This window comes from Bos taurus, chromosome 8 (genome assembly GCF_002263795.3).
Source record: "Bos taurus isolate L1 Dominette 01449 registration number 42190680 breed Hereford chromosome 8, ARS-UCD2.0, whole genome shotgun sequence".
NCBI classification, from domain to species: domain Eukaryota; kingdom Metazoa; phylum Chordata; class Mammalia; order Artiodactyla; family Bovidae; genus Bos; species Bos taurus.
Window position 1 is genome coordinate 73,415,527 of NC_037335.1, and position 72,089 is coordinate 73,487,615.

Sequence of the window (72,089 nt, forward strand, 5' to 3'; positions counted from 1 at the left end):
AAGAATGAAATTAGAACACTTCCTAACACCTTATACAAAGATAAACTCAAAATGGATTAAAGACCTAAATGTAAGACCAGAAACTATAAAACTCTTAGAGGAAAACATGGGCAGAACACTCGATGACATAAATCAAAGCAAGATGCTCTGTGACCAACCTCCTAGTGTAATGGAAATAAAAACAAAAGTAAACAAGTGGGACCTGATTAAACTTAAAAGCTTTTGCACAGAAAAGGAAACTATAAGCAAGGTGAAAAGACAACCCTTAGAATGGGAAAAACTAATAGCAAATGAAACAACTGACAAAGGATTAATTTCTAAAATATACAAGCAACTCATACAACTCAATGCCAGAAAAACAAACAACCCAATCAAAAAGTAGGAAAAAGACCTAAACAGATATTTTTCCAAAGAAGACAAAACAGATGGCTAACAAACACATGAAAAGATGCTCAACATCACTCGTTATTAGAGAAATGCAAATCAAAACTACAATGAGATATCACCTCACACTAATCAGAATGGCCATCATCAAAAAGTCTACAAACAATAAATGCTGGAGAGGGTGTGGAGAAAAGGGAACTCTCTTGCACTGTTGGTGGGAATGTAAATTGATACAGCCACTATGGAAGATAGTATGGAGATTACTTTAAAAACTAGGAATAAAAACACCATATGACCCAGCAATCCCACTCCTAGGCATATACCCTGAGGAAACCAATATTGAAAAAGACATGTATCCCACTGTTCATTGCAACACTATTTACAATAGCTAAAACATGGAAGCCACCTAGATGTCCAAAGACAGATGAATGGATAAAGAAGTCGTGATACATATACACAATGGAATATTACCCAGCCATAAAAAGGAATGCATTTGAGTCAGTTCTGATGAGGTGGATGAACCTAGAACCTATTATACAGAGTGAAGTGAGTCAGAATGAAAAAGATTAATATAAGATTCTAATGCATATTTACCAAATCTAGAAAAATGGTACTGAAGAATTTATTTATAGGAGAGTAATGGAAAAACAGACATAGAGAATAGACTTATGGACATCGGGAGAGGGGAGGAGAGGGTGAGATGTAGGGAAAGAGTAACATGGAAACTTACATTACCATGTGTAAAATAGCTAGCCAATGGGAATTTGCTGTATGGCTCAGGAAACTCAAACAGGGGATCTGTATCAATCTAGAGGGATGGGATGGGGCGGGAGATCGAAGGGAGGTTCAAAAGAGAGGGCATATATTTATACCTATGGCTGATTCATGTCGAGGTTTGACAGAAAACAACAAAATTCTATAAAGCAATTATCCTTCAATAAAAAAAATAAATTAAAAAAAAATCTGAAGTCTACTGCAAGAAATTTATATGCCTAAAACAAGCACACTAAGTACCCTTAACCAGGCTAGGAGGTACAGAGGGCTGTCATCTCCCCCACCCTGTCCTAGGGATGAAGCCCTTCATGATTTCCATGTTAGGGTCCCCAGGGTACCTGGGGGTACTAACAACTTGAATCCAATGTCCGACTCTTTGTGCCCCATGGACTGTAGCCAGCAAGACTACTCTGTCTATGGGATTCTCCAGGTAAGAATACTGGAGTGAGTTGCCATTTCCTTCTCTAGTGAATCTTCCTGACCCAGTGATCAAACCCAAGTCTCCTGCATTGGCAGGTGGATTCTTTACCACTAGCACCACCTGGGAAGCATTTAATGCCTTGACTTATTATTTCATTATTAACTCACATTGCTGGACATGTCCACTCCATGGTGTCAATGGAAAACATAATTGTAACTGATATGACTGGGAAATACTGTATATGTTGCACAAAAAAAACCTCACTAATGAATTCATTGTTATGTAATTGAGGCTTCAGAATGCTTTATTTTTTCCAAAAATTCTTAGGTTTTTATGCTCAGAGAATTATAGTGTTTTCTTTTTAATTTTCAGGAAAAAAAAAAGATAGTTTTAAGTGAAGCATTATCATTTTTTCCACTTAAAAAAAAATGTTTCCCACTCATCAAAAAAATCTCATTTAGCACATTTTCAGGAAAGAGTGAGTTTTAGATATCATCAAGGAATGATTATTTCAATGGGAAGTTAGAACTAGGTCAGCATTCCTACCCAGTGGCATTTTCCTGTCCCTGCTTTAAAAAAATATATTTCTTATTTTATATCAGAGTATATATAGCCAATAAACAAGGTTGTGATATGATAGTTTCTGGTGGACAGCAAAGGGACTCAACCATAGGTATACATGTATCCATTCTCCCCTAAACCCTCCTCCCATCCAAGCTGCCACATAATATTGAGCAGAGTTCCTGAGCTACACAGTAGGTCCTTGTTTGCTATCCATTTTAAATACAGCAATGTCCATCCCAAACTCCCTAACTATCCCTTCCCCACAACTTTGGCCAATAACCGTAAGTTCATTCTCCAAGTCTGTGAGTTTGCTTCTGTTTTGTAAATACGTTCATTTGCGTCATTTCTTTTCGGATTCCCTGTACAAAGGACGTCATATGATATTTCTTCTGTTCCCATCCCTTCTGGATCTGCTCTGCTCTCCTCTCCCTTTCTGGCCATTGCAGGTGGATGGGCCCCTGTTGTTATCTCTGTAATACCTTGGAACTCTGGGGCTATGTTACTGTCAACCTTTTCTCTAATGACTGACCCCAGTGGCTAATGTTACTTCCAGGGGAGGCATTTGCAGGCCAAGTATGAGTAATAATAATGTCAGCCGGCAGACTGCACAGTGAAGAATTGATGCAAAGCAAAGATTGGGTCACTGCTTGTAGGAAAGGGCAAGGCACCCCTGCACTTGCCCCACCTCTTCTTCCCTCCCTCTCTCCCTTCCCCACCTCTCTATCACACACACACACACACACACACACACGCACACGCACACGTGCCTTTCATGCTACAAACTGCAGCATAAGGAGTTAAATAACATCAAAGAAACCAATCCATTTCCCCCTTTTCACATCCTCGAGACCTGGCAGCTGGTAAAGATTGCTCTCACAAGCATCATGTGTCAGTGATAACTCAAATGATCTCATTATTTCCTCATCAAAATAGCATTTTCTAACCTCACTATTGGCAGAAACAGGCTTTTAAAAAAAAAAGGGCGGTGGGGGTGGGGGGGAATTGTACAAATCCAACAGTATCTGATTTATTTCTTTTAATCAAATAGCCTGGCTTAGACCAAAAGTGATTACAGCTTTTTGCATCCCCTTTCTCCTCCACCCCCAAATCCTGCCATCTTCTTTTTGATAAATTAGGGAGGTAGTAAACTGCACTTGTTTCTATATAGAATATTTATAGTTACTTGTTAACCCAGGGATTGGCAAAGACAGGTCAAATTCAGTCCACTGACTGATTTTGTACAACCTGTAAGCTAAAAATAGTTTTTCATTTAAAAAAAATTTTCTGGGGGACTTCCTTGGGAGTCCAGGGGTTAAGACTCCACACGGCCACTGCAGGGGGTGAGGGTTCAATCCCTGGTCTGGGAACTAAGATCCTACCTGCCTAGTGGCACAGCAAAAAATAAGGAAAAAGAAAGATTCTGGGAAAAAAAATTTTTTAATGTCTTGTGACATGTAAATTGTGTAAAATTCTGATTTTGAAAAAAAAATTCAGATTTTGATGTCTATATGTAACATTTCATACAAACAGCCATGCTTACGACATATTGTTTATGGCTGTTTCTGCACAACAAGAGCAAAATTGAATAGTTGACTGAAATCGAGCAGCCTGTAAAGCCTAAAATATTTACAGTCTGGTCCTTAGAAAAACTCTTCTATCTCCTATGTTAGCCCATTAAAACAAACAAACCAAAAAAAAAAAGTATTGTTTGAATGATAGTATTAGGATATATGACATTATTAGGACAGTAACTGCATACTGCAGAACATAAACAATCTTAAATCAAGAATCCAGGGAACTTAGCCATAAAAAGGAATGAAATTGAGTCAGTTTTAGTGATGTGGATGAACTCAGAGTCTGCCACACTGAGTGAAGTAAGTCCATTAATATCATGTATTAATGCACACATATGCAATCTAGGAAAATGGTACTGATGAACCCATTTGCAGGGCAGGACTAGGGATGCAGACGTAGCGAATGGATGTGTGGACACAGTGGGGGAAGGAGAGAGTAGGGCAAATTGGAGATTAGCACTGACATATATATACAGTGCTGCTGCTGCTAAGTCACTTCGGCCGTGTCCAACTCTGTGCGACCCCACAGACGGCAGCCCACCAGGCTCCTCCATCCCTGGGATTCTCCAGGCAAGAACATTGGAGTGGGTTGAGATTTCCTTCTCCAATGCATGAAAGTGAAAAGTGAAAGTGAAGTCGCTCAGTCGTGTCCAACTATTAGCAACCCCAGGGACTGCAGCCTAGCAGGCTTCTCTGTCCAGGGGATTTTCCAGGCAAGAGTACTGGAGTGGGGTGCCATTGCCTTCTCCAATATATACACTACCATGTGTAAAATAGACAGCTAGTGGGAAGCTGCTGGATAGCACAGGGAGCTCAGCTTGGTGCTCTGTGATGACCTAGAGGGGTGGGTTGGGGGGTTATTTCTCTTTTGAAATAACCTGAGTTCTCTCTACCTTGGGTTTATGTGTCAAAATGCGAGCCCAACTCCCCAGACACAGAGGGAGCTTTTAAAATTCAGAAAATAAACATTTTTTCTCTCTCCACAAAGCCTGGCTTTGAAAACTGTAATTTCAATATAGAATCAACACAGTCAGCTTTTGAAAATCAATGTCCATCAATGACCTTTTTATTCCAGACACTTCCTACCCTCACCTGTCCTGGAGTTTACAGCTTAGCATTCATAGTTCAATACTGGGAGAGGGGACATGATTGACAGGGGTATGAAAAACATATCAACTTGATATTTCAAAATAGTATTCCTGTTACCTTTGCTAAGTGAAAATCCTTGGTAAATAGTTTTATTCTTTTAAAAACAATTAAAGGGACTTCCTTGGAGGTCCGGGGGTTAAGACTCCATGCTCCCAATGCGGGGGACACGGGTTTGATTCCAGGCTAGGGAACTAAGAACCCACATGTCACACAGCACAGCCAAAAAAATATTAAAGAAATCATACTACACCTCAGTAGAATGCTTTGAACTCAGCTGTTGCATTAGTTTGGTCAGGCTACCATAACAAAATACCCTAGTCTGGGTGGCTTAAAGAACACAGATTTATTTCCTAACAACCCTGGAGGTTGGAAGTCAAAGATGTGGGCAGGGTTGGCGTCTCCCGAGGCCTCTCTGACAGAGATATGATTCTGGGATGTGGCCAGCGTCTCGGAGAAGTTCTTGCAGAAGGCCACCCTGTGTCCTCACATGGCCTTCCTTCTGTGTGCGCTTATATCTGTGTCTCAATCTCCTGTCATAAAGTAGCCTGTCACAGTGGATTTAGGACCCACCCTAGTGACTTTGTTTTAATCTAGTTTTCGTATTTAAAGGCCTCATCTCTAAACACAGTCACACTGGGGGTCAGGGCTTCAACATATGAACGGAGGCCAGGGTTGGGGTTAGGACTGGGGCGGCGGGGTGCAGGGGCAATTCCATCCATAACAGTTGTCAAAGCCAGTATCTCTACTCACCATAGTCTTCCCAGGCCTTCTTTTCTTTCTTTTTTTTTTGCTATGAAGATCTTATATCCCTGACCAGGAATCAAACCCGGGCCCTTAGCTGTGAAAGCACAGAGTCCTAACCATTGGACTGGCCAGGAAATTTACAGACCTCCTTTTCTGAGCCCCTGTGACCAATCCACACTCCATTGTTCTTCTGAGAAAACATCCACCAGCCTGCATTGCCATCTTTTGTTTGCTCGTCCATCTCTCATGTGAGACTGCAGACTCCTGGCCAGAGATCTTAGTCATCTTTGTTGGCATTGGTTCCAGGCACAGAGCTAGAAAGCAGCTGAGTGATGGAATACTGGCATGAGGAGGAAATGTTAGGATTGCATTGTCCGTGGGTCACATTATATTCTTCTCATTCAGAGTGCAACAGCAGACATCTCCAAGGCTGCTTCACATCATATATATATAATGACTCCTTGGGGCTTGGCCAAACCTTCAGATATACGGGCTCCTGATATTGAGCTTTTTACTTTTCTGACATCTTTATTATTTATTTATTTGGCTGTGTCAGGCCTTAATTGCAGCACTTGGGATCTTTTTGTTGCGGTGTGTGGACTCTCTAGTTGTGGTGCCTAGTCTCGGTAGTTGCCCTGCAATCATAATGCTTTAACTTGGGAATAAAAAGAAATGTAAAATATAATAAAATAAAATGTATTTCAACATGTGAATGTTTGCACATAATTACATTAGAAAGCATATAATAAGGTGTCAAATGCTTGCAGCCATGTTCAATGTTACAAATGCAGACTGAGGCATATAAATTTTATTTACGATTCAAATATCATGCATGGCCTCATCTCCAGTGATGGTAATGAAGTCACTCAGTTGTGTCCAACTCTTAGGGATCCCATGGACTGCAGCCCACCGGGCTCCTCCATCCATGGGATTTTCCAGGCAAGAGTACTGGAGTGGGGTGCCATTGCCTTCTCTGATGAAGTAACTAGAACAGGTGAATTCACTGAGACAGAAAGTAGATTAGAGGTTATTAAGGGCTGGGGCATGGGCTTCCCAGGTGGCTCAGTGGTAAAGAATCTGCCTGCTAAATGCAGGAGATGTGGGTTCAATCCGTGGGTCAGGAAGATCCCCTGGAGAAGGAGATGGCAAGCCACTCCAGTGTCCTTGTCTGGGGAAATCCCATGGACAGAAGAGCCTGGTGGGCTATAGTCCATGGGGTCACAAACAGTCAGACACAATTTAGCGACTAAACAACAACAAAAAGGTCTGGGGGCAGGGAAAAGAGGGAACAATTGGTTAATGGTAAGAGAGCTTCCATTTAGGGTTTTGAAAAAGGTTTGGAATTATACTGTAGCCACCTTGCATGACATTGCAAATGTACTAGAATTGTGTCCTTTAAAAATGGTTAAAATGGTAAATTTTATGTTGTGTCTATCTTACCACAATAATTTTTTTTTCGGTCTTACAAACAAGAGCATTTTGTTTATACACAAACTGGGCTAGATGCTGGTTCAGCTAATTAAGAATAAATGGCCTTTCCTAACATGTATGTCCTGTGGGACATCTGAAAGTCATGCCACACAGTTCTTTGTTGTTCAGGACTGTTCCACACTTTGAAGGGCATCTGGCATCACTGGCAAACCCACTAAATGCCAGCAGGGCTCCCCTAAATGCTCCCACCACATTGCAATAGCCCCTCATGAGAACCACTGAGATTTGGGCAGTGAAATCCAGGTAGTTGGTCTGGGTTGGGGCTCAGCTGGCAACTGCAGTCCTCGTGGGCACTAGAAGCCAACAGAAATCCAGTTGTTTGGTGGACCAACCTGGAGCACCGGGAGCGAGGGGAAGAAGGAGGCGGGAACGTTCTGCTGTTCTCCTCAGGGTTCTGCACACCGGCTCCCGGTTGCTCCGGCAGCAGAAAGATTGCAGTTCCCTCCCAGACCAGGTAGAGAAAGAACCTGGAGCGTCAAGGTCCAGGGTTAAGGTGGGCGCGGGGTCGCGCAGGGCTGAATCAGCCATCCTCGGATGATGCGCAGAGCTGCTGACTGCGAACGCGGCGGTGACAGCTACTATTTATTGAATAGTTAGCAAGTTCGTGACTATGCTTTTCAGGTGACTGTAACAATCTCTTTGTTAAGACGAGAAAACAAGCTCCCACAGCCGCAAGGCGCTCAGGAAGTCGAGAGTTGTTGAAACGGGGCAGAGACACTGTCGCGGAGATTACTACCGGCAGACCCAAACCTGCTTGTTCCGAGTCTCCCAGGCAGACCTCCAAGCCAGGCTGCTGCCAAACTCCATCTCCCCTCCTTTCGCCTGGCTGGGACTTGTTCCCAGCGGGCAGAGGGCCACAGTGCCCTCTTCTCCCCGATTCCTCTAAGCAGGTGATCTGAGTGACGGAGGGGCGCTTAGCCCACCTGCCACCAAGTGTGATGCCATCTCCAGGGTGTAAAGACCTGGGAAGCAGTGCCTTCTCCCAAGACGTACGGAGATCCTAGCGCTGAAAAGATTGTGGTTGATGGACAAGCTGCGTATGGAGCCAGCTTCTTTCCCGGAATGGATGCCAGCCTGTTTGCCAGCAAAGGCTCCTCCCCACGGTCCAGTTTGGGATCTGGGACACAGACGAAGGACTGAATGTCCCTATTGTTACCCCTACCACCACCCCTCTACAGGGAGCCAGAAGAGCCCTCTAATGTCAGTTGCTCATCCACAGAGGATCCTTTGATGTGAACCCTTAACTTCAGCCCTCTCTCTGCCATCTTCCCCGACCCCAGCACTTAGCAAATGGGACTGGCCTGTCCAGTAGGGCCAGTCTTCCATGTTTTGTTCTTTAAGATAGATTTTTTTTTAATTTATCTGTTTATTTATTTTTGGTTGTGCTGGGTCTTTATTCCTGCACGGGCTTTTCTCTAGTTGCGGTGCACAGGGCTTCCATTTCAATGGCTCCTCTTGTTGCAGAGCAGGGGGCTCTAGGACATATGGGCTCAGTAGCTGCATCTCCTGAGCTCTAAAGCACAGGCTCAATAGTTGTGGTGCAGGGGTTGAGTTGCCCCCAGGCACATGGGATCTTCCCAAGTCAGGGATGGAACCCGTGTCGCCTGCATTGGCAGGCAGATTCTTTACCACTGAACCACCAGGGAAGCCCTTCTGTGTTCTTTTAACCCTAACCCATGCTCCATTGTAATTCATAAAATCATTAGTTACACAGCACTAATAATTCGGGCAACTGTCTCTTTTTTCTTTTTCTTTTTTTTTAACATTTTCACACACCTGATTTGATCCTCACAACAAACCTTTTTAGGAGGTGTTGTTGTTATTCCCATTCTACAGATGAGGAAATGTGAGGCCCAAGTCACTCGCCTGGAATGTGGCAGAACTGGTCTTGAGTCAAGTCCTCTCATGGTAAAGCCAGTGCCCTCAACAAGGGTTCATGCACCTGCTGGCAGGTCCTCTCAGTGAGTCTCTGGAGAAGTCATTCTGCTTGAGAGCACAGTGGCCAAAGTTCTTCAGCAGCTCCTCCATAAAGTAGCAGGACTTGTTCTTTCTTTGAAACCATTTAACTAATTTCACCGCCATGAACCTGTTGGAGGCTCTAGAATTTCCGTAAGACTCACAGAGCGGGTATGATGTTCTCTGTTTCCTGAGGCAAAAGCAGAGAGGACCATCATTATCCACAAGTCAGTGATATCGTGGTTATAACAAGCAATATATATATTTGACCTTTGACCCATTTCTAGCACCAAGCTCCTAGTAATGCAAGCCCTAAAAGTTTCTTTCATTATATTAATGAGGTGGCTTTTAGAGAGCCTTGGCTTCCTACTGAAGCGACAGAACATACACACGTAACCTAACCTAAGGGTGGGGACTGGTCGACAGGGGAGCCAGCCACATGATTAGAGGATTAGAGGGTTGGAACCTTTGGTCCCACCCTCTGATTTCCAAGGAGGAAAGAGGGACTGGAGGTTGAGTCAGTTACCAATGACCGCTGATGTAATCAATCATGTCTATATAATGAATCCTCAAAAACAAACAAACAAAAAAAAAAAAAAACAAAAGAACAGGGTTCAAAGAGCATCCAGGCTGGTGAACATCTGGCATTGTGGGAAGAATGGCCTCAGAAAGAGCATGGAAGTTCACATCCCTTCTCACATACCTTGCCCTGGGCTGTTCCTGTGTGATGCTCTTTCATAATAAACCAGTGAGCTCAGGAGTCAAAGGGTTTCCCGAGTTCTTCGAGCTTCTGTAGCAAAACTTGGGCTTGTAGTAATCAAGCCCAAGGAGGAGGCCAGGTTTCCAGGTGGCACTAGTGGTAAAGAATCCACCTGCCAATGCAGGAGACATAAGAGACTCAGGTTTGATCCCTGGGTCTGGAAGATCCCCTGGAGGAGGGCATGGCAACCCACCCCAGTATTCTTGCCTGGAGAATCCCATGGTGAGAGGAGCCTAGCGGGCTACAGACCAGAGGTTGCAAAGAGTCAGACACAGAATGAGTAACATATATATTTATATCTATAGGACTTCCTCGAGTCGGGGCCTCAATTTAGGAGTTAGGCTCCAGGTGGACGGAATTCAGTGTTCTCAGGATCCAAGCCAGCTTGGCTCCCCATCCTGCTATTCAGGTCTTGTTGTGTCAAAATAGAGGGACAAGACCATCAGCTTCATCCCTGAGAGCAATGTACCTAGCTGGGAGAAAGGTTACAATGAATCATGAATCCACAGGGGCAGGTAGGCAAAAAAATCCAAATGAAGGCCAACCAAAGGGGAAGCAGAGTCAATTCTTCATGGGGTAAGGCCTTGATAACCAGCCTTGTGGGTCAGTAGTTTTTGTAGCTGACAGATTGGAGCACGACACACTACAAATAGCCGTGAGCACCCACAGAAGAGCTCTAATTTCTTGACAACCAGCCAGATTGCTCTTCTCTATTAGACCCCCTCCAGTTGCAGTCAGAGGACCTTTTTTTAATATTTATTTATTTGACTGTGTCTGGTCTTTCTTGTGTCATGTGACATCTTTGTTGCTTGTGGGCTTAGTTGCTCAGAAATTGAACCAGGGTCCCCTGCATTGGCTATTTCCCTGGTGGCTCAGTTGGTAAAGGGTCTGCCTGCAATGCGGGAAACCTGGGTTCAATCCCTGGATCCAATCCCTGGTTTGGGAAGGGAGGAGGAAGTTCCTCCCTAGAAGAGGAAATGGCAACCTGCTCCAGTATTCTTGCCTGGAGAATTCCATGGACAGAGGAGCCTGGTAGGCTACAGTCCATGGGTCACAAAGAATCCCTTGCATTGGAAGGTGGATTCTTAATCACTGGACCACCAGGGAAGTCCCAGAAGACCCAGAGGATTGTGAGGGAGGCAACTATCAGAATGTTCATGTTCTGATTGGTCTCTAGTGTTTCCTCTTGAAATGTTATTATTGTTCCTCCTGAAATCACGGGATTACACCTTGCCAGTATAGATAAGAAAGCTTTTCAGACAGCTTCTAGAATTTCAAGCAGGAAATGCCCCCAGGGAGGAGATTGGTAAAGTTGAGCTACTCTTCTGAAGCTTATATGAAAATTGAGGTATGTACAAAGCATATCTCAAAGTGGGATCCAGCATTGTATTCATTTTTTCTAATAACTTATCTTTTTAGGCTGCACCTTGAGGCATATGGGATCTTAGTTCCAACCAGGGACTGAACCCATGTCCTCTGCATTTCAAGCACAGAGTCTTAACCACTGGACCACCAGGGAAGTCCCCACAACGGTTATTCTTTATCAAATAAATGACATTAGTGATAAATTAATGGAACACTAAGTACAGAAAAAAAAAAAAAAACGCACCTACCCTATTCACACTCCAAGTTGAATTGGTTTTCATTTGTTCAAGTTTCTTTTCTATTCATTTCATGGGCATGTATCATTTTTATGGAGCTGAAATCATAGTAGTGGGTATTCTTTTTATCACTTAAAATTAAATCATAAGCACATTTTTTATGTTGTTACAGAGTCTTCATAATTGTTATTGGCTCTGTATAACTCACAAGAGGTTACACTCTATCACTTATCCAATTATCCCTCTACTACTGTTTTTTCAGATTACTCTCAGCTTTTCACTATTATGCCTAATATTGTGTGTGTGCTCAGTCGTGTCAGACTCTTTGCAACCCCATGGACTGTAACACACAAGGCTCCTCTGTCCATGGGATTTTTTTAAGGCAAGAATACTGGAGTGGGTTGCCATTTCTTCCTCCAGGGGATCTTCCCGACCCAGGGATGGAAGCTGTGTTTCCCACATGTCCTGCACTGGCAGCAGGATTCTTTACCACTAGTGCTGCCTGGAAAGCCCAATACCTAATATTACAATGAACATGTAAGTGTGTTACTCAGAGCCTAAGGGAAGATTGTGGGTGAGGTGCAGGGAAATTTTCAGGCAACTCTTAGTAAGAGATGACATGCAATGCAGAGCAGGCCTGCATTGGCCTAGAGGGGAGAGATGGAGAGTCAAGAAAATGGAAAATGAGTGTTTATTTTCTTCTTTTGAAAAGAGGAGGTGAAGAGAAAACTGTCTTATTAATTTTTTAATGTTTATTTAATTGGCTGCACTGGGCCTAAAGCAAAGGGCCACCCTCCCATGGTCTGCAGGCTGAGGACTTCCACAACAAGCATGAGCAGAACAGAAGCACATCTGGTCCTTAGCATGCTCGAGCCCCTTGCAGGGGACTCTGAGACCTGATTCGCCGGCTCTAAGCCAAAGACTTAAGGTCACCCAGTTCTGCATGTGGGCCAGGATGCCAAGGACCACAGACATCGCTATGAATGGATCCCTGTCTGTACCCACAGGCCTGAGAGGCTGGGAAAAGTCAAGGGGTTTAGATATTTTTTCTTTTGGATTATTTTCCTAGGAGAGCTTTCTAGAAGTAGGATGACTGGGTCAAAGGGCACCAAAGCTTTTTTCCCTGTGGGATTCCCAGAGCCAGTTCCCAGACCCAGCTGCCATGTTCTTCTTTTCCATCCCGCCTCAGTCCCAAGGACTCAGGGACTCATTTTTGCTTCGTGCCCCTACTCCACTCTACCCCATGGAGCTGCTCCTCGTCCAAGACCTCCCCCAACCCCCACACCCCCCACATACATCTTCCTCCTTACTCATTGCCTCTGAAGACAAACTCCTGGGGCCATCTCATTTTCATCTAGGGACTTCCCTAGTGGTTCTGTAGTTGAGACTTTGCCTTCCAACCCAGGGGGTGCAGGTTTGATCCCTGGTCAAGGAGCTAAGATCCCATATGCCTCGTGGCCAAAAATAAAATAAAGTAGAAGCAATATTGTAACAAATTCAATAAAGACTTTAAAAAAAAATGGTCCACATCAAAAAAATTTGTAGGGACTTCCTGTTGGCCCAGTGGCTAAGACTTCACCCTCCCAATGCAGAAGGCCCCAGTTTGATCCCTGGTGGAGGAACGAGATGCCACATGCCACAGATAAGAGCTCTCATAGCACAACTAGGACCCGGCAGAGCCAGATAAATAAATAAAAATAATTTTTAAAAAATCTTTAAAAAAGAAAAAGCGTCTAATGGAAGAATATGGTAAGGGAACAACCAAGACATTCAAACAGGCCAAAGGGTATAAAAACTTGTTTGGATAGTCATAAATTCTCACTTATAATCCTTGATTCTTTGTTAATTACTAGATATCTATTTAAGACATCAGATACTCTTTTTTTTTGTTTATTTTATTGAAGTAGAGTTGATTTATGATGTGTTAATTTTGCTATACAACAGTGATTCAGTTTTACACATATATCCATTCTTTTTCATATTCTTTTCCATTATGGTTAATCACAGAATATTGAATATAGTTCCCTGTGCTATTACAGAAGGACCTTGTTTGCTAAACTCAAACTCCCACTCCCACCCTATCCCACACGGCACCCCCCTTGGCAACCACCAGTCTTTTCTCTGTTTCTGATTTTGTTTGTTTCATGCTATGCTGTGCTTAGTCACTCAGTCATAGCCGACTCTCTGCAACACCATGGACGGTAGCCCACCAGACTCCTCTGTCCATGCGGATTCTCCAGGCAAGAATACTGGAGTAGGTTGCCATGCCCTCTTCCAGGGGATCTTTCCAACCCAGGGATTGAACCCAAGTCTCCAGCATTGCAGGAGGATTCTTTACTGTCTGAGCCAGAGGCATTCTGGGTATTTATAGTTCTGTCCCTGAGTATATGGTTTAAAGACCTCAAATCTGCACTGTCCTTGGAAAGACCAGCCCCCAAGCCTGCAGCAGCCTGGGAAACTGAGTCCTTCCTTCCTGCATCTGAACTTGGGTGAAAGGACAGTGGAGAGATACCCAGAGAGAATCTTTAAAGCTTTAAAAAAACAAACAGGCTTTGTATCAGTTCACTGGTTACTTCCACACATAAATGGATTGCCAGCTAAGGGATCAAGTAGCCAAGCAGCAGTACTTTCCTCCTTGTGAATCAGAGACTGGTTACCTGTAACTCATCACCGACTCAACAGCCATGAATTTGAGCAAACTCTGGGAGACAGTGAAGGACAGGGAAGCCTGGCGGGCTGCAGTGCATGGGGTCTCAAAGAGTCACTGAATGGATGAACAACAACAACCTATAACGCAGTTGTCAGACTTGGAGGTTGGGTAGAGTCATCCAGGAAATTCACGGGGCACTGAGGATTCCTCGGGCTGGATTCTGATGCTGTGAGTTGTTTTTTTTTTTTTCTAACTTCCTGGACTTGTAGGCTCCTCACCTAATCACTCAAAATCAGATTGGGGGGAGCATGCTGGTGGCTAGAGGGTAAAGAAGCTGCCTGCAACCTAGGAGACCCAGGTTTTCTCTAGTTGCGGTAAGTAGGGGCTTCTCATTTGGTGGCTTCTCTTGTTGCGGAGCATGGGCTATAGGGCATCCAGGCTTTAGTAGTTGCAGCCCATGGGTCTAGATGCTCCTTGGCATGTGGGATCTTCTTGGACCAGGGATAGAACCTGTGTCCCTTGCATTGGCAGGATGATTTTTATCCACTGTGTCACCAGGGATATCAGTCCTTGTGTTTTGGGGTGTTCTAAATATTTCTCTGCTGGACAATGATCAATAAAGTTAGATAAACCTCATTGACCCTGGTGGATTAATTTCAAATGTGTTTAGTGTTCTTTATGTGAGACAGCCTGGAAGATTAGAAATGACATGGGCTTTGGAGTTGAACAGACCTGATTTGGAATCTTTTTTTTTTTTTTTTGGAATCTTTTTTTTTAAGGGCTTTATTTATTTATTCTAACTTACAGTGAAGGAAGATCCAGTGCAGCCAAAAATAAATTAATTAATTTAAAACGAAACACACATACACACACAAGAAATCCCATAGTACTAAGAGACTGGAAGTCCAAGGTCAAGGTGTCAGCAGGGTTATTTTCTTCTGAGGACCATGAAGGAAGGATCTGCTCCAGACCTCTTTCCCTGGTTGGTACATGGTCATCTTCTTCCTGTGTCTTCTCATCGCCTTCCCTATGTACCATGTCTGTGTCCAAATGTCCTCCTCTGAAGACACCAGTCACACTGGACCTCGTTTCACCCTAATTGCCTCCTTAAAGATCCTATTTCCAAATGCAGTCCCATCATGAATCCCAGGAATTAGGATTTCAACATATGAATTTTGGGAGGACATGATTCAGCCTGGAACAAGTATTGGGGGAATGATGGGGCATTACGTGAGCAATGTACTCTCAGATGGTTCAGGGAAAACAAGTTCTCTGTATTTCCAACTCTTCTGTAAACTTGTTTTTGTTTAAAATAAAGGGGAAAGAAATGTACCTAAAGGCTGTTCTTATATTCTTTCTATAATATTTTATATGACAACATATTTTTAGCAGAACCCAGGATGTGGGTGTGCTCAGCTTCTCAGTCATGTCTGACTCTTTACAACCCTATGGACTGTAGCCCACCAGGTTTCTCTGCCCAAGGAATTTTCCAGTCAAGAAGACTGGAGTGGGGTGCCATTTTCTCCTCCAGGAGATCTTCCCGACCCAGGGATCGAACCCATGTCTTCTGCACTGGCAGGTGGATTCTTTACTTTATTCTGCACCAACAGTCTAACACAAAATGAAGATAAGAGAGTGACCATGTTTTATAAAGATTCTAATAAAAGAAAAATGTTAATTTTATCCCTGACATGATAACCTTCAGTTATTTTGAAAATGTGCTTCACTGGAAAACTTCATGCCTTGGAGACACCGGATATGTGACATATGGTAAAACAGATCTACATTAATGCCAAACAACACAGTCACAATGGACACGTCTGTTTCGGGTCTCTGCTGGATCTCTTTTACAGAGTTAAGCTCAGGCATTTTGCAGGATCAATGTGTTTATTTCTGGAGTGGCTTCTTACATCATTTTATGGCTCCTTCCACAGGCTACCAGCTGTGTGAGCCTCCCACAGAACCGCAAAGACTATTAACTAGGAACAGAAGGAAAGGGAAGAGATGGGGCAGGGTAAAGGAGAGTTTAATTTCATTTTAACTGGCTTTTGCCAAATTATAACATCATGCCATATGGTGCGTGTGTGATGGTACTGGATCTGGAAAAAGCAGGTGGACTTAAAGGAAGAAGATGGGAGAGGACACAAATGGAAGACTGGCACAAAAAGCAATCAGGGAGAAATGCAGCCCATGGGGGAAACCAGGATGGGATGTAGAGTTGGGATTTCTCTGATGGTACAGTGGTTAAGACTTCACATTCCAATGCAGGGGGTGTGAGTTCAATTCCCTAGTCGGGGAGTTAATATTCCACAAGCCTTGTAGCTCCCAAACCCCAAAACAGAAAAAAATAGAAGCAGTAATACAGCAAATTCAATAAAGACAAAAGAGAAAGATGTAGAGCCATCAATCGCTCCCCAGGCCTTGGTCTGCAGCCTCTCATCCCTGCTCCCCAAACACACATCCCTAGACAGAAATCCTCTTCAGTGCTCACTTACCCGCTGTGATTCTGTGCTCCAACAAGGTTCCTTGGTCAAAAGCATGTTCCTTATAAGCACCTTGCTCAGATAAACTGTAAAAAAGCAATCCCAATAAGTAAATCATTGGGTTTTTAAAGTTTTTCCTTTCAAGATGTAGCTACACATTCGGCCCTCCAGGTCTGTGGGCTCCACAACGCAGGTTCAAACAAACTAATTTTTTTTTTAAGTTATGTATTCATTTTTGGCCGCGCTGGGTCCTCGTTGCTGCGAGCTGGATTCTCTAGTCGCGGGGTCGGGGGGGTCAGGGCGCGGCGGCTACTCTTTGCTATGGTGCGAGGGCTTCTCACTGCGGTGCCTTCTCTATTACAGCGCACAGGCGCTTCAATAGCTGTATTGCGTGGGCTCAGTAATTGCAGCATGCAGGCACGGGCTTAGCTGCTCCATGGCATGTGGAATCCTCCTGGCCCAGGGATCGAACCTGTGTCCCCTGTATTGGCAGGCAGATTCCTATTCACTGGGAGAAGTCTCAGCCAAACTTACTTTGATCTGTGGTTGGTTGAATCCAAGGATGCAGAACCCGAGGATACAGAACCCGAGGATACAGAAAGTTTGCTGTACCACACCCTTTACTACAAGAGAGTGGAGCATTCTCTGATTTTGGTATCCGAGGGAGGTCCTGGAACCAACCTCTCATGAACCGAGGGACCAGTGTATTTCAGGAAGAGCAGTGAATTAAGACTTTCTCTTAAGTCTGTAGGGGAGTTGCCTGAAATCAATTAAGTCTGAGAGAAAATGGAAGGGAAGAGGAATCCCGTTTAATAAGAGCAGAGACTGGTTCAGGTGTCCATTCTTTCCTGTTCTCTCAGTGGCTATGGTCTCCCTCACACCAATGGTCAGGGAGGTGGGATTAGGCACCATTTCACCAGGATCCTCTGTGTTTTCCAGATTTTCATCCTGGATTTCCATCCTGCTCACAATCCCCAATTCAGCTAAGATTTTTATCTGCCCTTTAAAATCCAACTAAAATGTAATTGGATCTATGAAGTCCTCTGCCATCCTCCCAGGTTAACCTCCTTTCTTCTCTCCTCTGTCAGCACCTGATTCTGGCATTTATCTATGTATTTGTCAGATTACATAAGCAGATTGCAAACTCCTTTAGGGCAGACACCTCTTTCTCCTCTTCCATTTCTGACTCCTACTACACTGCCTGGATCACACCCCTTTAACAAACATTTGCTGGATTAAATAGACACAGAGTTAATGAGACTTTTGATTTTCCCGGGGCCTATTTACACATTCTCTTCACACTCCATGTAGGAAGGCATCAAACCAAAAATGCATGGGAACAAACCTCTTTGTGCAGTAAAATAAGTCCCCAAAGTGTGAATTAAAAAGCACTTCCCATTAAAAGGAAAGCACAGATTTAAGAGTAGTAGCTCCAGCCTCACATACCTAGTTAAAATGCCTCTGCCTTTGTGCCCTGGATTTGAAAGTCATGAACTTGAAAATCAGTTCCCCTTTGCTTTGTGAGCTCTGAATTGTGTTTCCTTCCCATTTGATTAACATCAGTGACACCCAGAACAAAGGCAGGAAGGGCTCTGGAGGTGCCCGTGATGTTATCAGTGGCAGCAGGAGGACCAACTTGGGAGCCTGAGCTGGGGCCTGACCAGAAAAGAAAGCACAGTTCGGAGGACTGACTGTATCATTCTTATTTGTCATTTGAATCCAGCTCTGAAAGGTTTGTTTCTGTACTGAAGAGATTTTCAAATCCATACAGTAGAATTTACAAATCCAAATGAGCCCTCTCCCCCGCTATAGCACAGATAATAAGGAATCTGCCCACAGTGCAGAAGACCGGGGTTCGATCCCTGGGTTCGGAAGATTTCCTGGAGAAGCGAATGACTACCCACTCCAGTATTCTATTCTTGCCTGGAGAATTCCATGGACAGAGGAGACTGGTGGGCTACAGTCCATGAGGTCACAAAGAGTCAGACACAAATGAGTGACTAACACTCTGCTCCCTGAGATCCATAGGCTTATTTCCCTGACGTTGTCTTTGTTGATAATGTATTTGGAATTACTCCCTGGGAATTGCCTCTGATTTGAGTCATTTAAGACTTGCTTTTGAGTCTAAAATGGCATTCTCAAGTTGGGTCACTTACTTCCTTCTATCAGACTTCACTCCACATGATTTGGAGCTGGTTTCAAAAATGAAATCTGGGGGTTCCCCTGGTGGTCCAGTGAAGAATCCACCCTGCAATGCAGAGGACTCAGGCTCAAGTCCTGTTCGGGGAACTAAGATCCCACAGGCCTCAAGGCCAATAAGGCGGTACACCACAACGCCTGAGCTTCCGAGCCACAGCTAGAATGTCCATGAGCCACAGCAACACAAGAAGATCCTGCAAGCCACAGCTAAGACCTGACACAGCCAAATAAATAATTAAAAAAAAAAAAACTGAAATCTGCTCTAAAATGACAGTGTTATGACCACTGAGGATGTACAAGGAACGCACCTCTGACACTGACACCCGCAAACAGTTGCCTTTGGAACAAGCCTGGAGAGTGCCACGCTGATGCCACAAGAGGATGCTCATTCAGACACATCAAATCTGGCAGGTTTATTTAAAGGGCAGGTTCCTCGCCTTTATCTGTGATGATGAGCCTATCTGTAGAAAAAGAACAATGATTTGCAGGGGGAAAACAGTAATTATGTGAGATGATGGAGGTGATAACTAATCTTATTGCAGTCATCATTTCACAATATATAGGCGTATCATATCATCAGGTGTACACCTTAAATTTATACACTGCTATGTACCAATTATATCTCAGTAAAGTTAGGGAAAAAGCAATGTAGGCTATTTTTTAAAAACAAAAGGAAGAAAGGAAAAGAAAGAGGGAAATTCAGGTTCAATTCATAAGAAAAATTTTAGCTATGAATGTATGACCAAAGAAAAAGAAAGATCTTTTTTTTAACAATAATGAATGGACCCAAGAGCAGGCAACTGAGCCACTCTTGCAACATTAGAAAAATATATTGATTATCAGTGTTTCCTATGGAAAGATTTTCAATTAAGAGGGGAAAATGATGGAAGAAAATTTCACATACTGAGGTATGGGGAAGTCATTCTGGGTTATACAGGATTTAATTTGAAGTTTAGGGTAACCAAAACAATTTACAAGACGTGGAAAGAAACCTAAATGTTCATTAACAGGTGACTGGAATAAGAAGATGAGGTATTCATATACAATGGCATATTACTCAGCCATAAAAAGGAATGAAATTTGGCCATTTGCAGCAACATGGATGGGCTTGTAGAGTATTATGCTAACTGAAATAAGTCAAACAGAGAAAGGCAAATATTGTATGATATCACTTATACATGGAATCTAAAAACTACAACAAACTAGTGAATATAACAAAAAGAAGACTCACAGACATAGAGAACAAACTAGTGGTTGCCAGTGGGGAGGGGGACACAGAGGTAGGGGATTAGGAGTTACAAGCTATTATATATAAAATAAACTACAAGTCTTTGTCATACAAAACAGGGAATATAGCCAATATTATATGATAACTATAAATAGAATATAACCTTTAACATTGTAAGCCACTATGTTGTATGCCTCTAACTTATATAATATTGTACACCAACTCTACTTCAATAAATAGAGTAAAAAAAAAAACAGATGCTAAAAGATTACCAAGCATAGGCATAGGAAAGTTTATTGAAAGATTAAAAGTAAAATAAGATATGTTTTGGCACAAATATTTACTATTGAAATTCTGTTTACAGTCATCACTAAGACTTTTAATCACTTGTCTAATAGATATTTTTAAGTTTATAAGAAAGAAGTTGCATCATCATTATTCCTTAATTTCACAGTATTATAAGAAAAGTTCACAAAATACAATTCTGAAAATCGTATATATAAGTAATCATTGCCTATTTTAAAAAAGTGGGAAAGCATGCACAGAGGAGCCATGGGAGCTCATAGGAAGGACGCTGACCCTGGAAGTGTCCTGTTATGTGTGGGGGATGGGCCAAGAGGAGCAGAATGAAGCATGTGGAGAAAGGAAAACGCGTTTTGTAAATATGACAGGTAGCTTGCTTTAAGGCAGATCACACTGCAACATCCTCATCCAACGTAAAATATATTCTAACACTCCAGAAAGACCATATAGCTTCCCAGGTGGCGCAGGTGGTAAAGAACCTGCCTGCCAATGCAGGAGACATGAGATATGGGTTTGATCCTTGGGTCTGGAAGATCCCCTGGAAGAGGAAATGGCAACCCACTCCAGTATTCTTGCCTGGGAAATGCCATGAACAGAGGAGCCTTGAGGGCTATAGTCTGTGGGGTTGCAAAGAGTCAGACACGACTGCATGCACATGCACACACTAAGTCTATACATTTTTAAAGACCTTTACGGAAAATGAATCCTCGATGTTTCTTTGTGGCCTACACTGACACAGCAGAGAGAACCTGTAAAGCTAGTTAACTGAATCACTTTAGTCAGTACAAACTGAACTAACTTTGCATTTCCTCAGTGAGGACTAGGCAAAATCAAAGCCGGAGCTGCAAAGCGCTATTTGCACAGACCCTTCTTTTTCCCACATGGCTGTCGTTGAGTTCACATCGCTGTTTATTCCTGGTCATTTATTTCTCCCTGAGCACTTCGACTTGGATTCATTTTCGTAAACTTAAAGCTGCCATTTGGGGGACTTGCTTTTGTTAGTCCAAATGGATGCAGTTCGCAGTGGACTACACTTGGCTGCATCTTTCTAAAAGGAGAGTGCCCATTTATCTTGATTGAGCCTAAGTGCAGTACTCTCTGAGTGGAGGGGGTTGGGCTGCAGAGTTTAAGGAGGCTCTTCAAAGCCCAGAATTCTGTGATTCCTTTCTCTAATTTTACATCCCATTCCTCATGTATTTCCAACGCGTTCAGAGACCTATGTGTTCAGTTGCTCAGTTGTGTCTGACTCTTTACAACCCCACAGACCATAGTCCACCAGGCTCCTCTGTCCATTGGATTTCCCAGGCAAGAATACTGGAGTGGGTTGCCATTTCATCCTCCAGGGGATCTCCTCCACCCAAGAATTGAACCTGAGGGTCCTGCGTGCGCCACCTGGAAAGCCCTCAAAGGCACAGAGAATAGAATGTCTGTGCTTAGTCGCTCAGTTGTGTCTGACTCTTTGTAACCCTATGGACTCTAGCCTGTCCGTGGAATTCTCCAGGCAAGAATACTAAGAAAGAAAGAAAGAGAGGGAGGGAGGGAGAGAGGAAGAGGGAGGGAGGAAAAGGAAGAAAAAGGAAAAGAGAGTTAAAAAAAAAAAAAAAAGAAACCTCTGATTTTTCTTCTTTCTCATTCCTCACTACTTCCTATCCCTTATTCATTTAAAAAAAAAAAAAAAAAAGATGGAGGTGGGGGGATTGAAGTTGTGAGGCCAGGAGGTCCTGGCAGCAAAATGAGAATCCTGTTTTCAGGCTTAGGAGGCTAGATTCTATTCAAATTTGCCCCTAATGGACAAGTCACAACAATTTGGTCTGTTCTCCCAGCTATAAAATGGGATAATAATCTCTGTAAACCCTTTCTTCCATTCTTAGATTGCCCCAAAGATGAATTTTAATCCTATAAAAATCTACTTTGAACACCAAAGTGGAAAGAGCTGCACAGACAAAACGACATAATTACAGAGCTGCTTGGTGAAACAGCTCTTGCCTTCTGACTACCGTGAACCCAGACGACAAATTTTATTGGATTTTCCCGCTTTGTTTCACCACCACTTAATATATGATGCATCCGGTTTCCCACTGAAAGGACCTCGAACTCCTTGGAGAAGTCTGATGTCCTATCTGGGGCTTCCCTGGCGGTCCAGCGGCTGAGACTCCGCGTTCCCAATGCAGGAGGCCCGGGTTCCATCCCTGGTTGGGGAACTAGATCCCACAGGCCAAAACTAAGACCTGTTAAAACCAAGTAAGTGAATAAATAAAAATATAAATATTCTTTTAAAAGACAGCAAAGAAATTAACAAAGACAATAAGGACATTTCAAAAGGACCACAGGAGCTTCAAATAAGCTCCCATTGTTAAAAAATGGGACCGTCTTAGCTTCAAAAAGAATATTAATGAAAACAGTCAAAAATATCAACATTTAAATTTATCAGCTTATAAAATACTTTAAAAGCCTGATTCATGAGTAATATGTTCATTTTCATAATTCTGACAGTTTCCCAGGTATATACATTTGTGAAAACCCATCAAGGTAAACACTTTAATATATGTAGTTTATGTCAATTATTTTGTTTGTTGCTGTTATTTAGTCACCAAGTTGTGTCTGCTCTTTGGTGACCCCATGGACTGTAGCCCACCAGTCTCCTCTGTCCATGGGATTTCCCAGACAAGAATACTAGAGTGAGTTGCCATTTCCTTCTCCAGGGGATCTTCCTGATCCAGGTAGCAAACCCACATCTCCTGCATTGCATGTGGGCTCCTTACACCTCAATATTAATATATTAAATAATCAAATTGTATACTGTTGGATGATGCTAAAAACCAACTCATTATTTTGAAAATTAGTAAACAAAGGGAGAAAATCAGCATTTTTCTTTCCAATGCAAACTGTACTGAGAATAACCAAATAGTGGATGAAGTTCCTCCCTATACATTCCCATTAATAAATAATGAAGGGATCCCTAATACACTAATGACTGTAGACATAAATCATCAACAACTGCTAACATCACAAAAGACAACCAGACACTATCTGTCTTTTGATGGGTGAAAACATCATCACCTTTAAACTTCTCAAATCAAATCCAGTTCTGATGTAGGCCTCTAGGTCGAACTATCAATTTATAGGAAGGACAGAAGAAAACAGAAGAGACAGTGGGAATTCCACAGGACAAAGCCTGATTTCTTTATACGTATTTATAATCTTATCTATTTATCTTTTATATTTATTTTTGGCTGTGCTGGATCTTCCTTGATGTGCAGGCTTTTCTCTAGTTGTGGCAAGCGGTGCTACTCTGCAGTTGCAGTGCACAGACTTCTCACTGCAGTGAGCGCTCTTGTTGTGGAGCACAGGCTCTAGGGGTTGGGGGCTTCAGCAGTTGCGCTCCTGGGCTCCAGAGCACGGGCTCAATAGTTGTGGCTTATGGGCTCAGTTGCTTCGAGGCATATGGGGTCTTCCCAGATCAGTGATCAAACCCATATCTCCTGCATTGGCAGATGGATTCTACACCATTGAGCCACCAGGGAAGCTCCAAAGTCTGATTTCTTTACCAAATAAATTACAAGAGAGAAGAACCTGTACATTTAAAAGAAATGTAAAAGACATACCAGGGACTCCTCTGGTCTTCCAGTGGTTAAGTCTCTGTGCTTCCAGGGCAGTGGGTATGAGTTCAGTCCCTGGTGGGAGAACTAAGGTCCCACATGCCACATGTCAAGTGGTACGGCAAAAAGCAAATAAATTAACAACAAAATAGAGGCATATCACCCAACATAGTATGTGAGCCATTTTTAGATCTGAACTCAAAGTCACAAAATTTATGAAATTTATAGAACAATTGAAAATTAAAAATGGATTGGGAATTCCCTGGTGGTCCAGAGGTTAGGAGTCCGCACTTCCACTGCAGGGGGCGTGAGTTCAATCCCTGGTCAGGGAACTAAGATCCCACATGCCATGTGGTAAGGCCAAAAATATAATAAAAAATAAAATTTTAAAAAATTGATTAAATACTTGGTAGTAGGAAATTATTGTTTATTGTCTATGGTGTAATACTGTTATCATGGTTATGGGTTTGTTTTTTTTGCACAGTCCTTATCTTTTGGAGATGAAATATTTATGATGAAAATGTATGGTACCTGAGGTTTGCATCAATATGACATGGGAAAGTAGAAATGGGTAAGGTTGGCCATCAATTCATGGTTAAATAGTAAGTACATTGACATTCATTGTAGTATTCTCCTTATTTCTCTGTTCAAAATATTCTATAATAAAAATGTTTTTGAAAAAAAGTAATCATCTCTACATCCCCTTGCCATGTTAGCTAACTCTCCATCATACCATCACCCAGCAGAGAAATGGACCCAGTAACATTAACCCCCTGGGGCAATTCACGCCTGTTAATATTTAGAAAATACTTTGAAGCTTAAAGATGAAAGATACCAGATAATTGTAAGGTATTATTACTGTATTAAAATTAAATAAAAGACTCCGTAAATTTGAAAACCCAAATATGATCACTACCTACCTTAAGGTTTGGCTCACATGGAGAATGAGCTTCCTGAGAAATGCCCATAAAAAGCCAATGATCAAAGGTTGCTTCTAACAGCATTCTTTTCCACAGGCAACACTGCCCCTAGGCAGAGCAAATCTGAAGCAAAATTATTAAGGAAATTGAGTTCCCCTCAGTGTTCCCCCATCTTCCTGTTCAGCATACATCTTGGGCTACTCCTATTCCCTCCTCTCTGCCACTAATGAACCCATGCTACACCTGAGCCCTCAGAAGTACCCTGCCAATCAAAACTTCATCCATGTTATTGAACAAACATTGATTGTCTATTCTGTGCCGGCAACACAGATACGAATTAAGTTCATATGGTATGGACAAAGTGCCAGCAGAAGAGAGGGAATAACTAACTCTCTATGGGAGGATCTGGAAGAGTGTCACCAGGCCAGTGACATTTATCCTGCCTTATGAAGGATACGGAGCCTTCAGGTGGAGTCAAAGGAGAAAGGTACTCACGGTGTATGAGCTAGGTTCTCCAGAATCTGAACCAGTAGGATGTAGAGAGATAGGTGTGTGCATGCTCAGTCATGTCTGACTCTTTATGACCCCATGACTGTAGCCCACCAGGCTCCTCTGTCCTTGGGATTTCCCAGGCAAGAATACTGGAGTAGGTTGCCATCTCCTCCTCCAGGGGATCTTCCCAATCTGGGGATTGAACCCATATCTCCTGCATCGACAGAAGGCTTCTTTACCAGTGAGCCACCTGGAAAGCCCATAGAGATACATGGAAAAGGAAACTGATTCTAGGAATTGGCTCATGTGGTTATGGAAGCCCAGAAGTCCCACCATCTGCCCTCTGCAAGCTGGAGGCCCAGGAGAGCCAGGGGTGTAATTCAGGCCAAGTCCTGAAGCTCCAGAACAGGTACAGGAGGACATGGAGGTCCCAGCTCATCAGGGAGAGTGAATTCGCCTCATTTTGCTCTGTTCGAGCTCTCAGCAGATTAGAGGCTGCCACCCACCTTGGGGAGGGCACCTGCTTCACTTAGTCTCCTAATTCAGATACTAGTCTCTTCCAGAAACATCTCACAGACATGCCCAGAAATAATATTTTACCACCTTTCGAGGCATCCCTTAGCCTGGTCAAATTGGTACCTAAAATAAACCATCGCACAAAGCAAAGACAGTAACACAAAAACATCATAAGATGTGGAGACAGCTTACTTGCAGATGGAGGAGATGCTTTTGGAAAGCTGGGTGGATCAGGTCTTGAAAAGCTGTACAGGGACTTCCCCAGCGGTCCATTGGTTAGGACTCCAAGCTTCCACTGCAGGGTTTGATCCCTGGTCAGAGAACTAATATCCAACAAGCCATGTAGTGTAGCCAAAACAAAGCAAAAGAAAAGAAAGAAAAAGAAAAGTTTCGTACACTGTGCTGGAAACTTTATCCTGAGGGCCCCTGGAAGCTTTTTAAGGGAAAAAAAAATGCTTTGTTGGAATCTGTGTTAGGCTGAACATTTACTCGTCTTTGGAACCTGTGAGATTATAAATTTCTTGCCTGGGCTTGTTCTCTCTTGTAACCCCAGTTCCCAGGACAAAGTCTGACTCTTACAAGGGTCAGACTTAAAGTCAGTCATTTCCCTTTTTTTTTTTTAAAGACACAATAGCTACAAACAATGCTTTGGAAAGGAGCCTGAGGGAGAAAACAATAAAAGAGGCCTCTTTCCCTTAAAATAATTCTAACCTAGCAACAGGAGTTAGTGTGACATTCATTCCCACTTTAGGATGCTGGGATGTCTCTTCTCTAAAGTGTCCCTTAGAAGAAACTGAAAAGGGACTTAGAGGTCAGAGGTCACATCACCACGCGTAAGTATTAAGGTTCTTGTACAAAGGGGAAGAGAAAAATGTAGAGACTTTCCCAGTGATTCAGTGGTTAAGGCCCTCCCAATGCAGGGAGGGTCCATCCCTGGTCAGGGTGCTAGACCCTGCATGCCAGCACAGCCAAGTAAATGAAAACTTTTAAAAAGAAGATCCTGCATCCTCCCTGGGAAATTAGGTCAGAGGAGGTGCATCACTGGTGCAGCTCAGAGCAGTATTTTCCAAGGAAGTTAGTTTCAGTCTGTGGCAAACTGGGGTGGTTAGACATCTGAAAGGGCTTTCCTGGTGGCTCAGTGGTAAAGAATCTGCCTGCAGTGCAGGAGACCCAGGAGACGAAGGTTCAATCCCTGGGTTGGAAAGATCCCCTGGAGGAGGGCATGGCAAGCCACTCCAGTATTCTTGTCTAGAAAATTCCATGGACAGAGGAGCCTGGTGGGCTACCATCCATGGGGTCACAGAGTCAGACATGACTGAAGCAACTGACCACAGCACATAGTGCACAAACATCTGAAACATCAAGAGTACCACTGGGAATTTGGAAAGAGTTGTTAACTCTCAGAGAGCTCAGGGGTTTCGACTGTCCATAGACCACAGGGAGGAAGTCTCGGTTGGAGGTCCCAAGTTTTGTTTCTCCAAGATAATCTACTTAGATCCCTTGACGTAACTTGATTCCTATTTTCTGCATTTTTATCCTCCTTATTCACAGACATTTTGAGAACTTTTGTGATGTTATTAATTTATTAGAAATTACTAGCCATGGATAATTCTTTTTTTTTCCCCTATTGTTCCACCATTGACAGCCTGTCATCTGCAGCAACTATAGTTTAGTGACTATGGTGTGTTTGACCAACTTGGACTTTTTCATTGGTTGAATCTGTTTGTGGTTCAGTTGATCTAAACATCAATCATGACGCACAATTGGCATGGTAATCTCTCATAAGTTACAGTCTCGCTGCACAAAGTTTATAGCACCTTTACTAATTCTGTTGCAAATATACTGGAGTATCTATTGTATTTGTCTGTGCTTGTTTTTTAAATTTTTAATTTAGAAGTCCAGGACTTCCATGGTGGGCCAGTGGTTGAGAGTCTGCCTGCCAAGGCAGGGGACATGGATTCGATCCCTGGTCCGGGAAGATCCCATATGTCACAGGGCAACTAAGCCCACCGGCCACAACTACTGAGCCCACGCACCCTAGAGAGCCTGTGCTCTGCAACCAGAGAAGCCACCACAATAAGAAGCCCACACAACACAAAAAAGAGTTGCCCCCGCTCACTGCAACTAGAGAAAGCCTGCGTGCAGCAACAAAGACTCAGTGCAGCCAAAAATAAAATAAATAAATAACTTTAAAAAAAAAAATAAAATAAAAGTCAAAAGTACTGCTCAAATAGTAAAGCAATGGTTTGTTTTTCCTCCTCATTTGAGGAGGAGGAAAGTGAAATAGAAGCCTCCACTTGCCTGCCAGCATCCCTCCCAAACTTGCCCAGATATCAGCCTATATCAAGCTTTGGCCCCATGACATCTGATCCCCGCCTCTCAGCCTGTCAGTTTACTCTCCTGCCTTCCCTCCCCACACACCTCGTTTACCTGTTTCCATGCTGCCCCAGTCCCCAACTCCCGTGCCACTACAGCTCCAGAGCCCATCCTGACAGAGCCAAAAGGGGCAAAGAAGACTTTTGTGGCTGCAGCAGCACAAAGAATACCTCCTATTGTGTGGGTTGGTAGTGTTTCAGGGCTAAGGAAAAGTGAAAGTGAAAATCGATCAGTTATGTTTGACTCTTTGCAACCCTGTGGACTACACAGTGCATGGAATTCTCCAGGCCAGAATATAAAGCCCCGGCTAAGGAAGATCCAAATCATACCTTCTGGTGATGGCTTTCATCCTGCATCTGAATTCTCATGATGCTGTGCTCCCCACTTCCACCCCTGGTTCCTACCTAAGCACCCAGACCTATTAGATCAAGCAACGCTTTGCTGCTCCAGGTCTCCAGCCAGGGCGTGGACTCTTGCTGAGCGTCCTGGAGGAGACGTGCTAGACCCCCCTGTACTGCCCACCTGCTTAATTTTCAAGTGGAGTCTGCTTCCTGAATCCCCCAGGGCAGCTTGGAACAGCTTGCTTGGGACTTCCTATGTCCACTACTGGGCCACACTGCCTACTCCTGTCCCTGGACAGACGTCCTCAGGTTCCTTATCTAACCCTCTGCCAAGCCTTCCAACATGGGCCCCCAAAGAATCACAAATGAAGACTGTTCCCTCCCCAGGACTTCCCTGGTGGTCCAGTGGTTAAGAATCTGCCTTGCAATGCAGAGGATGCGGGTTCAATCCTAGGTTGGGGAACTAAGATTCTGCATGCTGTGGGGCAAACCACAGCTGGAGTCCGGGCAGTTCACAACAGAAGATGCCAGGTGCCACAACTAAGACCCAAGGCAGTCAAGTAAATAACTATTAAAAAAATAAAGTAAAAAGACTGTGTCCTTCCCTTGGTGGGAATGTAAAATAGTGCAGCCATACAGAAAACAATATGGAGGTTCCTCCCAAAATTAAAAATAGAACTACTTTCTGATTCAACAATCTCACTTCTGGGGATATATTCAAAAGAAACTATGCCAGTATCTCAAAGAGATATCTGAACTCTCATGTTCATGGCAATATTGTTTACAATAGCCGAGGCATACAAACAACCTGAGTGTTCATCACTGGGTGAATGGACAAACAAAATGTGGTCTAGACATAAAAAGCTTCCCTGATGGCTCAGTGGTAAAGGATCAGCCTGCCAATGCAGGAGATGCAAGTCCGATCCTGGGTCAGGAAGATCCCCTGGAGAAGGAAATGGCAACCCACTCCAGTATTCTTGCCTGGGAAATCCCATGGGCAGAGAAGCCTGGTTGGCTACAGTCCATAGGGTTGCAAAGAGTCCGACACAACTGAGCATGCAGCACATACACACAATAGAATATTGTTCTGCCTTTAAAAAGATGGAAATCCTACCATTTGTGACAACATGGATCCTGGGGGACGTATGTTAATTAAACAAAATTAAGAAAAATACTGCATGAACTAGAGGGTAGACAGGAAGTTTTCTCATCACTCACACGTAAATAACTATGTGAAGTGATGGATATGTTAATTAACTTAAGTGTGGCAATTATTTTACAATGTATAGGTATTTCAAAACATCCAGGGAATTACCCAGCAACCCAGTGGTTAGGACTCCATGCCCTCACTGCCAAGAGCCTGGATTCCATCCCTGGTTGGGAAACTAAAGTCCCACAAGCTGCACAATGCAGAAAAAAAAAAAAAAAAATCCAATTATATGCCTTAAATATATACAATTTTTATCAATTGTACCTCAATAAAGCCAGGGGGAAAATACAATTTTCTTGTTCTAATTGCTTTCCTCCCTTCTAGTCCAAACCTACCCATCTTCCCTTGACTGTCCCCTACCATGAAAATCTCTCCTTCCCTCAAGTCCTCCTATGCTGAAAAGCAGAACTACAGTTTAGTACATAATTATGTCCTTCCTTTATTTGCTCCCTGCCTTGTGTGTGTCACCTCTCACCAACTAATTTGTAAACGCATTAAGTGCAGAGACCAAGCCTCTCTGTCTCGTTCCTATTAGGCTGACTTATTCATTAATTCATCAGATATCTTAGGAGTTACTCGGTCCCAGGCACTGTCGTTCTAGATACTGAGATGCAGGAGGCAAGGTGGCAAAATATACAGGATTCCTGCTCTCAGGATGAAAAGACAGACAACCAAATACTTACACAAATCAATGTAAAATTACGCCAGAGAGCCACTGTGAAAAACAGTATGGCAGTTCCTCAAAATATTAATAAGCGAATTATCAGATGACCCAGCAATTGCACCTCTGGGTGCTTTGTCAGAAGAACTGAAAGCGAGGCTCAAAAACATATTGGTACACCCATGTTCACAGCAGCATTACTCACAGTGACCCAAAGGTGGAAACGATCCAGGTGTCTGTCAACAGACGAATGCATAAACAAAATGTGGTCTGTCTATACAATGCAATATCGTTATCCAACCTCAAAACGGAAGGAAATTCTGACACATGCAACAACATGGATGAATCCTGAGGACATTGTACTAAGTGAAATGAGCTGGTTGGACCATAAAGAAAGCTGAGCATTGAAGAATTGATGCTTTTGAACTGAGGTGTTGGAGAAGACTCTTGAGAGTCCCTTGGACTGCAAGGAGATCCAACCAGTCCATCCTAAAGGAAATCAGCCCTGAATATTCATTGGAAGGACTGATGGTGAAGCTGAAACTCCAATACTTTGTCTATCTGATACAAAGACCTGACTTATTGGAAAAGACCCTGATGCTGGGAAAGATTGAGGGCAGGAGGAGAAGGGGATGACAGAGGATGAGATGGTTGGATGGCATCACTGACTCAATGGACATGAGTTTGAGCAAGCTCTGGGAGTTGGTGATGGACAGGGAAGTCTGTCGTGCTTCAGTCCATGGGGTCACAAAGAGTCAGACACGACTGAGCGACAGAACAACAGTTGTCAAACTCACAAAGACAATGTAGAATGGTAGTTGCCAAGAGCTGAGGGGAGATGAAGTGGAGATCTGCTTTGTGAATGAAAGATTTGAGATGAAAAGAATTCTGGAGCTGGATGGAGGTGACGGTTGCACAACCACGTGAATGTACTAACACTACTGAATCCTGCACTTGAAACTGGTTCAGACAGTCAATTGTATGTTATGTATATTTTGGCACAATTAAAAATCATTTTTTAAATGACCAAACCAAAAACCTTACAATCAGACACGAGAGCAACAAAAGCAAGACCAGGATGCCCTGAGGAAGTGATGCCAGAACTGAGTTATATGTGGAATCTAAAAACAGGATACAAATGAACTTATACACTAAACAGAAATAGAGTTACAGATATAACAAACAAGCTTATGGTTACCAAGGTGTCAGGGGGGTGAGGAGGAGGAAGATTGGGATTGACATACACACATTGTGTGCTCAGTCTCTCAGACATGTCCTACTCTTTTCGACGCCATGAACTGCAGCTCTGCCAGGCTCCTCTGTCATGGGATTTTCCAGGCAAGAATACTAGAATGGGTTGCCATTTGCTACTTTAGGGGAACTTCCCAACCCAGGGATCGAACCGGAGTCTCCTACAAGTCACCTGCAGTGGCAGGCAGATACTTTACCACTGCGCCACCTAGGAAGCATGTCATATATACACTGCTGCTGCTGCTGCTAAGTCGCTTCAGTCGTGTCCGACTCTGTGCGACCCCATAGATGGCAGCCCACCAGGCTCCCCCGTCCCTGGGATTCTCCAGGCAAGAACACTGGAGTGGGTTGCCATTTCCTTCTCGAATGCAGGAAAGTGAAAAGTGAAAGTGAAGTCGCTCTGTCGTGTCCGACTCTTAGTGACCCCATGGACTGCAGCCTACCAGCCTCCTCCGTCCATGGGATTTTCCAGGCAAGAGTACTGTATACGAAATAAAAATTAATAAGGGCCTACTATATATCACAGAAAATTCTCTACCCAATACCCTATAGTGACCTATGTGGGAAAAGAATATAAAAAAGAGTGGATATATGTAAATGTATGGGCTTCCCAGGTGGTGCTAGTGGTAAAGAACCCGTTTGCCAGTGCTTCGATCCCAGATTGGGAAGATCCCCTGGAAGAGGGCATGTCAACCCATTCCAATATTCTTGCCTTGAGAATCTCATGGACAGAGGGGCCTGGCGGGCTACAGTTCATGGGGTTGCAAAGAGTCGGAAACAACTGAAGCGATATAGCATGTATGCATGTAAATATATAACTGATTCACTTAGCTGCACACCTGAAACTAACACAACATTGTAAAGCAACTCTACTCCAATAAAATTTTTAAAAATAAATTATTAATAATAATAAATTAAAACAACAACAGCAAAGTGCAGTGCCTCTGCTGAGATGGGAGATAAGGTTAGCTCGGTAAGATTGCCAAAGTGAGACCTGGCTTTTAGCTTGTCAAGGCTATGGTTTTTCCAGTGGTCATGTATGGATGTGAGAGTTGGACTGTGACGAAAGTTGAGCACTGAAGAATTGATGCTTTTGAACTGTGGTGTTGGAGAAGACTCTTGAGAGTCCCTTGGACTGCAAGGAGATCCAACCAGTCCATTCTGAAGGAGATCAGCCCTGAGATTTCTTTGGAAGGAATGATGCTAAAGCTGAAACTCCAGTACTTTGGCCACCTCATGCGAAGAGTTGACTCATTGGAAAAGACTCTGATGCTGGGAGGGATTGGGGGCAGGAGAAGAAGGGGATGACAGAGGATGAGATGGCTGGATGGCATCACTGCCTTGATGGACGTGAGTCTGAGTGAACTCTGGGAGTTGGTGATGGACAGGGAGGCCTGGTGTGCTGCGATTCATGAGGTCGCAAAGAGTCGGACACGAATGAGCGACTGAACTGAACTGAGCTAACTGCCCAAAGGGTTCCTTGGTGGCTCAGAGGTTAAAGCGTCTGCCTCCAATGCAGGAGGCCCAGGTTCGATCCCTGGGTCGGGAAGATCCCCTGGAGGAGGAAATGGCAACCCACTCCAGTATTCTTGCCTGGAGAATCCCATGGACGGAGGAGCCTGGTAGGCTACAGTCCACGGGGTCACAAAGAGTCGCACACAACTGAGCGACTTCACTTTCACTTTCACTTGAACTGCCCAAGGGAAGACGAAGCCTTTGTTATGGTAATGAACGGGGAGTCCTCTGCAGGAATCCGAACTCCACCCGACGCTGGGCACCCCGGCCATAAGAAAGGGCAGGGCGGGAGGCTGAGTTCCCTCCCTAGCTCTGTAGGTGGCAGTGCGCTTGCATCCTTGAGGCGGGATGCAGGCGTGGCCACCCCGGCGCCTTGCTCCAGCCGAGACCAGATCTACCCCTGTCCGCGCTCCAGGAGAAAACGGATCTCTGCAACCATCTCGTACGCTTTCCAGCCGCCCATCCACCGGCCTCTCCTCCTTCAGTCAGCCTGCAAACCTAGAGGCCCGTTTGCAAAAAAAAAAAAAAAAAAATACAGCGTGGAAAAGCCTCCACCGAGTTCGTACAAAGCCCTAGCTCTCTGAATGGATTCTTTGGTTTGTTTTTACTTTAACTGATTTCAGCCTTTAGTCCTGCGCAAACCGCTCTGCTGCTGAGAGATTTAAAGGAAAGGTTCTGCGCCTTTAAGAACTCAATTCAGCTGCTCCACGGACTGAAGCACGCCAAGCCTCCCTGTCCTTCACCATCTCCCGGAGCTTGCTCGGACTCCTGTCCATTGAACCTTAAGGACTCCAGGTCAGGCTAATTCTTCCTCAGCATGTTTGTCATTCAAGCTGAAGTCTCTTTTTGGCTCATGCCACCTGACCCCATCCCCCCAACCAGATGATTTGAGGCTTAGTGGTGACTTGTGCTCTCAGGGTCACTCCATGAGTTATCTCCAGTTGTTCAGTCTCTCAGTCATGTCCCACTCTTTGAGACCCCATAGACTGCAGCACGCCAGGCTTCCCTGTCCTTCACTATCATCGGGAGTTTGTTCAAACTCATCTCCATTAAATTGGTGATGCCATCCACCCATCTCATACTTTGTCACCCCCTCCTCCTGCCTTCAATCTTTCCCAGCGTCAGGGTCTTTTCTGATGAGTCAGCGCTTTGCATCAGGTGGCCAAAGTATTGGAGCTTCAGCATCAGTCCCGTTCCAATGAATATTCAGGGTTGATTTCCTTTGGGATTGACTGGTTTGATCTCCTTGCTGCCTGGCCCTTCTGAAAAGGAGTTAGTTCAGAGGCTTAGGGTCCCAGCTGCCTTTGAAGAAGGTAGAGTGTCCTGCTCCTCAGTTAGACACTGGTTCCACAAAACCAAGCTGTTGCCTGAAGTCTTATGAAAAGAAGCACAGAGAGTTGGGGTTCTGGGCTCAAGTTCCCTCTCTACCATTTACCAGAATAAATGCTGTGCTCTTTTGAGTTACAGTCTGCAATGTGGCCCTTCCCCAGGGGTATAATGAGAGGATAGCAGTGCCAGACCCAAACCAAAGAAAAAAATCACTAACACGGATATCTTGTCTTTATTTAAAATCTTGATATTTTTTCTTTATGCACCACCCCCGCCCCCCCCTTTTTTTTTAAAAGATCTTTTTGGCCACTCTGTATAGTATGTAAGATCTAGTTCCCTGACCAGGGATTAAACCCAAACCATCTGCACTGGGCGCTCAGAGTCTTAGGCACTAGACCACCAGGGAGGTCCCCTCAGAGGGTGATTTTTGTTTGTTTTTTATTTATTTTAATTGAATGAAAAATTCTTTAAAGTTTATAGTGCTTTACAATTCTCAATAGTTGCACACACGTGATGTCATCTAATCCCATAGTAACCCTTTTTTTTTTTGGCCCCTGCCCCAAGGTTGTGCCTCCTCCTACCCTCTCCCCACTGACAACCACTAATTTGTTCTCCATATCTATGAGTCTGCTTCTTGTTTGTTTTATTCACTAGTTTGTTGTATTTGTTAGATTCCACATATAAGTGATATCAAACAGTACTTGTCTTCCTCTGTCTGACTTTATATCACTTAGCCTTATGCCCAAAGAGCAGTTTTAACATGAGTTCTGTGCATATAGATGGTGGAAGAAAGAAAGAAAATGAAACAACATGTGAGAAGAGCATGAGCGTGTAGGTGGAAGAATGATCCCATTTCTTCTTTCCTTTTGGCCCAGGATGAAGCACAGTAGCATCATCACTTCTGTTTCCATCAGTTATTAATGACAGTTTCTGTGTAGGGTGGGAGAAACACAGAAGGGAAAAACAGCTATGTGTCTTCTCCAGAATGAAAGAGATGAGAGCAATGGCAATTTGCCCCCCTTAAACCTCACACCTCCCTTTCCACCTTTGTGTTAGAATTCTAGTTTTTAGCTGAGTACATACTGCCCACCCTAGAGGCTTCATTTTCCAGATTGTCTTACAGAGGTGTGGCTGTGTGTCTAATTTCCCACTGAAGAAATGTGGGACTTTTTAAAAGGGAGAGGATGTTCTTATCTTCTCCCTATTCTTCCATCTTGCTGCCTGGAATATGGATGTGATGACTGGAGCATTAGCAGCCACTGTAGAGCAAGAGGCCACCCTACAGGTAGAGATGGAAGGGGCATGGGTCTCTGATGGTTTTGTGAAGCTGTCCCAGAAGTCCTAGAATGCCTAACTCTATTCTTTTACATGAAAAAGAAATGTTATCTTATTGAAGACTAAATTAGAGGAGGGGGGTGAGGAGTCTTTCTACTTTATGCAAGTGAACCTAATCCTAACTGATAAGATAATTTATGTCAAAACAACATAATCCTATTTTGCTGGGAACTTTCTTTTCTCAATGTACAGCAAGAGACCATGGCCAGAACTAAAAAAGTTCTAGGATGTATCTAACCTTTCCTGCATTATTAAAATGTCACATTCATTCCAGAGACCAGAGCAACTGATAATGTGCCAGGCCTGGAAAAGACCCCACCCAGGGAAGTCTTCCTCTTCCTGTTTCACAGTAACTGAATGAACCAAGTTGTGGTATCAACATTTGAGAAGCTCCCCCATTGCCTCCCCAGCAATGCAACAGAGAAGTAAAATAATCAACTGTCACAGCGCTGATTGGGGGGTGGGGGAGCATGTTAAGTGACATTAGTTTGTGCCAAGTTTTCATGTCCTCACCCTCTTTTAACTTTATGTCAACCTGGTAATAGGTATTATTGTCCTCTGTTGATACATGTGTAAACTGAAATGCACAGAGATGGACCTGCTGACCCTTAGACAGTGAATACTTGGGATCCTGCTCCACAAATTCATGTTGAAAGAATGAATGAAAGCCCATGATTTATTCATTACCTTGCTGAGCATAGATGTAAAAGACAGATGTAAAAAAAAATTCTGATGAATAACATCCTCCTTCCTAATGTATCTTTGAATGCCTGAATGAGAATGACTGTGGGTGGCATCCCAATCCCTGGGTCAGGAAGATGCCCTGGAGAAGGAAATGGCAACCCACTCCAGTATTCTTGCCTGGAGAATCCCATGGTCAGATGGGCCTGGCAGGCTAAAGTGCATGGGATCTCAGAGTCAGACACCTCTGAAGCGATTTAATACGTACAGTGGTATGGTGAATGTATAGCATGCTATCCAGTCCCTGGAGTCCCTGATTTGGAGACGTGAAAGCACTCCAGCCTGGTTCACCACCCATCAGCACCACCTTCCTGTTGGATTTCTGTTCATCTATCAGCTTCTGAATCTCCTGGTGTCACAGGGCGGTACCTTCTCCAAGTGCCCTCCTGCTCTTGAAAGTTAGTGGTATCCCCAGAGTGGCTCCTTTCCAGGTCCCTGGCACTTCCTAGACCATGAGAGCTCAGGAAGAGGGGATCCAACTCCTGCTCAGAGCTAGAGTCCCCTTTTCTTGTCCAGCTCCCGCAAACTATCATGGTTTCTATGCATGAGACGGTTGGATGGCATCACCAACTCAATGGACATGAGTTCGAGGAAACTCTGGGAGATAGTGACAGTCAGGGAAGCCTGGCATGTTGCAGTCCATCAGATCATAAAGAGTCGGACACGACTGAGCGACTGAATAACAACAGCCAGTCCTCACTCCCCAAAAGCCTAATTTTACTTCTGTTTTTCAAATGATAGGTTTCCATGGCCTATAGCAGAAGATGTTAGGACAGAATCCAAACCCTCAGTAACACGACACGGAAAATACAGATTTGAGAAACAGATGGTCTTACTTCCCAATAAGGGGGAAAAAATGATTTTACGCAGGTTGGAGTGGAACCAGCGAAGACTTGCCACTGTAGGTAACATTCCAACAAAACTTTGAGGCTATGAGTTATTCTCAGATAAGAAGCAACTTCTAACATTTTTATTTTTAGCAATTCCAGCACTATGTGCCAGTCACATACTTTACAGTGAAGCACTTGAACCCTCCCTCCAACAACCCTACCATGGAATCTACTATTAACTGCACTTGATAGATTTGAAAACAGTCACGTGGGCTTTCTGGGGGCTCAGTGGTAAAGAATCCACCTGCCAATGCAGGAGACACGGGTTCAATCCCTGGTCCAGGAAGATCCCACATGCCATGGGACAGCTAAGCCAGTGTGCTACGGCTACTGAGCCTGAGCTCTGGAGCCAGCAAGCCACAACTGCTGAGCCCGCAGGCCCTAGAGCCTGTGTGCCACGAGAAAAGCCACTGAGATGAGAAGCCTGAGCACTGCAACCAGAGAGTAACCGCCCTACCACGAGAAAAGCCATTGAAATGAGAAGCCTGAGCACTGCAACTACAGAGTAACCGCCCTGCTCGCTGCGACTAGAGAAAAGCCTGCTTGCAGCAACGAAGACCCAGCACAGCCATAAATAAATAAATAAAACTATATTTTTAAAAAAGAAAACCGAGTCAAGTAACTTTCCCAAGATTGAGTCCCACCGTTTTGACTCCAGGGCCCGCACTTCTAATCATTATTGTAGATTAGATTATGAAACTTTTATCTGTTGCTATGAGGATTCAACCAGGTGCTCTTTCCTCTATTTATTTATTTTTTCCCTCTGTTTACAATGCCCTCCAGCAACCCAGTGGTCTAACCAGCCCCTACTTACTCAGGGGCCCAGGGCTCAGTGTTAGTCTACTTTGGCTGCTGTAACAAAATACCATAGACTCAGTGGGCTGAACAGCAGAGAGCTATGTTCTCACAGTCCTGGAGGCTGGAAGTTCATGATCAAGGTGCTGGCAGGGTTGGCTCTCCTTGGCTTCCGGAAAGCTGCCTTCCCACTATGTCCTCATGTGGGCTTTCCTCTATGTCCACATTCCCCTGGAGCTTCACTGGTGTCTCAAACAGTAAAGAATCTGCCTGCAATGCAGGAAACTCAGGTTTGATCCCTGGGTCAGGAAGATCCCCTGGAGAAGGGAATGGCAACCCACTCCAATATTCTTGCCTGGAAAATCCCATGGACAGAGGAGCCTGGCGGGCTACAGTCCATGGGGTCACAAACAGCTGGACAGGACTGAGTGACTTATCACTTTCATTTTCACTTTTTTAACATCACCCTCAACTAAAAACACTTGCCTTCCCACACTCCCTGGTACCTGGGAGTTGGGTTCTCTGCTGCTTGCAGCCTAGAGGCATTTCTAAGTGCTTTATCTAAACAATCACTACGGGAAACTGAAAGCCACTGCCTCTGGGGATAGCAGATAAGCACTAGGGAAGGAGAAAACATTCACAAAGAAGTGAACCTGGATGCCCACAAGTCATCTTAACTGAGTGTTAAAACCTCAGTTTTCAGGAATCAGAAAAACTGTAAAAACCAGAAATATGGGATTTCCCTGGTGATCCATTGGTTAAGATTTTGCCTTCCAGTGAAGGATATGTGGGTTCAACTCCTGGTTGAGAAGCTAAGATCCAACATTGCCTCAAGGCCAAAAAAACCAAAGCATAAAACAAAAGCAAAGTTGTAACAAATTCAATAAAGACTTAAAAAACGGCTGACTTCAAATTAAAAAAAAAAACACCTTTATATAAAGGGTGAGATAGAAGTTGGAATTTTCAATATTAAACTAAGGGAAATAAATGTTTTATGCCTCATACTATTATATAGCCAAGGCAAATGTATACACTGAGTCCAAACCAAAATACAAAACCAATGTATTCAGTGGCTCAGTCATGTCTGACTCTGCAACCCCATGGACTGCAACACAACAGTCTTCCCTGTCCTTCACCATCTCCCAGAGTTTGCCCAAGTTCATGCCCATTGAGTAGGTAATGCCATCCAACCATCTCATCCTCTGTTCCCATTTTCCTCCTGCCTTCCATCTTTCTCAGAATCAGGGTCTTTTCTAATGAGTCAGCTCTTCGCATCAGGTTGCCAAAGTATTGGAGCTTCAGTTAGAGCAACAGTCCTTGCAATGAATATTCAGGACTAATTTCCTTTAGGATTGACTGGTTTGATCTCCTTGTTGTCCAAGGGACTCTCGAGAGTCTTCTCCAGCACCATAATTCAAATGCATCAAGTCTTTGGCGCTCAGCCTTCTTTGGGGTCAAACTCTCACATCCATACATGCCTACTGGAAAAACCATAGTTTTGACTGTACAGACCTTGGTCTGCAAAGTGATGTCTCTGCTTTTTAATATGCTGTCTAGGTTTTAGTACTTAAATTAACACCATCATTTTAATATGCTAGATCGTGTTTTACAAGATTAACTCACACTTGTTAATATTAAGGCCCCATAGCCTCAGGTCCTGCTCTGTATTTCAAATATTCTGTATTTTGTCTTTGGTGAGGCAGAGAACATCTATTTGTGTAATAGGTTGCATGAAATGGCATTAATAATTTCCAAGCTTTGTTTCAAGAGAATCTGACTCCATGGCTTCACACTCAAAAGTTGCCAGTGGGCCACCTTCACTGCCAGTTTAATGTAGTGTCATTTGATGGCTACAAAGCAATTTTGTCCCTTTGAACGGGAAGTTAACATTGTGACTTTATTGAAATATGCACTAAATAAGTATCTAATCCAATTATGACTGGCATTGGTTACAGAAAATTTCCTCATGGTGCATTTACAATTACACATATAGCCAATGATCTCTCACCAAGCTGGCATGGCCTGCCTGACACAGGCCGCACACAGAACATGTGACCTCTCTGCCGATACACGACTGATATCCAAGCCCCTGGCTTGTGGAGGGCACAGGTGATGGTTTAGGCTACTCACTTTCCCTGACTGAACTCCCCAAAGATGTTCAGTTATGTCCTATACTGTGACATTAGTTGAGGCAGTCCAGAGAGCATTGAACAACACAGGTCTGAACTGCACAAGTCCACTGATTCAGGAGTTTCTTCTACTAAACACAGTACCTGCGTTTTCATTTTACAGATTTTATTTATTTATTTTTTAAACATCTGCTTTCTTTATATGTATTTATTTTTGGCTGTGCTGGTCTTTGTTGCTGCAAGGGCTTTTTTCTAGCTGTGGTGAGCAGGGTCTACTCTCCAGTTGTGGTGCTCAGGCTTCTCATTATGGTGGCTTCTCTTGTTGCGGAGCACAGGGTCCTGATGTGTGGGTTTCAGTCACTGTAGCACGTGGGCTCTAGAGCACAGGCTCAACAGTTGCTGTGCACGGGCTTAGTTGCTCCTTGGCTGGTGAAATCTCTCCAGACCAGGGATCAAACCTGTGTCTCCTGCATTGCAGGCAGATTCTTTACCACTTGCGCCACCGGGGAAACCTGTTTGGCCTTTACTTGACCTGAATTCAATCTTAAACACAGATTCAAACGTGGACAATTCTGATGATTGCAGTCCAATGCCAGCATCTTCCTGGGCCTTTCCTTATATATTCACTCCTGTATTGCATAGAATCAACCACTCTCCTCTGCGTCCAACTGTGCCCTGTGCCACCTTCTATCACTGAAGAGGTAAAGGTTGAAAGCTTTCTTCCATCACTCTCCATCAGCTAAACCACAGGTTCCTACTGTCACTGGTGAATCCCGGTTAGTCTTTGTATCCTAGGATCTGGTACAATGTGCAGGAGGGTTGTTGTGGAAAGTTTCTGAAAGAGAAGAAAGAAAGAGGAATAGAAGGGGAAAGAAGAAGAGGGGAAGAAGGAGAAGGAAGAAGGGGAGGAAGAAGAGGAGAACATACTCTCAGCTTTTTCAGAGAGACTTATATTTTGAAGGGAGTTCTAGTCTTATAAATAAGACCCTGATCATGGACTCAGAGCTGCATCTGGCAGGAAGGGGTATCTGGGGGTGGAGTGGGCGCAGCAGGTGGCGTGTCCTGGAGCCTGTCCACAGTCTGGCTCCCAAGAGGCCATTGTACACAACTCTTCCCAACTCATTTCCCTTTGGGAAACTTGAAAATCTTCCATTTATGCTGCTGAAACTTTCTCAAGAGCCAACTTTCCCAGCACACCATGGGCAACAAGATTTCTCTGTGACTGAAAGCAATGAAGTTTTATATCCCGAGGGACAGAAGACTGTGTGGGGTGCAGAGGGACTCTGGAAGCGGAGCCACGGTCAACCTACCAGGTTCAGGCCAGTCCTGGGTGAGTACCACCCATCTGCACATGCTCAGCATCGCAGCCTTGGCCCCAGGATGCCTCTGGAGACACATCTTTACCACCTTTTATCAAAGTCATCATGGAAGCATTCAGGGAGATTTTTGTCTTCTTTTTCGTTCACTGCTTCTAATCTGTTAGAAGCAGGCTGATAATAAAATTCACCATGTTAATGACTTACCAGTCCTAACAGCAAACAATCGAACGGTCTCTTTGCTTAATATTTTCATGAGAGAATGTGCACGTGACCTTGAGCTTGGTGCCAGTTACATTTCTATTTACGTGGAGACTGGGGACAATTAGGACATTTATCTCACTTCATCACTAGTCACCCTTTCTCCCAGATTTCCCCTCCCTCTTCCCCAAAGAAATGAAAAAACGTTTTCATTATAAACTGCTATCTGTTGGTGAAAGCAGCTATTTTTAAAAAATGATGTCATAGCATCTAGAATGCTACATTGTTCTGGTTTCAGAAAACGCTCAATGGATTCCTTAGTTCTAGCTGTTTTCACATGTTAAGTGAACACCAAGTAACCTCCCTTCCTTATCTCCTATCTTCTTTTATTCATTTTCAGAACTGTCATCTGGGGCCTAGAGAAACTTCTGTAAGTTTATGTATTTTCCTACCCTTAAAATAATATCCATTTTCATATATTGTAAGGATATAACCATTCTTTGTAGGATTTTAAATTACCATCTTTATAATTCCAACTTAGAAGAACTTTCCTGTTACATCAGCATATATTTAGGCAGCTTTCACTTGTTTTACAAAACCTAAATAAGTCCCACTGAATTATTTTCTATAGGAAATCTTCAGGAATAGAAAGTGCATTTTTAAAAAACTTTTACAAAAAGAAATACAATAACCTCTCCAACCAAAAAAAAACCCAACCACACAGCCACAAATGTTTATTATCTATCTGTACAAAATTGGAGCATTGTCTTTAGAGATCTGTTTTCTAGCTATATTCTTTCCAACAACATGAGGAATCAATTGCACTTTTGCAGGAACAATATTTTATGTGTGAAAAATAAAGAAACTTCAAGCTTAATTTTAACTCAGAAAATAATCTTAGGGTCTTCAATGAGTGTGACCCAAATGCCATGTTTAACATACAGAGTCTCTGTGTTTGTGAGACTGCAGCTACGTGCATATGATAGGCATGAACTAGTGATAAATTGAATTAGTGCTGTGACAAGCTCTGGAGGGACAGCCTGGAAAACTCATGAGCCAGGCAGTTAACCTTGCCTGAATCCTCCTCCGTGTGCTTCAGGTTTAATTCACCACACTTCCTCCCCGGTCCTCCAGCATGCGTGCACACACTCATGCTAGCACACACCCCTCTACTCCCTTTCTTTCCAAAGCATTTACTGTACCTCTCAGCATCCACACGCCATGGTTAACATACTTTCCTACATTTATGCCCTTAGCTTCTTGCTTGAGTTGATCCCCAATTCTTCTTGGCTTTAGGTATTGGGTTGGCTAAAAAGTTCATCAGGGCTTTCCATAAGAGCTTACAGAAAACTCAAATGAACTTTTTGGCCAACCCAATATCACCTAGCTATCTCTGAATCTTTCCTAAGTGCAGGGCTCACACTGTCACACCACGAGGACCTGAAATCCAGAGAAAGTCTAGAATTCTCCTCACTAGCTTGTGTTGCTTTCAGATCATGAATCCCCACTTTTGTGTAAAGATTCCTGCTCATGCCATCTGCCCCCACTCACTGACAACAACTTCCCTCATCCCTTGCTCGTTCAAGAGCTATCCGGTGCTACATGGTTATTTTTTATTAATTTTTCTTTCTCTCCATCTCTCTCTCTCTTGTTTTTTTTGGGGGGGAACATACCACACAGCATGTGGGACCTTAGTTCCCCGACCAGGGATCGAACCTGTGCTCCCTGCAGTGGAAGCATGATGTCTTAACCACTAGACACACCAGGTTAGTCCCATAGTCCTTGTCTTTAAATTGAGTTCGGCCTTTATTTGGATAATTTCAGTGCCTAATTAGATAACCTGGCCAACACCTCAGTTTCTTGGAATTCTCAGCCTCAGTGTCCACCCTTCTCATCCCCTCAGATATCCATTGGCATGAACCCCCAACTGTTCCATCTCTGAAGTCTGACACGCAAGCATACTATTATCCTTATTATCCTCCTAGTTGTGAGTGACTATATCTATGGCAGCAAAACCAATTACCTGAAAGTGAGTAGCTTAAAACAACACAAATTTATTACTGTACCAGTTTCTAAGAGTCAGGAACCCAGGAGCAGCTTAGCAGGGTGGTCCTGGCTTAAAGTCTCTCTGGAGGCTACAGCCAAGGTGCTCAGCAGAAGTGGAGGCATCTACCTCCTAGGTAAATCACTTCCTTACCAGGCAGGCTCATTCATGTGGGTGGTTGGCAGGGACCTCTGTTCCTAACCACATGGCCCTCTCCATGGGAATTCTTTATTCTTTTTCCTTTTTTAAAATATTTTGGTCTGCCAAGCGGCATGTGGGATCTTAGTTCTCCAACCAGGGATGGAACCCACAACCCTGCAGTGGAAGCTCCGAGTGTTAACCACCGGACCTCCAAGGGAAGTCCCTCTTCTTGTTTTTGTTTTTCAGTAGGATTCTTGAGTGTCCTTAAGACATGGCAACTCAGTTGCACAAAGCAAGCTTGCCAAGAGAGGGCAAAACACAAGAAAGATACAGCACCTTTTGCAATTTAGTATCTTCTGCTTTTTTTCTATCTGTTAGAAGAGAAACATTAGGTCCAGTCCATGCTCAAGGAAAGGATTCCCTGGTGGTTCAGACAGTAAAGCGTCTGCCCACAATGCGGGAGACCCGGGTTCGATCCCTGGGTTGGGAAGATCCCCTGGAGAAGGAAATGGCAACCCACTCCAGTGCTCTTGCCTAGAAAATTCCATGGATGGAGGAGCCTGGTGGGCTATAGTCCATGGGGTTGCAAAGAGTCGGACACGACTACTCTTGCCTGGAAAATTCCATGGATGGAGGAGCCTGGTAGGCTGCAGTCCCTGGGGTCGCTAAGAGTCGGACACGACTGACCAGCTTCACTTTCCCTTTTCACTTTCATGCATTGGAGAAGGAAATGGCAACTCACTCCAGTGTTCTTGCCTGGAGAATCCCAAGGACGGGGGAGCCTGGTGGGCTGCCGTCTATGGTGTTGCACAGAGTTGGACACGACTGAAGCAACTTAGCAGCAGCAACCATCCACCTGACCATCACTCAGGCAGCCGAGTGCTGCTGACGATTACCACCAAACAGGAGCAACCTGGTGTTCTGACATGGCCCCTCGGCACATCCAGCGTTCCTTCTGCTTTACAGTCACCACAGAGGCTGTTTCAACCCTTACCCGGGTCCCTCACACCTCCTTCAACACTAGGGATCAGTCATTCTCAGTTCCTCCCTTCCCACGCCTTGCATGGTGCCTTCATCCACCTCCCCATTCATCTGAAACCTCCCCACGCAGTCACAGTGGAAGAAGTGAAGAGGTATGTTATCCAAGACCCAGCCCTCCATGGGGGCTTCCCTGGTGGCTCAGACATTAAAGAATCCACCTGCAACTCGGAGACCTGGGTTCAATCCCTGGGTTGGGAAGATCCCCTGGAGAAGGAAATGGCAACCCACTCCAGTATTCTGGCCTGGTGAATCCCATGGAGAGAGGAGACTGACAGGCTACAGTCCATGGGGTCACAAAGAGTCGGACATGACTGAGTGACTAAACACACACACAACTCTCCATGGAGTAGACACTCGAGGAATATGTCTTTTCAAAAAGGACCTGACTTTCCCTGGTGATCCAGTAGAAGACTTCACCTTCCAAAGCAGGTGATCCCTGGTCAGGGAGCTAAGATCCCATATGGCGGTCAGCCCAGAAACCAAAACAAAAACAATATTGTAACAAATTCAATAAAGACTTTTAAAATGTCCACATTTTTAAAAATCTTAAACTTTTTATAAAAAATTAAAAAGGACTTGAACCCTGGATCAGACCTGCCCACCTCTCAAGCATCTTTCTTCCCTGTCTTCAGCTTCCCTTTAACTCCTTCCCACCAGCTTTCCCACAGGCTCAAATCTCCTCTCCCAGAAAAAGCCACCCCTTCCAGCCCACATCCTCCTCAGGTGAACAAGCTGCCACTCTTCATACTGAGAGTTCTAGAACCAGTGACAGAGGTCTCTGCCCTCCCCTCCTCACTCCCCTTCACTTCCGGAGCCCTCTCAGCACCGCTGACTCCCCTCTTGCCAAGGTCGCCTCCACGCTGCTGGTCATCTCCTCATCTTCCTCAAGGTCCTCCCAGCATGGACACCGGAGGCCACTCACACGTAAGAAGTCTCCCCTCAGCTTTCCACGTCCAGCCCTGCTGCAGCCAGGCTCTTGGTCCACCAGTCTGTGGCTGTTTGGGCTTCCTCAGAGTTCTGCCCACAGCCCTCTTTTTTTCTTAGTCTGCATGGCTTAGTCACCTTTGTGGCTTTAAATATCATCCCTAAGCTGAGACATCAGTGTTTGTATTTCCAGCTCCTATTTCTCACCTGCACTTCGATCTTAGACACACTGTCTTAGGACCTCGTAGGTCCTGAATCTTTAACATGGAGGCAGTCTAGTCAGTGAATCAAAGCAAGGGCTCTGCCATAGTTCTAGTGTTAACTATGCTGCTGCTGAACTGTGGGATTTGGGTATATTATTTAATCTCTCTGTAAGTCAGTCTCCTCAGGGGTAAAGTGGGGGGATAATAACAACCCAACTGTTAAGGTAACTGTGAGTAAGTCAGTTCATGCAAAGCCCTTGGCATGGTGCCTGGTGTATGGTACCAGGGCTCAGAAATGGGAGTTATTGGGACTTCCCTCATAGTCTCATGGTTAAGACTCTGCAGGGGGCCTGTGTTCAATCCCTAGTCAGAGAAATAAGATCCCACACGCCACAAGGACCTACTGTACAGCACAAGAAACTGCACTCAATATGTTGTAATAACCTATAATAGACCAAAGTGTAAAAAAATAATATATATATTTTTTACTGTGTACCTGAAACTAACAAAACATTGTAAATCAACTATATGTCAATAAAATTTTTTTCTTTTAAATTAGGACCAACCAACTTAAGTATCTATGCCCTGACAAAATAATAAATATATATTAAAAGAAAATAATTTTAATTTTTTTAATTAAAAAAATAGGAGTTATTACTGTGACAATTAAATGAGACAATACAGGTACAGCCTGTGGCTCACAGAAGTGCTAAAGAAAGACTGCCTGGTATTATTACAGGCGATGGCACCCCACTCCAGTACTCTTGCCTGGAAAATCCCATGGACAGAGGAGCCTGGTAGGCTGCAGTCCATGGGTTCTCGAAGAGTTGGACATGACTGAGCGACTTCACTTTCACTTTTCACTTTCATGCATTGGAGAAGGAAATGGCAACCCACTCCAGTGTTCTTGCCTGGAGAATCCCAGGGATGGGGGAGCCTGGTGGGCTGCCGTCTATGGGGTCGCACAGAGTCGGACATGACTGAAGGGACTTAGCAGCAGCAGCTGAATGTCTCTCTCCCGCCCTTTCAGTCTCACTCTGACAAGCCTGCCCCTCCTCTAGCATTTCCTCCTTCAGTTAACAGGCCTTAATCTCCATTTCTCTCTCCTCCATCCAAGCAATCACCAAGTTCTATCTGTTGCACCATATTACTCACTAACTGCTCTCTAATCAGTGCACTTCTTCCACCCTGTCCCATCCCATCAGTGTCTCTTCCCCAGATGACTGCAAAGCCTCCCCACCTAGTCTTCTGGCTTCTGGCCCTGCCCCTAGCCAATCCATTCTCCACACTGCAGCCAGAGCCATCAGTCCAAGATGCACGTCCAATCAGGTAATTTCCCTGAGGGCTTTGCATTGCCCTCAGGCTAAAGTCCAACACTCTTAATTAGATTACAAAGTCATTTAGGGTATGAACAGAGTCAATTCCCAAGCTTGGTGACTTTTAGTTTCTCTGCTTTCTCTAGCCTCTGTGTCCTGTACATTCCTCTAAAACCATCTCACCTGGCCAATCCTCTCACACTTGTCCTTTAGTTCTTAACTTGGATCACACCTCCTCCAGGAAGTGTACCCAACTGTCCCCAAGCTAGATTAGGTATTTGCTCCAATTTGCTCTCTCAGAACCATAGTCTCTTCATGTTACAATGATCCTACTGTTAGAATTGCCTGTTTATTTTCTCCCCACCTTTAGCCCACACAGATCACCACATAATGGTTGAATGCATTTTTGAGCAACAAACGAACAGCTGTCCTTCACCCTGAATGGCCTGTGACACTGTTGATGACTCTTACCACAATGTGGGTGGCCCTTTTCCAACCTCTCCCTGACAGCATCTGTGCAATGCATTGGACAGTACAGGTGGGAAGTTGGAAGACTTGAGTGTATGTCCTTTCTGCCATTGACTAGCTGTGCAATCTTGGGTATCAGTTTCCTCATTTAAAAAAAAAATGGAATTGGAGGCTTCCCTGGTGGCTCAGTGGTGGAGAAGTTCCTCTGCCCATGCCGGAAGACACAGGTTCAATCTCTGGTCTGGGGATAAGATCTCACATGCCTCGGGCAGCTGGGCATATTGCTCCTCAACTACTGAGACTGTGCTCTGGAGCCTAGGAGCCATGGCTGCTGAGCCAACTTGACATGACTACAGAAGGCTGAGCACCCTAGAGCCCATGCTCCACGACAAGAGAAGCTCATGCAATGCAAGTAGAGAGTGGCCCCCGGCTCACTGAAACAGGGGGGAAGCCCTTGAAGCAACAAAGACCCAGCACAGCCAAAAATAGAAATAAAAATAGATAAATAATGGAGTGGGAGATGGAGGGGGCAGTTCAGGAGGGAGGGGACATATGTATACCTGTGGCCAATTCATTTTGCTGTGTGGCAGAGGCTGACACAATATGGTAGAGCACTTGTCCTCCAATCATCGTATTTTGTTCTATACTTCTCAATATAGTACAATTATAATCTTTGATAATTATTCATTACTCAAAAAAAATTAACATTGAAAACAAATTTTTTTAAGTGAGATCACAACTTCTCTGGTGGTCTAGTGGTTAAGACTCCATGCTTTTGCTGCAAGGGCGCTGGTTCCATCCCTGGTCAGGGAACTGTATCCCATATTCAGTGCCGCAGCTCAGGCCCCCCATCCCCCGCCCCAAATAAAAACAAAAACCCTAGAGATGATAATCTTTAAAAATAAATGAAAGAAACTACTCTGATGGTCCTGGAGAAGGCAATGGCACCCCACTCCAGTACTCTTGCCTGGAAAATCCCATGGACGGAGTCTGGTGGGCTGCAGTCCATGGGGTCGCTAAGAGACAGACACGACGAGCAACTTCCCTTTCACTTTTCACTTTCATGCACTGGAGAAGGAAATGGCAACTCACTCCAGTGTTCTTGTCTGGAGAATCCCAGGGGCGGGGGAGCCTGGTGGGCTGCCCGTCTATGGGGTCGCACAGAGTCGGACACGACTGAAGCGACTTAGCAGCAGCAGCAACCCTGATGATCCAGTGGTTAAGAATCCGCCTTGCAATGCAAGGGACGTGGATTCAGTCCCTGGTTGGGGAACTAAGATCCCATGTGCCACAAAGCAACTAAGCCCATGTGCCACTAATAAATAAATAACTATGTATAAAAACCTAAAAACCAAAATGATTTATCCATTCAAGGTTATCCTTCATCATCTATGCCTCTTGTCTGGAGAAATACAGCCCTCCTGCTCCAAGCCTGGCATGGCCTCAGATACTCTGCTGGGGTTGTGTGAACCAAATCCAGCATGCCCAATTACTAGATCTAATCAGTTCAGCGGCAGGCAGATTCTGCAGGATGGAACCATTCAGTGTGCAAGCCCAAGTGAGTTTTAAGAATGACAGATTGATTTTTGCTTCCTGAAAACAAATTTAAATTGATGAGACCTTAATGAATTCTTTCTCCCATTCCTGAGGGGGTTCCCATAATGCTTTAATCACACTGTGAATAAGAACTGTGTGCCAAGTTCTCTAATACTGAGAAGGCACTGGCTTTCCCCTGCTGAAGAATTGTGCATTTGCTAACAGAGAATAATCTCAGGGTCTAATGGAAACTGTCTGTTTCCACTTTAATCATCAAGGACTCTCTCTCCAACTTCTCGGAAGTCAACTGACCAACAAGAATTTATTTGGTCCGCGTTATCTGTATCATCCTAGGTTCCTGGTGGGGAGGAAGAGGGTATAATCCACTGCTTGTCATTCATTCTTTCATTCAACAAGTATGTACTGAGCCCTGCTGCTGCTGCTGCTAAGTCGCTTCCGTCGTGTCCGACTCTGTTCGACCCCATAGACGACAGCCCACCAGGCTCTCCCATCCCTGGGATTCTCCAGGCAAGATCACTGGAGTGGGTTGCCACCTACCTCTGTTCAAAGCACCATTCAAAGGTTTTGGGGTACATTATAAAGAAAATAGAAAAAAAATCCTATCTTTCTGGGGGCATTCTATTTGAGAGAGACAGAGAAAAAACAATAAATTGAATGAGTGAATTATATGATATAAATCAGAAAGTTTTAAGTGTTGTGGAACAACTGTGGAACAAGGGAGTTCAGAATGAGGCATCAACTACGAATGTATGTGTGTGTGTGTTCAGTCATGTCTAACTTTTTGCAACCCCATGGACTGTACCCCACTGGGCTCCTCTGTCCATGGGATTCTCCAGGCAAGAATACTGAAGTGAATTGCCATGTCCTTCTCCAGGGGACCTTCCTGACCCAGGGATCGAAAATGCATCTCTTGCTTCTCCTGCGTTGGCAAGCAGATTCTTTACCACTAGCATCCCCTAGGAAGCCCAGACTATAAATATCAGTTTCAAATAGGGTACCTGACTTGATTAGGCATCTTGTCAACCTCAGCTGATTAAAACCATGCAGCCCACATTGGGTCAGTGGAGCAGCTGAGATGAAGAAAGCAGCTGTGAGTTCAAGAGATGAGCTGCTGCTGCTGCTAAGTTACTTCAGTCGTGTCTGACTCTGTGCGACCCCAGAGACGGCAGTCAACAAGGCTCCCCCGTCCCTGGGATTCTCCAGGCAAGAACACTGGAGTGGGTTGCCATTGCCTTCTCCAATGCATGAAAGTGAAAAGTGAAAGTGAAGTCAGCGACCCCAAGGACTGCAGCCTTCCAGGCTCCTCCATCCATGGGATTTTCCAGGCAAGAGTACTGGAGTGGGGTGCCATTGCCTTCTCCGCAAGAGATGAGAGAAGCCAAGAAATCTAAAGTGGCACAAAATGTATCTCTAATACACCACTGATATGCTGGAGCCAACCAGTACCAGCTCACTAGAGCCAATAAAGCATGTTCTTTCCCAGTTTGGTGTTGTCATGTTGGTATCTTGCAATCGGCCATGATAAGCATATTTACACCACAGAAGTTGGCAAAGGCTTACAAATCAGGGCTTTATTTATTTAAAAAAAATTTTTTTAATTTTATTTATTTATCTTTGGCTGCGCATGGTCTTTGCTGCTGTTGTGGCAAGCCAGGGCTGCTTTCTCATTATGGTGACTTCTCTTGTTGCAGAGCTCAAATTCTAGGGTGCACAGGCGCAGTAGTTGTGGCACATGGGTTTAGTTGCCCCTCAGGCTTAGCAGCTGCTCAGCCAGCATGTAGGATCTTAATTCCCAGACCAGGGTGTGAACCTGTGTCCCTCACACCAGCATGCAGATTCCTAACTACTAGACCACCAATAAAGTCCAAATCAGGGTTTAAAAAAAAAAAAAATCAGTACTGGTTGTTAGACATTTCTCAGCATACCCTTTGAGTGGATCTCACCCTCCAACCACACCCAAAAGGAATGTGAATGTTTGCCCTTTGTAATAAGCACAGAGGGCAATTAAGGTAATACTTTTAAGGAGAGAACACTGTAGCTAAGTTTCAGGGGAACCTTTTGGAAGAGCATTTCTTTTTTTTTTTTTTTTTTTAAATTCCGAGCGGGAGCTGAGAGCTCCCGGGCGGGCAGGCGCGGGGCCCGGAGCAACAGGGCCGACGCCGCCCGCCTCAGACGGCCCGCTCCAGCCGCCGCCATCTTGCGGGCTTGGAAGAGCATTTCTTGAAGGAGGAGCAGGTAGAATTTGCCTAATGGAAAGGAGAGGACACAGTGGTTAAAAGCAGATTGCCTGGAGAATTGGGCTGAAGAGCAGACACCAAACTGACACTGAATTCAGCTTCTAACAAGGTGGGATGATGCTTTCTAAAACTGAATTAAAATTATCTTGTCTCTCACGCCCCCACCAAAATCATTCCTAGCTCTCTGAAAGCTTTGCAAACCTTGATGAACAGGGTCCACATGTATCTTTAGGAATAGAATGTGGGCTCAGCATCTGTTTGATTGGCACTCTGAATTTTTCTCCATGGAAACATGAGCTGGTAAATAGAAACTAGAAAGCTGAATATCTGGGTTCTTTTCCCATCTCTCTAACTTCTTGGCTTAGTAACATCAAGCAAGTTAACTCACTGCTCGATTTCCCCCACTTTAAATTTATAAATTCACATTCCTCACTCATTGATAGATAAAGATGTACAATATCATCTTTGGGAAATATTCCAAGCTCTTTTAAGAAAGACATAAACAGTGACAAGCTTATGAGAAATGGGATCATTTTCTTTTTATTCCAAATATGAATAGAAACATCCTCGAAAAGCTCAAAAAGGGAGAAAAATCTTTATTAAATGTTTTCATTGCCAGAAGAGCCTTTTTATTCCATCCTTTCCCTTTTCAGACCTTAAATTTGCAAAAAGAATGCCCACACCAGGCTGTGATTAAACTGGCCTCCAATCTCCTGTTCAGAATATCAGGCTATGCAGTACAGCGTGAAGGGGGTGCCCTGCTCAGGCACCGTGATTCAACATGACATTCATTCTCTCTCAAATTCTCTAACTTAGCATCATTCCTCTTCTGTGACACCCCAACCTAGATGACCCCAAACTAAGCAATTTGCTTAGTTTCAACTTATACTGGTGCCTCAGGCATGGTGGGAGAAGAAGACCACACCACTTGACAGATTGATTACCTTTAAATTCTTCATCATCAACATCAGATTGGCATTCAAGGCCCACTCAACAAGGCTACTATGCTTTTCTGATGAGATTATTGATCCTTCTCCCCACAAAAACAACTGTGTAACTTCACATCTCCCTTCACCCTCAGCTAATAGCTGTCTTGGTCAATATAGGCTGCTACAACAAAAAATATCATAGGGTGGATGACTTAAATAGTAAATATCTATTTCTCACAGTTCCAGAGGCTGGGAAGTCCAAGATCACTCTCCTTGGGCACAGAATTTACATGGGCACCAAGAAATCATGTGACCCCATGGACTGTAACCCCCAGGCTCCTCTGTCCATGGGGATTCTCCAGGCAAGAATACTGGAGTGGGTTGCCATGCCCTCCTCCAGAGGATCTTCCCAACCCAGGGATCGAACCCAAGTCTCCCAAATTGCAGGCGGATTCTTTATTTATCTGAGCCATCAAGGAAGCTCCAGTGTTTTAATACAATATGTTAAACAGACAAAAACAATACCAAAAAAGTGATGAACAAAAAATAACATTTTTTTTTTTTAGTTGTACCTCGAAGCATGTGGGATCTTAGTCCCCGGACCAGGGATCAAACCTGTGCTCCCTGCAGTGGAAGCTTGGCATCTTAACCAAAGGATGACCAGGCAAGTCAACACAATTTTAAGTAAAGATTCAAACCTTTACTTTCACGACACTGCCTTACTCACCTTACCCTAATCCTGATGTTGTTTCCAATAAAACTTTATAAAACCAGGCAGCTGACCTATGGACCATAATTTGCTATTATTTTTTTAAAAAATATGAATCTCAGAGATTTCCCTGGCAGTCCAGTGGTTAAGACTCCATGCTTCCATGGTAGGGGATGAGGGTTCAATTACTGGTCAGAAAACTAAGATCCTGCAGCCAAAAATAAATTTTTTTTTATTAAAAAAAATATATGAATCTCAATTTCTGAAGCTTTTGGTGAACTGTTGAAATTTGCCTCAACCTCCTCCCAGCCCTGTGGGGGACCCTTCTATCACTATCACGAAGATCTGCTAAGAAGCCTCCAAGAATTGAGTGGGGGTGCCCTTTTGCCTGAAGGTAATGGACCAACCCTGGAGGGGAGGAAGGATTCTGAACTCAGTATAGAGTCTGTCAATTAGATGGTTGCTTCACCAGGTTGGTTCAAGCACCCCTCCCTTATGGTCCCCCAGCAGCCAATGAACAGTTTGCAAGCTGCATATGCATGCATTACGTTTCATTGCAGCATTTATTTGTAGGCTATGCACTCCGTGAAAGCCAGATTGTGTCCTGATCCTTGACTCTGGTGCCCGAGGTATTGTAGATGCCTGGGGTGCCTGGGAATTCAGAACTTCACATTTTTATCCATGTTTTGGGCTGTCAACTCATGGACTGAGTTCTACTGACTACCCCCTCAGTCTGCAGAGCTGTTTGGTGGTTGTTCTTGTTTCAGTTCAGTTCAGTCACTCAGTCGTGTCCGACTCTCTGCAACCCCATGAATCGCAGCACGCCAGGCCTCCCTGTCCATCACCAACTCCCGGCGTTCACTCAGACTCACGTCCATCGAGTCAGTGATGCCATCCAGCCATCTCATCCTCTGTCGTCCCCTTCTCCTCCTGTCCCCAATCCCTCCCAGCATCAGAGTCTTTTCCAATGAGTCAACTCTTCGCATGAGGTGGCCAAAGTACTGGAGTTTCAGCTTCAGCATCATTTCCTCCAAAGAAATCCCAGGGCTGATCTCCTTCAGAATGGACTGGTTGGATCTTCTTGCAGTCCAAGGGACTCTCAAGAGACTTCTCCAACACCACAGTTCAAAAGCATCAATTCTTCGGCACTCAGCCTTCTTCACAGTCCAGCTCTCACATCCATACATGACCACAGGAAAAACCATAGCCTTAACTAGACGGACCTTTGTTGGCAAAGTAATGTCTCTGCTTTTGAATATGCTATCTAGGTTGGTCATAACTTTCCTTCCAAGGAGTAAGCATCTTTGAATTTCGTGGCTGCAATCAGCATCTGCAGTGATTTTGGAGCCCAGAAAAATAAAGTCTGACACTGTTTCCACTGTTTCCCCATCTATTTCCCATCAAGTGATGGGACCGGATGCCATGATCTTCGTTTTCTGAATGTTGAGCTTTAAGCCAACTTTTTCACTCTCCACTTTCACTTTCATCAAGAGGCTTTTTAGTTCCTCTTCACTTTCTGCCATAAGGGTGGTGTCATCTGCATATCTGAGGTTATTGATATTTCTCCCAGCAATCTTGATTCCAGCTTGTGTATATTCCAGTCCAGCGTTTCTCATGATGTACTCTGCATATAAGTTAAATAAGCAGGGTGACGATATACAGCCTCGATGTACTCCTTTTCCTATTTGGAACCAGTCTGTTGTTCCATGTCCAGTTCTAACTGTTGCTTCCTGACCTGCATACAGATTTCTCAAGAGACAGGTCAGGTGGTCTGGTATTCCCATCTCTTTCAGAATTTTCCACGGTTTATTGTGATCCACACAGTCAAAGGCTTTGGCATAGTCAATAAAGCAGAAATAGATGTTTTTCTGGAACTCTCTTGCTTTTTCCATGATCCAGCGGGTGTTGGCAATTTGATCTCTGGTTCCTCTGCCTTTTCTAAAACTAGCTTGAACATCAGGAAGTTCACGGTTCACATATTGCTGAAGCCTGGCTTGAAGAATTTTGAGCATTACTTTACTAGCGTGTGAGATGAGCGCAATTGTGCGGTAGTCCGAGCATTCTTTGACATTGCCTTTCTTTGGGATTGGAATGAAAACTGCCTTTTTCCAGTCCTGTGGCCACTGCTGAGTTTTCCAAATTTGCTGGCATATTAAGTGCAGCACTTTCACAGCATCATCTTTCAGGATTTGAAATAGCTCAACTGTTCTTGTTTGGAGGGTGGTAATTAATAGCTCCAGAAAGAATGAAGAGGCTGAGCCAAAGTGAAAACAATGCCCAGTTGTGGATGGGACTGGTGATAAAAGTAAAGTCCAATGCTTTAAGAACAATATTGCACAGGAACCTGGAATGTTAGGTCCATGAATCAAGGTAAACTGGAAGTTGTCAAACAGGATATGACAAGAATGAACACTGACATTTTAGGAATCAGTGAACTAAAATGGACCCGAATGGGCGAATTTAAATCAGAGACCATTATATCTGCTACTGTGGGCAAGAATCCCTTAGAAGAAATGGAGTAACCCTCATAGTCAGCAAGAGTCTGAAATTGCAGTACTTGGGTGCAATCTCAAAAATGACAGAACGATCTCTGTTTGTTTTCAAGGCAACCATTCAATATCACAGTAATCTGTCTATGTCCCAACCACTAATGCTGAAGAAGCTAAAGTTGAACAGTTCTTTTTTTTTTTTCCTTTTATTTTTTATTTTATCTTTTTACTTTATAATATTGTATTGGTTTTGCCATACATCAACATGAATCCACCACGGGTGTACACATGCTCCCCATCCTGAACCCCCTCCCACCTCCCTCCCCATACCATCCCTCTGGGTCATCCCAGTGCACCAGCCCCAAGCTTCCTGTATCATGCATTGAACCTGGACTGGCAATTCATTTCACATACGATATTATACATGTTTCAATGCCATTCTCCCAAATCATCCCACCCTCACCCTCTCCCACAGAGTCCAAAAGACTGTTGTACACATCTGTGTCTCTTTTGCTGTCTCATACACAGGGTTATCATTACCATCTTTCTAAATTCCATATATATGCATTAGTATACTGTATTGGTATTTTTCTTTCTGGCTTACTTCACTCTGTATAATAGGCTCCAGTTTCATCCACCTCATTAGAACTGATTCAAATGTATTCTTTTTAATGGCTGAGTAATACTCCATTGTGTATATGTGCCACAGCTTTCTTATCCATTCATCTGCTGATGGACATCTAGGTTGCTTCCATGTCCTGGCTATTATAAACAGTGCTGCGATGAACATTGGGGTACATGTGTCTCTTTCCCTTCTGGTTTCCTTGGTGTGTATGCCCAGCAGTGAGATTGCTGGGTCGTATGGCAGTTCTATTTCCAGTTTTTTAAGGAATCTCCACACTTTTCTCCATAGTGGCTGAACTAGTTTGCATTCCCACCAACAGTGTAAGAGGGTTCCCTTTTCTCCGCACCCGCATTTATTGCTTGTAGACTTTTGGATAGCAGCCATTCTGACTGGCATGAAATGGTACCTCATTGTGGTTTTGATTTGCATTTCTCTGATAATGAGTGATGTTGAGCATCTTTTCATGTGTTTGTTAGCCATCTGCATGTCTTTGGAGAAATGTCTGTTTAGTTCTTTGGCCCATTTTTTCATTGGGTCACTTATTTTTCTGGAATTGAGCTGCAGGAGTTGCTTGTATATTTTTGAGATTAATTCTTTGTCAGTTGCTTCATTTGCTATTATTTTCTCCCATTCTGAAGGCTGTCTTTTCACCTTGCTTATAGTTTCCTTTGTTGTGCAGAAGCTTTTAATTTTAATTAGGTCCCATTTGTTTATTTTTGCTTTTATTTCCAATATTCTGGGAGGTGGGTCATAGAGGATCCTGCTGTGATTTATGTCGGAGAGTGTTTTGCCTATGTTCTCCTCTAGGAGTTTTATAGTTTCTGGTCTTACATTTAGATCTTTAATCCATTTTGAGTTTATTTTTGTGTATGTGTTAGAAAGTGTTCTAGTTTCATTCTTTTACAAGTGGTTGACCAGTTTTCCCAGCACCACTTGTTAAAGAGATTGTCTTTTCTCCATTGTATATTCTTGCCTCCTTTGTCAAAGATAAGGTGTCCATAGGTGTGTGGATTTATCTCTGCGCTTCCTATTTTGTTCCATTGATCTATATTTCTGTCTTTATGCCAGTACCATACTGTCTTGATGACCATGGCTTTGTAGTAGAGCCTGAAGTCAGGAAGGTTGATTCCTCCAGTTCCATTCTTCTTTCTCAAGATTGCTTTGGCTGAAGTTAAACAGTTCTATGATGACCTACAAGACCTTCTAGAACTAACACCAAGAAAGATGTCCTTTTCATCATGGGGGACTGGAATGCAAAAGTAGAAAGTCAAGAGATACCTGGAGTAACAGGCAAGTTTGGCCTTGGAGTACAAAATGAAGCAGGGCAAAGGCTAACAGAGTTTTGCCAAGAGATTGTACTGGTCATAGCAAACACCTTCTTCCAACAACACAAGAGATGACTCTACACATGGGCCTCACCAGATGGTCAATACCAAAATCAGACTGATTATATTCTTTGCAGCTTTTTGTATAGAGCTTTGTAGAAGCTCTATACAGTCAGCAAGACTGGGAGCTGACGGTGGCTCAGATAATAAACTCTTAATTGCAAAATTCAGACTTAAATTGAAGAAAATAGGAAAAACCACTAGACCTTTCAGGTATGGCTTAAATCAAATCACTTACGGATTATATAGTGAAAGTTTCAAATAGATTCAAGGGATTATATCTGATAGAGTGTCTGAAGAACTATAGATGGAGGTTTGTGACATTGTACAGGAGGTAGTGATCAAAACCATCCCCAAGAAAAAGAAATGCAAAAAGGCAAAATCATTGTCTGAGGTGGCCTTACAAATAGCTCAGAAAAGAGGAGAGGCAAAAGGCAAAAGAGAAAAGGAAAGATATATCCATCTGAATGCAGAGTTCCAAAGAATAGCAAGGAGAGATAAGAAAGCCTTCCTCAGTGATCAGTGCAAAGAAATAGAGGAAAACAACAGAATGGGAAAGACTAGAGACCTCTTCAAGAAAATTAGAGATACCAAGGGAACATTTCATGTAAAGATGGGCACGATAAAGGACAGAAATGGTATGGACCTAACAGAAGCAAAAGATACTAAAAAGAGGCGGCAAGAATACATAGAAGAACTATACAAAAAAGATCTTCATGACCCAGATAACCACGATGCTGTGATCACTCACCTAGAGCCAGACCTCCTGGAGTGCGAAGTCAAGTGGGCCTTAGGAAGCATCACTAGGAACAATTCCAGTTGAGCTATTTCAAATTCTAAAAGATGATGCTGTGAAAGTGCTGCACTCAATATATCAGCAAATTTGGAAAACTCAGCAGTGGCCACAGGACTGGAAAGGGTCAGTTTTCATTCCAATCCCAAAGAAAGGTAATGCCAAAGAATGTTCAAACTACTGCACAATTGCACTCATCTCACACACTAGCAAAGTAATGCTCAAAATTCTCTAAGTGAGGCTTCAACAGTATGTGAACCATGAACTTCCAGATATTCAAGCTGGATTTAGAAAAGGCAGAGGAACCAGAGATCAAATTGCCAACATCTGTTGGGTCATAGAAAAAGCAAGAGAATTCCAGAAAAACATCTATCTCTGTTTCATTGACTAAGCTAAAGCCTTTGACTGTGTGGATCACAACAAACTGTGTAAAATTCTTCAAGAGATGGGAATACCGGAGCACCTGATCTGCCTCCTGAGAAATCTGTATGCAGGTCAAGAAGCAACAGTTAGAACCAGACATGGAACAATGGACTGGTTCCAAATTGGGAAAGGAGTATGTCAAGGCTGTATATTGTCACCCTGCTTATTTAACTTATATGCAGAGTACATCATGTGAAATACCAGGCTGGATGAAGCACAAGCTGGAATGAAGATTGCTGGGAGAAATATCAATAACCTCAGATATGCAAATAACACCACCCTTATGGCAGAAAGCGAAGAGGAACTAAAAAGCCTCTTGATGAAAGTGAAAGACGAGAGTGAAAAAGCTGGCTTAAAACTGAACTTTCAAAGAACTAAGATTATGGCATCCAGACCTATCACTCCGTGGCAAATAGATGGGGAAACAATGGAAACAGTGAGAAACTTTCTTTTCTTGGGCTCCAAAGTTACTGCAGATGGTGACTGCAGCCTGAAATTAAAAGATGCTTGCTCCTTGGAAGAAAAGCTATGACCAATCTAGACAGCATATTAAAAAGCAGAGACCTTACTTTGCTGACAAAAGTCAGTCTAGTCAAAGCTATGGTTTTTCCAGTAGTTATGTATGGATGTGAGAGTTGGACTATAAAGAAAGGTGAGTGCTGGAGGATTGATGCTTTTGAACAGTGGTGTTGACAAAGATTCCTGAGAGTCCCTTGGGCTACAAGGAGATCAAACTAGTCAATCCTAAAGGGATTCAGTCCTGAATATTCATTGGAAAGACTGATGCTGAAGCTGAAGCTCCAGTAGTTTGACCACCTGATGTGAAGAATTGACTCATTGGAAAAGACCCTGATGCTGGGAAAGACTGAAGGCAGGAGGAGAAGGGAACAATAGAGGATGAGATGGTAGGATGGCATCACCGACTCAGTGGACATGAGTTTGAGCAAGTTGGTGAGGGAGTTGGTGAGGAACAAGGAAGCCTGGCGTACTGCAGTCCATGGGGTCACAAAGAGTTGGATACAACTATATTGGAACTGAACTGAATTCGTACCTGACAATGTAGGTATGAATTAAAAGAGCTCTAAAGTTAGAGTCCAATGTTGAGGCACCACCACCACTAATGAGGAGCTTCAAGAAGCAACACAGCATCAACATAATGTAAGAGCATCCATAGTTGTGAATGGGACCGATTTTTAGAACAAGAGTGAGCCTATGGAGGAAGCAGGATTGGCCGTTCTCTCTGCCTGACAGAACCAGGACTAGCCTAGCATTTGGGGCTAAATGGGTATCTGATGCTCTCAGACAAATCAGAGATGCCTCCAGAGGGAGGTGTATTTCCTGCTAAGTTGGGCATGTGGGATCTTGAATGCTTAATTGGCAAAATAGAAAAGAGTTGATCATGTTCGCGCACCCAAGTCGCTGACCCAGGTCATGCTAGCTTCAGTAGATATTCCTTGGAAGTTGGACGAATGAATGCATGTTGTCATCTTTTCTGTCTCATTGTCTGGATTGACTTTTTAACCTAGAGCAGGGGTCACCAGTCTCTGGGATGATCTAAGGTGGAACTGATGTAATAATAAGAGAAGTAAAGTGCACAATTAATATAATGAGCTTGAATCATCCCGAAACCATCCCCACCGCCCCCCACTGCAATCTGTGGAAAAATTGTCTTCCATGAACACAGTCCCTGGTGCCAAAAAAGTTGGGAACCACTGCCCTAGAGTAGGTACCGGCTATTAGAATAGAGGGGCTGGGCGATGAGAAGGAAGAGCTTCTCTTGGAACCATAATGATTATATCCACTAGCTACTGACCTCCATTCAATGAAAGAATTTCCTATCTTTTTCAGTAGGGACTAAGTATTTACACATCTTTTTTGCTCAAATCAGCAAATATTTATTGTACACTTATGCAAAGTGTACCTTTGCTCCAAAAAGAAATTGCCTATTAAAGCATTTGGAATTCATTCTCACTCATGTTTCATTACTATGCAGGATGAGTCATAGATCTGCATCTCTGTGGTATTGAGTAAAGAGGTTACAGTAGAATACAGCCCACGTATTTGAATATCCAGATTTTCTTCTTTGTTTAGACACACAAAGGTTCTTTCACAACCAATAATATCCCTGCTACCATAAAGATGTAAGGATCTAAGAGGGGCAGAACCGGGTTTTATGGAGTCTCAAGCTTATATAATTTAGGGCATTCAGAACCTCACATATTTATGCATGTGATAGAGAAGAAGTATAGAATTTAAATTAGGTATGAAAATGAACATTTAATCCAAATAAGAAAAGTCACAACAAATAGCAATCTTTTAAAGCTGATACCCCTAGGAAAGTAAACCCCCAAAATCCAGAAAAGGTAATACAGTATTTTTAACAATTTGCTACCTATAACACGTTTTCCCTACATTTTTTTACTTCATTATCTTTGGTCACACCTTTACCTGACAGTGATTTTGTAATATAATTTATAGAGAGACTAGAAAGATAAACCCCTGTTTTTTTCCTAACATCAGTTTTTGAAAATTTTTTTTCATCATTGATCATTCCAGTTTCTTAATCTGTTATTGAATTTTAAAAGTCTTTTATGACATTTCTTTCATACAAGTGATAGAATTTAGAAGAATTTTCCAGACTTAACCCTACATTTCAAGACTTGTTTCTCTTCCACCCTCCTCCTGCTTTGGGGCTGGGTGTGGTGAGACCCACTTGTGTCGCAAGTCTGTCCACACACCTCCATGTGACCATACCTGGATGACCATCAGGAACTTCAGTAGACATGAAAGTAACTGTGAGCCAAATAAATATATCCCACTAAACCTAGGTTGATCCCATTAAACCTGAAAATCAATTTCCCTTTAACTGGATCACAAGAATACCATGGTCATTCCAACACCACCAACAGGAGCAGACCTGTGACAGAGGGCAATTTCTTAATCAACCTTATCTTTCCCACATCCTTGGTCCAATTTCTGCAAATTTCCTGCTTTTTCTGTTGTCTCTCTACTCTTTTTTTTTTTAATGTTTATTTTATTTATTTATCTATTTGTCTGTCCCAGCTCTTAGTTGCAGCATGTGTGGTTTTTAGTTGTGGCATGTGAACTCTTAGTGGGATCTAGTTCCCTGATCAAGGATTGAACCAGGGCCTCCTGTTTTGGGAGCGTGGAATTTTAGCCACTGGACCACCAGGGAAGTCCCTGTCTACGACAGTTATTTTTTACCTGGCATTCTCACCGTGTACCCTAGCATGGTGTGTGCATGCATGCTAAATCGCTTCAGCCATATCCGACTCTTTGCAACCCCATGGACTGTAGCCCACCAGGCCCCTCTGTCCATAAAATTCTCCAAGCAAGAATACTGGAGTGGGTTGTCATGCCCTCCTCTAGGGGATCAACCAACCCAGGACTGAACTCACATCTCTTATGTCTCCTGCATTGGTAGGCAGGTTCTTTACCACTAGAGCCACCTAGGAAGGCCCCTAGCATGGTGGTAGGTTCACTTTCTTATGGAAAGCCCTGTCCATCCAGAATGATCATAACCCACTTGAAGTCCAGGGCCCAACACTCTCCCCTCAATTATACTTGACTTACTGGTTTATAACCTGGTTACCTCCTTTTAGGAATACTTTCAACTACTGTTTATAGACCTATTATCTCAAAAATTTCCTAATCATGACACTCAACATGTTAATTAATGACATTCAACTCATTGCATCTCAAATATTCTGCAATTTACAAATAATTCACCATCCCTTCTATTTTTCTTTCTCTCTTTCTATTTTGGCCACGTTTCAAAGCATTTGGAACTTTCTCAACCAAGGATCAAACCCATGCCCTCTGCAATGGAAGTACAGAGACTCAACCACTGGACCACCAGGGAAATCATACCATCCCTTCTTAAAACTCTTCATTTACGTTCCATACTGCCTGCATCCTATTTCTCCTATTTACCTCCCTATTTCTCAGTTTTCTTCCCTAGTTTCTTTCCCTAATAATGCCTTAAATTTAGGTCATGTTGGTCCTTCTCTTCCAAACAACCTCCCTTAGCTTTAACTACAACTCTTCAGTCTACAACTGTGGCTCTGATACTTCTCCCAGTCTCTCACAGGAATGTTCAGCCTGGTATCAGACTCCACGTATCAAAGCTGAACTCCTGATCTGTACCCACCAAATGCTCTGCCTCATGTGCTCCCCTTTTTCCATTAAGAGCGTAATCACTCACCTTGGGCTAGACAGCTCTAATTTTCTCCCTCCATCCTTCAGCAAGGGCTTCCCTTGTGGTTCAGCTGGTAAAGAATCCTCCTGCAATGCGGGAGACCTAGATTCGATCCCTGGGTTGGTAAGACCTCCCTGGACAAGGAAAGGCTACCCATTCCAGTATTCTGGCCTGGAGAATTCCATGGACTGTATAGTCGTAAAGAGTCGGACAGGACTGAGTAACTTTCACTTTTCATCCTTCAGCAAACTTGTTAGATCTGATGATGTCAAACCCAACTCTGCAACATCCCTACAACATCGCCGCCCATCCAGTTTCCATGGCCATCTCCCCAGTCCAAACCATCAGTGGACTTTCACAATGGTCCCCTCATTGATTTCCCTGCCTCCCAGAGTTCCTCATTCTAATTTTTCTTGCATACTGTTGACTTTCATTTGTCTACAATACAGATTAGCTCGTGTCATTTTTGTTTTGGTTTGTTTAAAAAACTTTTATAGTTAGCGAGGAAGATCTCCACAATATGCCTCAATTAACTTCCCTGCTGCCTTAAACCCCCAGGTACATCAAGAACCACTCAGTGGTTAAAAATCTGCATGCCAATTCAGGAGACACAGGAGACATGGGTTCTATCCTTGGGTTGGAAAGATCCCCTGGAGGAGGGCATGGCAGCCCACTCCAGTATTCTTGCCTGGAGAATCCCCAAGGACAAAGGAGCCTGGTGGACTATACTCCATGAAGTAACAAAGAGTGGGACACAACTTAACAACTAAACAACAACAACAAACAAACAAAGATCCAGCCACCTAACCACGCTGGCCCTCCTCAGGCCTTGCCCACGCTGTCCCAGCAGTTCCAGCCTCCCCTGTCCTCCCGAACCACCTTTGCATCCTTCAAACCAACCCACCCTGGCCCTCCTCAGGTCTTGGCCACACTGTCCCATCAGTTCCAGCCTCCCCTGTCCTCCTGAACTGCCTTTGCATTCTTCAAATCAACCAATCTTCTTTCTTTCCCCCAATATTATTGAGATATAATTGACATACAGCCCTGTATAAGTTTAAGGTAGGCAGCATAATGATTTGATTTACAAACATCATAAAATCATGAGCACAGTAAGATCAATGAACATCTATCATCTCATCCAAATACAAAACAAAGGGGAAAAAATATGTTGTGATAATAACTCAAGATTTAAGAGTTCTTTTAACAACTTCCATATGTAACATACAGTGGTGTTAATTACATTCAACATATTCTACGTGACATCTCTAGGACTTCTTTATCTTCTAACAGGAAGTTCGTACCTTTTGACCACTTTCATCCAATTCCCCTTCCCTCTACTCCTCTCAAACCAACCAATCTTCTTAACTTGAGAAATCATACTCTTCTCAGGCTACAGTGTTGGTCTGGAAGAATGTCAATGTTTTTCATGTCATATATATTTAGATAGAGACCTTTCTCCCCATGAAGCAGTGATTTTTTTCAAAACCAAGTCATGGGTATCCCTCTTACTTGTTTTTCTTCATTCCTGGCACTGTGCCTCTGCCTGGGAAACTTCAGATCACTGTGGAGTCTGTGATTCAGAATCTTTGGGGACAGTGTGACTCACTGTGGCATAGCCGAACTGCTCAGGAGAAAGGGCCCTGGGTTCGCCATTGAAGAGGCTCAAGTTTAAACCCAAAGGACACCATTCTTTAATGGGGCAAATTCCTAAACGTACTTCATACTCAGTTTCCTCATCAGTAAAATCAGAATAATTGTAACTTTCAGTTTAGTTTAGTCAGTCGTGTCCGACTCTTTGCAACCCCATGAATCGCAGCACGCCAGGCCTCCCTGTCCATCACCAACTCCCGGAGTTCACTCAAACTCATGTCCATCGAGTCGGCGATGCCATCCAGCCATCTCATCCTCTGTCATCCCCTTCTCCTCCTGCCCCCAATCCATCCCAGCATCAGGGTTTTTTCAAATGAGTCAAGTTTTCTCATGAGGTAGCCAAAGTGTTGGAGTTTCAGCCTTAGCATCAGTCCTTTCAATGAACACCCAGGACCAATCTCCTTCGGGGTAGACTGGTTGGATCTCCTTGCAGTCCGAGGGACTCTCCAGAGTCTTCTCCAACACCACATTTCAAAAGCAGCAATTCTTCGGCGCTCAGCTCTCTTCACAGTCCAACTCTCACATCCATACATGACCACTGGAAAAACCATAGCTTTGACTAGACAAACCTTTGTTGGCAAAGTAATGTCTCTGCTTTTGAATATACTATCTAGGTTGGTCATAACTTTCGTTCCAAAGAGTAAGCGTCTTTTAATTTCATGGCTTCAATCACCATCTGCAGTGATTTTGGAGCCCTAAAAAATAAAGTCTGACACTGTTTCCACTGTGTCCCCATCTATTTCCCATGAAGTGATGGGACCAGATGCCATGATCTTCGTTTTCTGAATGTTGAGCTCTAAGCCAACTTTTTCACTCTCCACTTTCACTTTCATCAAGAGGCTTTTTAGTTCCGCTTTACTTTCTGCCATAGAGTGGTGTCATCTGCATATCTGAGGTTATTGATATTTCTCCTGGCAATCTTGATTCCAGCTTGTGCTTCTTCCAGACCGGCGTTGACCACACGCCCAAGGTCAGGGGAGGTGGCCGAGAGGAGCAACCCCACGTCCAAGCAGTGGTGGCTGCATGGGTGCAGAAGGGCGGAGGAGCTACTCCACGTTCAGGGTCAGGAGGGGCGACCTCATCCAAGGTAAGGAGCAATGGCTGCACTTTGCTGGAGCAGCCATGAAGAGAGACCCCACGTCCAAGGTAAGAGAGACCCCACGTCCAAGGTAAGAGAAACTCGAGTAAGACAGTAGGTGTTGCGAGCGGGCATCAGAGGGCAGACACTGAAACCGTAATTACAGGAAACTAGCCAATCTGATCACATAGACCACAGCCTGATCTAACTCAGTGAAACTAAGCCATGCTGTGTGAGGCCACCCAGGACGGGCGGGTTATGGTGGAGAGGTCTGACAGAATGTGGTCCACTGGAGAAGGGAATGGCAAACCACTTCAGTATTCTTGCCTTGAGAACCCCATGAACAGTATGAAAAGGCAAAATGATAGGATACTGAAAGAGGAACTCCCCGGGTCTGTAGGTACCCAATATGCTACTGGAGATCAGTGGAGAAATTGTAACTTTACAAAGCTTAAATGACATAACAGGCACAGGAGCGTTTGGACCTGGAAGCTTCTCAAATGTATTTTTTTAATATTCCTTTATTTGGCTGCACTGAGTCTTAGTTGTGGCATATGGGATCTAGTTCCCTGACCAGTGATTGAACACAGGGCCCCTTGCATTGGGAGGGTGAAGTCTTAGCCACTAGACCACCAGGGAAGTCCCTGGAAGCTTCTCAGATATTGATTGGACTGCCTCATGCTGTCACCACCAAGCCCAAAAGCTCAACTTTTGTTTTTAGCCTTGGAAATATATTATAGTCTAAAAAATTACTTTGGAATGAAAAACACCCCAAAAATCTTTAAAGAAATCACAGTGAGGGAATAAAACTAGTAGCTAACACAGTGAAGTATAACAAGTGTTACAAACCCTTATTATAACGCTTACCATGTTGTTTGGTCACTCAGTTGTGTCGGACTCTCTTGCAAATCCAGGGACTGTAGCCTGCAAGGGTCTTCTATCCATGGGACTTTCCCAGCAAAAATACTGGAGTTGTTTGCCATTTCCTTCTCCAGGGACTCTTCCTGGGGAACCAGAAATTGAATCCACATCTCCTGCTACGCAGGCAGATTCTTTACTACTGAGCCACCTGGCTGTGTCTCTACCATAACACTCTTAAGGAAAAGACCATGACATTTTGTCCTTAGCATCCAGCTCAGTGCTTGACATGGGGAACACTTTCAGTGTATATTTACTATCTATCTGAAGGACAATTTCACAATCTTTTGCAAATAAATTACACATACCCTTTGACCTGAATATTTCACTTCTAGGAATTTACCTTACGGATATGTTGCACAAGTACAAACAGAGAAGTCCAAGAAAATGTGGTTTGTGGTATTGTTCATAGTTGCAAACTAAAAGAAAAAAAGCAAACAAGAGATACCTCAAATATCCAAAATTAGAGGTTCAGTTAGATAAATAAATGCATGCACACCAAGAAACATTTTGTAACGTTAATAACTGTGAAGTGGACCTCTAGGGACTGTTGTGAAAGGGTATCTAATACACATTGTTAAATTAAAAAAAAAAGATACAAACACACATACACAAGTGTATGAGCTTGCATGTGCAAGAACAATTTCTTGAAGGATATACAAGAAACTCTTTTTAGTGGTAACTTCTACAGAGTGGGGCCAAAGAATCAGAAGAAAGAGGAAGAATTTCCTTGCTTACTGGTAACTTCCAAAACAATTTAAACTTTTACCATGAGCAGGAACTAAGTTTAGAAATTTGTTTGTTTGTTTGTTTGTTTGTTTGTTTTGGCTGTGACATGTGGCTTGAAGGATCTTACCTCCCCGACCAGGGATTGAACCTGGGCTCCAGCAGTGAAAGCGCCAAGTCCTAACCACTGGACTGCCAGGAAATTCCCGAAATTTTTAAATAATAAAGTAAACCAATAAATATTTGCCAGACAACTCTACTGTGAGATTGTCTGGGTAACATGTGTTTGATTATTCATTTCCATCAGCGAGATAAAGCAAGTGAGGTGCTGAAGCGCCTTTCTTTTCCCTTGACGTGAGTTCAAAGACCACAGGAACTTTCTGGAACAGTCAGTTGCACAATAGGCGTTTCCAGTGGTTTATCAATGTCACTAAGGGATCTAGATGCATTTATAATCCCACCCAGAAGAGTCTGTTGCGGTTTGTTCTTTGTGATCAATTACCAGCCCCATCTTCCAGCCTGTTAGCAAGAAAGCACATCCTCTCCAGAACAAAAGGGGAAAGTGCCTTTGCTGATTGTCTCCGCAGACTTCTTGCTCTTGGAAGCCATGTGGCTGCCTTAACAGTTGTCCCACAGCTGGCACTGCATAAAGGAGAGGGATCTACAGCACCAAGTGATGGCGATTAATTTTAAGCTGCCATGGAAAATGTTTTTGCACTTTAATGCCAGAGAACTGTGTTATTACTATAGGTCTGATGCTCCCTTGCCAAAGTGATATATTTGCTCTCAGGATGCAAAATGAACACAGAAAGCTCTCTGGTTGGCTCCCAGGAGCATCTTTTGGAGAAAGGACAAAGGCAAAACCACCAAGCCAGCCAGGTCCCCCACAGCCCTCTCCCACATGCCTGTCTCCCTGCCTTGGGCTGGAGGAAACCCTAGTTGTTTCCTATGCCCTTACGATTATCCACAAGGGTCTCAGTCTGCCCTCTTGGGCCATTTGGAAACCCCAAATAGTGATGGGCACTCCAGAGAACAAAAGGATACAGGAGATCAAGATTCACTATAAAGAAACAAAGTTGCTGACAGTGTAGAAACAGGTGGAAGAGAGCATGGGGACCAAAGTCAAGCAGTACACAGACCATGTGGGTCTGAGTCAGAGACAAAAATTCACTCTCTTGTTTAGTCACTAGGTTATGCCTGACTTTTTTTGACCCCATGGACTATAGTCCACCAGGCTCCTCTGTCCACGGGATTTCCCATGTAAGAATACTGGAGTGGATTGCCATTTCCTGACCCAGGGATTGAACCCCCATCTCTTACATCTCCTGCATTGGAAGGCGGATTCTTTACCACCGAGCTACCTGGGAAGCCAGCCACCGCCATGCCCAAATACACCAGGGTAAGAAGGGTGGGGAGAAAGAGAGGCAAAACACTGACTAGCTTTTGCATTTCAATAAAATATTTATTTCTTGCATAAGCTGTCAGCAAATTAGATCAAAGAGCTGTCAGTTTATAAAATCCTGCCACTTATGAAGAGAACAAACTTAAAATATCCTTAGTTTAAAATAACAGTCACCAAGAGGCAGGATGGATTTTGGTAGTTAGAACACATCTAGGAACTACAAGAGAGCACAAAACCCAGACACTCCGAACATTTCCTTTACCGCACTTTATCAATCCCCCTTTTAAAAATGTAAGGAAGAAAATCATAGTAATAATAATAAACTGCTATTTATTGAGATCTTACCCTGTGCCAACTTTGCAAAATTTTTATATTTAGTCCTACCACATGGGAAATACAGTTATTCTCATTTTTTCAGATGAGACATCTGAGAATCAGGGAACTTGCTAAGAATACACTAGAAGGAAGCAGTGAAGACCACCCTGTTCACTAGACCAGGCTACCTCCTGGGATGTACTATCTAGAGGGATACACGTCATGGTTAAACAAACAGCCTACATTCTATTTTTTGTTTGTTTGTTTGTTTTACTATTTTTGTTTGTTTGTTTTTGTTAAACAGCCTACATTCTAAATGAGTTTCAGATTCAAATATTTCTTTTAATTGTGGCCTTATTCAAGCCTGGGCATAATCTCTGGTGGTTCAGATGGTAAAGAATCTGCCAGCAATGCAGGAGACCAGGGTTCAATCCCTGGGTTGGGAAGATCCCCTATAGGAGGGCATGACAATTCACTCCAGTATTCTTGCTTGGAGAATCCCATGGACAGAGGAGCCTGGCAGGCTACAGATAATGGGGTCGCACAAAGTTGGACACGACTCAGCGAATACCACTTTCACTTTCAAGCCCTGGCAGAACACAGGTCCTAATTTGTGCCATAAAAAGTACGGTCCTCTACTGTATAGCACAGCGAACTCTGCTCAATATTATCTAACAACCTAAATGGGAAAAGAATTTGAAAAAGAATAGATACATGTACCAGTATAACTGAATCACTTTGCTGTACACTTGAAACTAACACAACGTCATTACTGAACTACAGTTCACTTCAGTTCAGTCGCTCAGTCGTGTCCAACTCTTTGCAGCCTCATGGACTGCAGCACACCAGGCTTCCCTGTCCATCACCAACTCCCAAAGCTTGCTCAAATTCATGTCCATTGAGTCAGTGATGCCATCCTACCATCTCATCCTGTCGTCCCCTTCTCCTCCTGACTTTAATCTTTCCCAGCATCAGGGTCAAGAATGAGTTAATTCTTCACATCAGGTGGCCAAACTATTGGAGCTTCAGCTTCATCAGTCCTTCCAAAGAACACCCAGGATTGATCTCCTTTAGAATGGACTGGTTGGATCTCCTTGCAGTCCAAGGGACTCTCAAGAGTCTTCTCCAACACCACAGTTCAAAAGCATCAATTCTTCGGCGCTCAGCTTTCTTCATAGTCCAACTCTCATATCCATACATGACTACTGGAAAATCTGTAGCTTTGACTAGATGGACCTTTGTCAGCAAAGTAAGGTCTCTGCTTTTTAATATGCTGTCTAGATTAGTCATAGCTTTTCTTCCAAGGAGCAAGCATCTTTTAATTTCATGGCAGCAGTCACCATCTGCAGTGATTTTTGAGTCCAAGAAAAGAAAGTTTCTCACTCTTTCCATTGTTTCTCCATCTATTTGCCATAAAGTGATAGAACTGGATGCCATGATCTTAGTTTTTTGAAAGTTCAGTTTTAAGCCAGCTTTTTCACTCTCTTCTTTTCACTTTCATCAAAAGGCTCTAGTTCCTCTTCACTTTTTGCCATAAGGGTGGTGTCATCTGTGTATCTGAGGTTATTGATATTTCTCCCAGCAATCTTCATTCCACCTTGTGCTTCATCCAGCCTAGCATTTCACATGATGTACTCTGCATATAAGTTAAATAAGCAGGGTGACAATATACAGCCTTGACATACTCCTTTCCCAATTTGGAACCAGTCCATTGTTCCATGTCTGGTTCTAACTGTTGCTTCTTGACCTGCATACAGATTTCTCAGGAGGCAGGTAAGGTGGTCTGGTATTTCCATCTTTTGAAGAATTTTCCACAGTTTGTTGTGGTCTACACAGTCAAAGGCTTTGAGCGTAATCAATAAAGCTATACATTGCAGATCAGATCAGATCAGTCGCTCAGTCGTGTCCGACTCTTTGTGACCCCATGAATCGAAGCACACCAGGCCTCCCTGTCCAACACCAACTCCCGGAGTTCACTCAGACTCACATCCATTGAGTCAGTGATGCCATCCAGCCATCTCATCCTCTGTCGTCCCCTTCTCCTCCTGCCCCCAATCCCTCCCAGCATCAGAGTCTTTTCCAATGAGTCAACTCTTCGCAAGAGGTGGCCAAAGTAATGGAGTTTCAGCTTTAGCATCATTCCTTCCAAAGAAATCCCAGGACTGATCTCCTTCAGAATGGACTGGTTGGATCTTCTTGCAGTCCAAGGGACTCTCAAGAGTCCTCCAACACCACAGTTCAAAAGCATCAATTCTTCGGCGCTCAGCCTCCTTCACAGTCCAACTCTCACATCCATACATGACCACAGGAAAAACCATAGCCTTGACTAGACGGACCTTTGTTGGCAAAGTAATCTCTGCTTTTGAATATGCTATCTAGGTTGGTCATAACTTTCCTTCCAAGGAGTAAGCGTCTTTTAATTTCATGGCTGCAGTCACCATCTGCAGTGATTTTGGAGCCCCCCAAAATAAAGTCTGACACTGTTTCCACCGTTTCCCCACCTATTTCCCATGAAGTGATGGGACCAGATGCCATGATCTTAGTTTTCTGAATGTTGAGCTTTAAGCCAACTTTTTCACTCTCCTCTTTCACTTTCATC

General features: G+C 43.7%; 2 long non-coding RNA genes and 1 other non-coding gene across 3 annotated transcripts; 2 read left to right on the plus strand and 1 right to left on the minus strand.

The window, feature by feature from the left end:
• Positions 1-3,845: 3,845 nt before the first annotated feature.
• Positions 3,846-26,336, minus strand: LOC101907345 (uncharacterized). The gene is made up of 6 exons (XR_235639.5): positions 26,001-26,336; positions 24,801-24,923; positions 22,370-22,509; positions 19,059-19,211; positions 16,564-16,637; positions 3,846-9,247 (listed from the first exon to the last, which is right to left on the minus strand). It is a non-coding gene; the product is annotated as an uncharacterized lncRNA (long non-coding RNA).
• Positions 26,337-32,768: 6,432 nt separating this feature from the next.
• LOC104969415 (uncharacterized) lies at positions 32,769-39,180 on the plus strand. Its single transcript, XR_808428.4, has 3 exons — positions 32,769-33,957; positions 37,309-37,468; positions 37,548-39,180. It is a non-coding gene; the product is annotated as an uncharacterized lncRNA (long non-coding RNA).
• TRNAW-CCA (transfer RNA tryptophan (anticodon CCA)) lies at positions 33,125-33,196 on the plus strand. Its single transcript has one exon. It is a non-coding gene; the product is annotated as a tRNA-Trp (tRNA).
• Positions 39,181-72,089: the final 32,909 nt, after the last annotated feature.